Here is a 62,434-nt window from a genome sequence, read left to right as displayed (position 1 = left end):
TGAGGCCGAGCTGAGCTCCACCTTTGAGGCCGTGCTGAGCTCCACTTTTGAGGCCGAGCTGAGCTCTACCATGTGATGCCGAGCTGGGCTCAACCCTTGATGCCGAGCTGAGCTTTAGCCTTTGATATCGAGCCGAGCTGTGTACTTTGATTATTTTGATGATTTCCTTTACATACTTGATATATGAATTGTACTTTTATTGTGTAAATATCATGCTTTCGGGCCCACATGTATATAATTATTGTATCACAATTCGGGTATCAAGTATTATGGGATTATTCACAGGTAAAACTTAGTCTTCCGCTGGTCTGATGAGTTTATATTAGTTGTGTGTATGCTGTGGTGGAATACAGTATCTGATGATCCTGGCAGGTTTGGGTTAACCGGTGTTAACCCGGTCACTGGCCCGGTTCTGTGAGAACGGGGTGTGACACATAGTATGGCTATAAAAGGAGATACCTGACTCATAAGGGGTGGAATGAGCAGAATTCGCAGTGGTAGGTGCAGGAGAGTCTGGACGTGTCAGGAGGCGTCGGAGGGAAGTAAGCTCGTAAGATGTTAACGAGGCTACTAAGGAGCTAAGAGTAGAGTCAGAGTAAGAGTCAGAGTTAGGGCTCTCAGTATGTTTAGCCCACCCAGAAGTACCGGCATGACCCTTCCCTCGCCCTTTTTCAGATGTATCAGCAGGATGGTCATGAAGCTTTCAGTAATGCTCTTTGGTGTGACGGTCCTTTCCACAGTAATCGCACTTCACTGGAGTCTTGGTAGAGGAGCCACCAAACTATGGGGCTGCACTAAGGGACTGAGTGCCAGAAATAAGTGTAGATCTCTCAGTAAGAGTGGTAGCTTGCTGTGGAAGCATAGTGGTACGTCGACTGTCCTCAAGTTGGATCACAACATAAGCTTGATCCAAGGTAAGAAAGGGATTACGACTCAAAACTTGGGACCGTAACTGATTAAACTCCACATTTAGACTTGCCAGAAAGTCATAGACCTTGATCTTGTCTTCTTGCTTATGAAATTTGGTGACATCTTCAGGGGTGGAAGGAGTATACTCGTAGAAATCCAACTCAGTCTATAGTGTCTGCAACCCATATTAGTACTGTGATAGAGTGAGCCCTCTCTGCCTTAGATCATGAACCCTCTGGCGAAGCTCTAAGACCTGAGCATCATTCCATGTTTGGGAATAGATATCCTGGACAGACTTTCAGATCTTCGCAGCGGAGTCAGGGAGGAGATAGCCACGCGAAAGCTGTGGTACCATGGAGTTGACAAGGAAGGCCATAACCAGAGAGTTGGCACACTCCCACTTGTCAATCTCAGTACTGGTGGTCGGATGCTTCGTGGTTCCAGTGAGGTACTTGTAATAGCCACGAACTTGATGGAGATGTAGACCGAGCGTGATCACATGAAGTAATTTGTGCTATCAAGCTTGATAGCACAAGGAGGAAAGGTAGGAAGAGCCGTGGTGCCTCCGCCAGTAGAAGCGTATGAGCTGGTAGACATGGTTGCTACTTAAGGAGACTATTCAAATAGAAGAGACACTAGCCGAAGATAGAGAAAGCACCAAAACGATCAGAAAAAGCTAGAAAACCTAAAAATCGATAACAGGTAAAACCCTGAGAAAACGATTTTGGGGATAGCTCTAGAACAGAGGCCTCAAATGTACATACCACTACAAGGATAAGAGGCACTAATCACAACAACATCAAGGCGATCAGAGCATCGAGTGAGGAAAAATCATCTAGACAATGAAAAAACGTTCTCAGGGAGAAAACCTTGAAAAAGTGATGAAAAAAAGGTTCTGGGTCTCTCAGATCATTGTAGAAGAGAGTCTGAGAGCTCAGGGGACGAATGGATGGAGGCTAGAAACCCTTTTGGTGGTTTAAGAAGCTCCCACCACGAGAGAGAAGCAGATGAAGAGAGATAGAGGGAGGCGCAGATGAAGGAGGCGCTGAGAGAGAGAAATGAGAAAGAGGCAAAGAGATAGAGAAGAGGGAGAGCCCTTAGGGTTTTGGATCCTATGGCTCTGATACCATGTTGAATGGGGTAATGACTGTGTCTAATATAACACTAGCCCTCTTTATTTTTAACAGTGGAGAGAAGATTCTAGAGAATGACAAAGACCATTAAACCCCTTAGGGTCCATTTGGTAACTAACACTTTCCCTAAAACCCATAAAACCCATTATTATAACAGTTTGTAATCAGGATTCTAAGGTAATTGTTTTGGTGGTTTATGTTGATGATATTATTCGTATTTGTAAGGATTTGTTTGGAATTGAAGATGTCAAATCTTATTTGTAGCAACATTTTCAGATGAAGGATCTAGGTGCTGTCGGGTATTTTCTAGGTATTGAGGTTGTTCGAAGCAAAAAATGTATTGGCCTTTTCTCAGAAAAAGTACTTTCTTGATTTACTATCTGAGAGTCTGAGACTGGTATGTTAGCTTCCAAACCTATTGATGCACCCATGGATCCACATTAGATTAGCAATCTGTGGTGATAATGAATTTGTAGACAAACATCAGTATCGATGGCTGGTTGGTAAACTAATTTATCTCACCATGACTAGGCTAGAGATATCCTTTGTAGTGAGTGTTGTAAGCCGGTTCATGGAGTTGTCGAAGCAAGTTCACTGGGAGGCTCCATGTCGCATTCTCTAGTATTTAAGGATGATCTAGGAAAATGGCTCATTTACTAAGGCCTTGGGATGCCCCAGTAAGGAGGAATGATCAGATTCAGATAGAAGGAGATAAAAGAGCTAGGGGTAGGCTTAAAATGACTGTAGGAGTAGTAATAAGAAAAGACATGCAGAGTTTAGGTATTGACTCTAGTATGACCTCAAATAGAACTGTTTGGAGGGTAGAGATCCATGTAGCCGAGACCCCATTTATGTGGGATGTTCTTGAGGTGTTGCTTTGTTTATTTCTTTTTACTTTATTTTTATTTTACCCTCTCATGGATCTATGTAGCCTACCCCACTTAGTTGGGAAAATGTTGAGTTGTTGTATGGACATGATAATATTGTTGGTTGTTCTGATGTTGATTGGACTAGTGCTAAAGGTGTTTGAAGGTATACCACTAATTACTGTATGTTTGTTCTTGCTCAACCTTGTCACTTGGAGTAAGAAAAAAACTACAATGGTAAGCTCTAGTGCTGAAGCTGAGTATAGGGCTATGGCTTTCATATTGTTATTGAACTTGATGTGGTCGAAGATTTTTCTTCAAGAACTTGGTTTTTCGAATAATAAACCTATTGACATGTACTGTGATAATCAGGCTCCTATCTATATTGTTAGTAATCCCAAATTTTCATGAAGAAATAAGCATATTGAAGTTGATTGTCATTTTGTTCATGATTTTGTGATGAGGAAGTTGATCTCCATTTCATTTATTAGCTCTGCTCAACAACTTGGTGACTTGTTTATTAAAGCCTTGTTTGAAAATGTATTTCTTCAAGGGTTTTTCAAATTGGACATGGGTGATATTTGTGCTCCAACTTGAGGGGGAGTGTTAAGAGTTAAGGTGTTGTACTGCAAGGGTATACTTGTCGTGCCTTTTCTTATTACGTCATATGAGTGGGTACATTAAGTAGGACTGCATATCTTTATTATGAAAAGGCACATACTACTACCGATTGGAGATTAATACCATTCTTTCCAATTGTTTGCACTCCATTGCTACCTTCTGTTCTTTCTTTTCATTTTCTCTTGCTTCTCCTCTTCTCTCTTTGTCTAGGCGTCATTAGGGTTGGTTGGTTGGTTGTTTTAGATCTGAAACTGTAACACTGCCTCCATCTATATCTTAGCTATAAATTTTGTTTCGTTTTGGCCAGAGCTGATTCAGTGAAATTTTTGTATTTGCGCTTCGGCTATTTCAGTCCAGTCCTTTCAGTCTCTTCAGTTATTTGAGTGCTTTTGGCTTAAACACATACTAGATGTGCATTTGGAATCTTTTGCATCAAAATTTGATTTAAATGGTTGGTATCCTTAATCTAAAATTTCTTTATTAAATTTAATATTTAGGGCACATCTATAGTCTCATGTTTTGTCCCAATCAGTGTGATCAATAGCTGAGGTACCTTCTACCAAACTTGAATCTTTGTGTTAGTGATGCACCTTTGACCATTGATCATTAAAGGTTACTGAGAATGATCTAAAGTGAAGAGGAAAATTAGTTGATTCATCAGTTTAGAAAGTATTTGATCTTTTTAGATGTGATATATTATACTATAATTGTATTGTTTTCAAGTACCAAAAAATCTCATTTTTGGGACCAAACTGAAACAGGCACTAGAAAGAAATTTACTACTAAGGTCTAGAAAGCCAGTTGTGGACTAGTGTGGTTGCTGCTTTGTAGTGTACCGCATACTTATGTATAATCTAAAGAGATCGCTATTCATAGATATTTGGAGTTTGACATTTCTTCTGGAAAAAAAGTGTCCATCAGTTGGAAGGCGCCTTATGTTTGTCAACTTTTGTGATATTACTCCAGACATATTTATTCTCAAGATATAAACACAGCTAGTTCTATACATGTAAAGTTTCAGTTTAAATATTAGTTTTGGTTGTTATAGTGCCAATACAGTAGTTAACCAGCTAGTTTATATGTAAACTTTCAGTTTAAAAATTAGTTTTGGTTTTTATATTGGCAATACAGTAGTTAACCTGTTTCATTAATTAAAAGAGAATTTTATCCTACCAACTGAAGTACTGAACCAATTTTTCATAATGATCCTTTGAACTATTTCTTTCAGTTCTGGGGATGTCCGCATCAACTGGAATACTGTGATGAAAAATGGAACTACTCTCAAAACTGGAGATATTGTTTCAGTTAGTGGGAAAGGACGGCTGAAGGTGAGATATGAAACCCAGTTGTATATTTCCTTTTTATGATCACATCAATGCTTAATGGTATATTATTTGCACTGCCTCTGTACCTAAGTACCTCCTTAAGAAAACTAGAACCTGCCTTATTCCAACTGGAGGCATACCTCAAAATCAAATTCTCTTTCATGCAGATTGGGGAGATCAACAAAACGAAGAAGGGAAAATTTGCAGTTGAGCTTATTCAATATTTATAAGCCTTAACGCAGGGGAATTCTCAGCAGTTCATCATGACTAACTGAAAGCACTGAAGTAGAAGTTTTATTGTGTCATCAGATACCCTATTTTTGTGCCGATGACTGTTTCTCTCGCTGTAGTTCACCATTCTTTAGTAAACATCAGTTTCAAGTGCTTAAAGTTACTTCTGAACCCAATTGTTAAAAAGATATGTTGTCTTGTGTACCTCAGAAAAGAAACTTGTTCAGTAGAGATCATTCTTGATGAACAAAGAATCGAAGCATGTTAATAGCTATTTGGAAAAACTGTATAAAGGAAAAACAGTTAGATCAGTCTCTATAGAAATGTGAGTTGCACATCTTCACAGCTTACACTCTTTCAGATCAGACCATTTATCGATTTCATTTTATGATAAACAATGTAATATGGGATTTGTTAAGGAGATGAAGCCTCCTTGTACCTTGTATTCAGAATCAGTGTGCTAATGATATTTTCTTTGGCTTGCCCTGTTTTTCAACTTGGGGTAACACTGGCTGTTCATGATGAAGGATAATCATCCTATTTTCAGGCCATAATGCTGTGAACATGCAGAATCTCTTGCATTCAATTGTTTGATTGATATATGGCCTATCATTCTGGAGCAGGTACTATATCAATAATGCAAAGGAGTTTAAAATGATAGACCCTTTGTTTTCCCTTCCTGTTGGACGAAATCCAATCTGTCCAATTCAATAAGAGCTTTAAATAGACAATTGGTGTCAATGTAGTATTGGGTTTTTAGCTTGTTCAATTGATAGGACTGGTTTATTTTTTTGGGTTTTGGGTTGGGGGGGGGTGTTTCTCTATCCTGTTTGACTGTCCAATGGGACTTTTACTATAGCCACATGAGAGGGGGGGAGGGGGAGAGGGAGTCTCTGATGGCACAAGGTGAAGCCAGGAGAGTCAAATTCATAACCTCATAGGAGCTTGCACTCTATTGGGAGGGCACCAACCGATTGAGCAAGTAGTTGTCTTTGATAGAACATGAAATGTTCAACATTCTACACGTTAATTTTAGGATCTTTCCATTGGTTCATCAACTTCTTATAAGGTTTTTTTTTTTTTTTAGAGTTAAGCGGGTATCAGGAACCAATTGATTAAAAACTGAACCGATTATCAATGGATTGTTCTGGTCCAGGAACTGATTATGGGGATTTATGTATAGGTGTTTGGGTTTTTCATTCACTACTCACTCTCGTGGGTCAAGCATACTCATGTTAAAATGGGCCATTGAATCCACTGGATTTATATTTCATAAAATTTTGGGGATTTTATTATGAGGCCAATATATGTGTTCAATTTAGTGTTTTGGTCTTCAGACCAATTAGAACCGAACCATCCTATTTCCTGCTCCCAAACATAGGGCAGCAAAATGACCACCTTGTCCTCCCTATTAGATGTCTTAATACACACTCCCATTGGCCTAGTGCTTGCGAAGTGGCCACACGACTGGGTAATGTTCTTTCTTCCTATAAATAAAGTTGACCTAATATCCTCTCGAGTACAACTTCAATAGTAACGCATTTTTTTTTTCCCCGGAGATAAAGAAGGGTGTTCCCACATCTTTTGGAGTGGGAATAGTCCCTATGGGCCTCTACAAGCTGTTTCCACTACGAAGAGGGTGGGAATTGGGAACCCTTAGGAAAAAACAAGGATGGTGATAAGGGGATTGGAACCTAAGCAAGACATGTTTACCAAAAAAAAAAAAAAAAAAAAAAAAAAAAAAAAAGAGGTAAAAAACACTAATTACTTTAATGGTTCCTCAACAGCAGTGCAACATAAGACATGGACAAGATTTCAGGAAAGATTAATGCTTTGACATATCAGCAGGAAATAAGGACATCTTAATGTTTACCCATGAATTTTGGTCCATGATTGGCACTTTCTTATACATAATCCCACCAGAGTTCTTCTCAATTGCTTTGAAAGAAAGCTTGCCAATTTCAGATTGCAGACATTGTGTTAGTCTTATTCTTGGTTTGACTGGATTGACAACTTATTTCGAAGGAGCCCTTAACACAACCTCTCCCTTAAAAATACAAAACAATAATAATAACAAATAAATAAACGAAAAAGAAAAACTATATTATATAGAAGGAAGATATATAATGAGGGGAAGAGAAGAAAGCAGTGACCAAGCATCCATTTTATGGGAAAACTGAGGCCTTTTTCCCTGATCCCCTTCTATTGTGGCTGAATAATCAAAAAATTGATTAGAAGGAAACCAGCTTCAAAAGGCAAACTATAGAATGTGAAATGTTTTGTGCTCTACCAATTTTTTTATGCCAAAATCTTGCAGAACTTGGAACTTGGGTTCATGTGTGTTTTCATCTTTTTTTTTATTAAAATATTAAATATTAGGACAATATTTTCAAGATTTCCTTGATACAAAAGGTAGATGCTGAGAGAGCAAAAGGTCCTAGGTAGAATATAAACAAAGGCAGAAATAGAGTTTTTTTTTTCCCTTTAATTTCCCTTCTTTTTGGGGGGAAGGGATCGGGACATGATATAGAATAAATAAGAATGATTATTTTATTATTTTATTCTGAGGAAGGGCTGGTAGTTAAGAATATATAATAAAATTTTTTTTTTTGGTAAAGAGGAATATATAATAACCACCAAACTGGAAATCTGGCCATAGTATTCCCCAGGCCAATGTATATACTTCATGGTCAAACCTGACATCTTTTTATTTATTTATTTTTTAAGTTTATCAAACCTCTTATTATTGTATACAGCTGGAGAAATTAAAGCATGAAATGGAGTAGATCGGACCATAAATAATACAAAAAAATTGAAAAAAGGGGTGGGGGGAATATAGCAAAACATACCTTAATTAGACAAATGAACCACCTTATCAGATTTCATATGTTACCCGTCATCGTAGAGATGTAAATGCACAGTTGAAATTTCATATTTGATTTGATTTTATATTTGTTTAGGGAAATTCGTATTAAAAAAATTGGTTTTCAGAAATTATATGAATTCGTAGGAAAGCTAATTGGATTCGGATACAAATATTTTAATTTTAGACAAACGTTATCTGATCCTTTTAGGTCCAAATATAAAAATATGATTAAATAACAATTTTATAAAGAAAAGTCTGGTCATGCTACCGGGCTACATGCCCAGCCTGTTTAACTCCCTCCCACCCTCCTTTGGAATGTGACGCCCATGCCCCTTGCATCCCAACCCCCTTTAAGTTGAGCCTCTAACTCCAGGAAACCTAGTGATGTGGCCAACCCTCTCCCTATTTTATAATACCAAAATACATTTATGTAATTTTGGACATAACACTTGACATCTATCCTGTGAGGTAGTGGATTCAGCCCCCACCATGTTATCTTGAATTTTCTTCTTCTCCCATTCTCTACCGCAGCTCAACGTAGATAATGAGATTGTAGCACCACCCTCTCTAGACTAATGAATCCACTCTCCAGTCTCCATTAGGGATATAAATGGATAGTCGAAAATCCATATTCAATTTGTGTTTATATCCATTTAAGAGAATCCACATTCAAAAAGTTAGTTTATGAAAACTATTTGAATCCATTCGAAAGAGTTTGAATGTAGATACAAAGTGTTATGGATCCGTTTACATCCCTAATCACCCCCATTCCCATTTTTCCAACCACTTAATATTAAAGGAAGAATAAACTCATACAAATAAGAGTTATGACATTCAATCTCATATTGCAAGAAATTCAAGAATTTCTGGGGACACTAGCACGATAAAAAATGGTTGAAAAGTCTACTATTTGGAAGAGAGTAAAATGACCCGAAATCCCAAGAGCTGATCCAAAATCACCTACTTGATTGACATGCATAGCTTTTGTTACATAAGTTTAATGCTGCATAAAGATGACCATCTTATGAAGCACACTTCAATCTTTAGCTCATCTATATATCTAATACATTACTGTGTTACAAAAACAGGTAAGAAGAGGAAAGAGACTTGAAACAGGAAATGAAGTTCCTACTACATTATCAACCAAGAAAAGGAAGTAGCAATGGTGACTTACTATACATACCCACACACCCCATTGAACACAAAAACTCAAAGAGAACAGAAAGATTTAAGTTGGTATCATCATCCACACCTTATTCTCTCTTATAATAATATAGATATAGAATTGAAATATAGTAACCCAACTCAATAAAATTGAAATTTGAGATAATTCTTACCCCAAAACTCAACTTCAACTATTACAAGATTCTTACAAAAAACACATCAATTAAGCATACCCACAAATTCCAAACTCACACTTGATGCCATGAAAGCACTTTCTATTGCACTTACCACAGTGATTAGGATTGAATGAAACATTGGTGCACCTCCCATGGCAACATCTCTGTCCAAATCCACATTTGTGTTGGCACCTTCCACAGTTATTCTGATCACTTAGTATATTTGTACAATGTGTCTTGCAACAATGGAGAAGACCTGTGCCATTGTTCACTTGTATCCCATTGCAGATGTTATTAGTGAAGGGATTGCAATGTGCACCCTTCTTGATCTTGATCATAGACTGAGTACTGTCTACCAAATACTGATCTTCGCCGTCTTCATCGTGGACGATATCGGTTGAGAAATCCATAGACAGAGTAAGGTGAGGGTTTGATAAGATTAGGATCAAAGCAATGATGCTGAAAGAAAGAATGCAGCTGAGAAGAGTGGTAGCCATTTTTCTCTTTCTTTGAGCTAATTAAAGTAGGTAATGGCTATTTGAACATGCAAAATGGAGAGTTGCAGAGCTTTCTAAATCTTAATTACCCGCCATAAAGTCCAAGTCAACTTAAATCAAGTAAATATATTGGAGCGCCCCTAGAGCCTAGATTCTAACTTCCATGAGCTAAAAACATCAGTCCTTCTTTGAGTTCGATCATACATTGGGACTTAGATGTTAAAAAATCATATAGAATTTTGTTGGGAGCAAGGGTGTTAATTGGTTCGGTTTTGATTTAAATGGTGCGGATCGATACGGTTCACATTTATTTGACTAAAACCATAATCGTTCCATTTACTAAACAGTTCCACTTTCTGAAACCGTGACCGCTTAGTAAATGGTTTCGGTTTCCATGGTTTCTAAACGATGTCGGTTTCACGGTGTTAAACGGTTTCGATTTCGGTTTATTCCATACGGTTTGTAAAACGGTTCACAATCGATTTGTTATAACTTGCAGCCATCTCTAAACTAAAGATCATAAGCTTATCAAAAAATAATTGGTAACCACAAATAAGAGATTCTATATTAACGACGGTATGTCTTAATTTGATAATTTAGTGCTTTTTCTTTGCATGGTCATTCTCAAACATTTAGAACTAATATCATACAACATTCAAATCCAGCCTTTTACAACATAAAATATTAAAATGACAGGTGATTTAGCCAAAACACCCCATCTATGATAACATAATAATATAGTATAACATATATGGATTATAAGCTCATGATCTAAAGCCTAAACTTGAACTGAATTGTAATAAATCATACCAAAGCAGGATGGACACTTAATTTAATTGTTAATTGTTATACGGATTACTGCCCCTTCTTTATTTAATTGTTATATGGCTTAATCGGATAAGTTTAAACGGTTTTAAACGGTTTCAATTTGGTTTGAAACCAACGGGTTCGGCGGTTAAAACTAACCCGACCCGTTTAGCTTATCGGCTTGAAACTTGAAACCATAACCGCACTATTTAATAAACGGTTTTGAGGTTTCGGTGTAAACGGATCGATTCGATTTCAATAAATGATTTCGATTACAAATTCACATCTTTAGTTGAGAGTAATTACAATCACTTTCCTATTCTCGCCCTATATTTACTCAAAGTCCTTTCCTTTGAAATTTTAGTTTTTTTTTTATTCCCCGGTAAAAGTAAAGTTTCACCTCTTCTTCTCTCCTGGTATTTTAAAATTCTTAAAATTACTACTCTATTTAAGTAACACTATCTGTCCTAATAGGCTTGCCCCATAACCCTTCCAAGTAGCCATCCATGACCCCAAACCCCTCTCTGCAACTCTAGCCCCACAATCTCTCCTCCGGTAGCCCCCAATTGTCCAGGTATGCAATTAGTGGGTTTCTGGTTCCTACTTTCTTCTTTCAGGGTTGACTTGCATTCAAAATTTGAGCAAAATAATATGGAGAAACTTGATTTCATCTTTGGAGTTGGGGATGAGCTATAGTGGGGAGCTACAGGAAGAACGAGTGTGGTGCTGGAGTATGAAGGAGGGATAGTTAACAACAACTATCTAATGTACTTGGTAAGCTGTGGTACACAAAAAGCCCGTGTTCATCAGAAGGTCTTGAGTTTGAGCCTCCTGACTGTTATCTACTTCTCCATTCTACCTAAAAAAAAACTCCAAAGTCTGGACTCTGGACACAGATTCCATGTGTGTTAAAGTTGATATTTTAGACACCATTAAATGGTCCGGTCCCAGCTTGGTCGTGTAAATTTATTGGATTCCTTGTGCCAGTGATCAGAAAAAGAAAAATCTATCTTAAGAAGCTCTAAACCATATTTTAATACATAGTGAGCCATTGACTACTATTTTTTATTTTATTTTTTTGGTAGGGAAAGAACTATTCATTAGATGGTGTGGAAACCATAAATGTTATGTCACATAGCTCTATCAGTCATGAAGTGGAATTTGACTAAATAATTGTGCACGAAAGTAATCTAACCATTTTGACTAAAGAATCAACAACAAAGTTGGATTCTCTAGTGATATAATGGAAATTAATGGTTGCGAAATAAGAAGAGAAGCGTAAAATGTCAAAGACTATTATCATCTTCAACTGAAAACTTGGCATGTGAAAATGATTGAAAGGTTTACAACAACAATCATAACTTTACCTAACTTGATGGTATCGACTACATGGATCCAAACTAGGAAAAAAGAACATAAAGGATTGAAAGGTTGGCATCAACATTAAAACAAAATTGGGTCACGTCACTCTCATGAAGTATTTTAAATGAGGTAATGACTTGTAACTTTTTCATGACCATCGAGGGGACACCAGCCAAGCAGATTATTAATGGTATTTCATTAGATAGCTAAAATGGAATACAACAATCTCATGTTGGATGTGAGGGTTTATAAGGATTTGTGCATGCTCTCCTTAATGGCTAGTTATTGAGGATTTATTACCCGAATCCTAATACGTCACTTGTAGATACGGCACCAATCATATAAAATGGTAGGAAAGGAAAAAGTATATAGGAATACTTCCATAAATATATAATAAATAGAGTACTCAGGAAATAAGAGGTCCTAAGGTTTGTGTTTTCACTTCATTTCTTTCACCTTTTATCTCCATCTATCAACTATCCTCACTTCTCCTTATTTAGGAGGGCTTGAGTCCTTCCTTAATTTTTAATCAGCTTTGGAGTATTTCGAAGATATTTGATATTCAGAGTGTTTATGTTGTCTTTATGAAGTTTTTTAATTATGAATTTAATCGGACCTTGTTATGTAAAAATGATTGAAAGCTACTAGATTTGACATCGTGGGGTTGTAATTTCCTTCCTAACTATATTTGTTTTAGTATGTTAATTCACTAGACCGAATTTTAACCAAGTAGGAACCAAATAAAACAAAATGAAATCAAATTCAGTTCGATTTTTTTGTTTTGTGATTATGAAAATTATTTGGTTTCAGTTCGGTCTGCACATATTGCATCCTAAATCAAAACGAAACTGAACAAAAAAACTAGAACCAAATCGAACCCTTACTCTGAGCAAGTGGCATAAAGGGAATGCATCAATGAGGGGTGATGTAACAGTTTCGTGAATAGGGTGTAGAGAAATATGCTCTGAGAAAAACTATACAGGGTATCCAGTATAATTATAAGATATAGTTAAATAATTTTAAACTTAAAATCCTATAGAATAGATATTGATGAATTTTACCCATGTGGTTTTACAACCGAAGAGTAAAAAGATGATAGGGATGCTTATATCATTAACTATTTTGGCTCAAAAAGTTTAGGATCGATGTCAAGGATTTAGTTATCGCTATCGATATTGATCTAGATTGGATCGGTCACTTTTGCCCTTATTTTTAATAAAAAATGCACATTTAAATAATGTACATTTTTGTTACGATTTACCCCCTAAACCAATACCAATGGCTGATTCAGATCATTATGGCCAATCCGATACCAATACTTAGAACCATGGTCAATGTACATGTGGACAAACACATATAGATATACTCTAAAATCACTTTTGAGAATTAACCCAAAAAAAGAAAAAAAAAAACTCTCTTAGTGCTCCATCTCTCTCTTTCGTAAATAAGGATTGCCATATCCCTTATTTACGGAGGAGAGAAATAAACACAAGGATTGCTAGTGTAAACTATGCTCCTAGATTGAGAACCACTTACCCCTTCAAAAAAATTTTTTTTTTTTTTGAAAGGGTAAATATAAAGGACCGCCGCATTTCCCTATACCCACATTGAACATTCACTATACGCAATCAAGGCTGCTTAAGTGGGTGGGTGGGTGGGTGAAGGCATGGGATATTTGGACCCTTGGATTGCACAATGAATCTCACTGGTCAATGGAAACTTTCTCTAAATCCCTATATCACTTGAATTTGATTGATGGTGGTGCCATCTTTCACTAGAGGGTCTTTTTTTTTGGTATCCAGGCCTTCAGCCTGACTAGTTCTGCGGGCCCATATTGACCCCACAATTACATGGACCGAGTCATACCGGGGTTAAATGAGAATCATTCAACTTTCACTGAAAGTAGTAAAGAGCACTAAACACCCCCCCGTGTGAGTGGCCCAAGGTGTGCTTAGTGGGAGTTGAACTTAGAACGCTCGAGTTTACGGCTCGTACCAAGTTTGTTGCTCACTAACTGCGCTACCCCCTTTGGTTAATAGAGGGGTATCTCACAACTAAAATAGTTGCCAAGTTTTTGAGTAATTCTAATGGATGTTGTAGCAAGTATACTTGCTTATTTCCATGCTGACAATGGTGATGTTTTTTATGAAAATTCATCCGAAATTTAAGATCGTCTTTTGAAGAATAATAGCACTTGAAGGAATCCACACAAAAGACATCTTGCAAAAATGAGTGGACATTGATTCCACTTGTGGTTTGTGCCACAACCATCATGGGACTATTTGGCACGTCCTCATTACATGTGATTTTACTTGACATGTCCTCTTTACAAGCGATTTTTCAAGAAGAATATGGGCTACAGGTCTCTTGGGACTCAGAACTGATCACCTTCATCTACTTTTGTAATTCTAATAACTTCCCAAGAAATAAAGTGGTTTCTTTTCAACATTTTTATAGTGACTGTTATTACTTATGGAAGCATAGGAATCAAGTCATTTTTAAACCTGAAAAACAGCATTTTTATAATAACTGTTCTAAGTTATGGAAGCATGGGAGTCAAGTCATTGTTGGACTTGAAAAACAAACCCGCACATCATTGTACATTAGGTAGAATTTTGGATGGTCTTACATACCAATCCGATGCTTTACAGGTGACTATTTTTAAACCCAAACATGTTCATGCAACTTCTCTTTTATTTTTTTGGGAGATTTACATTAACTTCCCCTGTCGTTTGCCCAAATTACATTATCCCTCTTGAAAATAGAAAAATTACATTTAAACCCACCCTCATTGTTGTTTTCATGTTAGTTTGTCTTTGCCTAGATCAAATTCCTATCGCTATGTAACGAAGTGATCCATCAGATTTGCATATTATGTTCAATTGTAGACCGATTTTATTTTGTCTCTTTGATGATGCAAACGGCAGGGAGGAGTTCCGGAAGATGTATAAAGAGAACTTTCCTGATAACAAATCCATTTTTGCTGTAAGTTTTGAAAGTCTAATGTTTTGCTTAAATGCAGCTTTTGGTAGTCCTTCAGCCTGTTTCTTCGTTCATTTCGGTGCTTTCTGTCGTCAATTAGTTTATGAGATTTGTTAAGTGCAGGGTGGGAATGCTGGCGGAGAAAAATGGAAATCAATGTTTGATTCTGTAAGTTTTCTTACAGATCCGATCAATGGAAGAACGTGTATAAATTCGAGCGAGAAAATCCATAACATTCTCAAACCATATCACACAAGTTTTGAATGACAATCACACCAAACCGTAGTTTCAAACTTTCCCATGGAATAAGTAATTTGAAATCTAATTGACTATTGAAGTAGTCCTACAAAGTAACTCCAGTAACAAATAGAGACCATATCAAAAGCCAAACTTCAATAACAAATAGAAACCATATCAAAGCCGAAGTAATTACTGATCATATAACCAAAAAGCTTCAACACCTTTTTTCCTTTTATGATGGTTGTTTACCCTTCTTCATATTCCGGGAGTAGAGTTCTAAAATCTCTGCATCATCAAAACATCGCTGGAGACGGAACTAAGGATGATGATTTTGACAAGTAGACTTTCAAGGTCTATCCTTCTCTTCCACAGTCCTTGGCTCCTGTCGCCGTTAATCTCGACACCGGTGTCAAAAGAAAAAGAAGAAGAAGAGAGGGTAAAACTATCTTTTCCATTTAAAAAAATAACACCTCTCATGATGTTAGTTTGGATGGATTTAAATATAATTTTTTGTTTTTTAGGGGGAATGACGTAATTTGGGCAAACGTAGGTTGATGTGAATCACCCTTTTTTTTCTTTTTCAATGAATTTTAATTATTTCTATAATAGTTGATTGATATTGGGTTGTTATCACAAGGAAATTGCTTATTAATAGAAAAGTAGCTTGTTACTTTAAGCCCTTGATAGAAAGGTATTGAGGCAACAATGCAAGAGCTCGTAGCTTAAGTCAAACTGGAGCTACGAACGTGTGAACGGAGCTACAGGGTAAATGAGTGAGTTGCAGTAGTTGCTTGGGCCGGGTAAACCTAGGCTTAGGAAATGTAGTTTCTTTCTGGTTGGATCCTAATAATTTAGGGTTCCTATTGATATATATATATATATTTTTTTTAATTTTTTAATATATAAAATATGAATGACAGAAATAGATCAATAAAGGTTAATCCAATCCAACCCTGTTTCACCCCAATAAAGATCAATAAAATAGGTTTAAACAACAGGTGAGGTGGAATGAAATCTGGAATGATGAGGAAAAACTAGAACTTTTGATGACAAGAAATCAAATTACTTTCTGACCATGAATCACCATCCCTCCCCACTTAAAACTAGATCACTTTTTGGTTTAAACCTATTTTATGTGTTAAGGTAAACTGCTTTACGAGGCAATGACTAAAAAAACTGTACACAGCTGAGTATGCTGTTTTGGTATTGTGTTTCTTTTTCTTCTAATAAAAAAAAAACCCACAAAAGAAAGCTATATACGAAGCATCCTCTACAATGATCAGATAAGCCCAATGGGAAGCATTAGAGAGAAGACTAGAGTGTGAATGTGTAGGATAATAAAAAAAATTGAAATTTGGTGAATGACATCTAAACTCTCATACGAAATATGCTATGGCGGGCACTCTCTCTCTCTCTCTCTCTCTCTCTCTGAATTAAAGTTAAATTTAGAAGGAAAATCTTTTCAACAATTAAATAGAAAAAAAAAAAAAAAAACCCAAAGGTTCAATTGATGCATTTCGGCAGAAAACTATGAAAAAATAAAATTTTTGATTGAGATGATGGCCGTATTTCTCGAATCAACATCATCTTATCTCCAGGTTTTATGTCATCATCATAAGAACTCCATTACCCAAAAAGAGAAGTAAAAGAAAAAGAAAAAAGAAATGAGGAAGGGGATTTCAGAAAGAACGTAGCGAAGAGATATTAATTGGATCACTTGAAAACAGAGTAATCATCAACTCTCCATTTCTTTCATCATCAAAACCAACACTCTCTTGCAGACTTAAATCTCAGAAAAAACAAAACAAAGCCAGAAAACAAATAAGCAACGAAAGGTAGAAGAAGAAGAAAATTAGGAACGTCGAGAAGTCGAGAGACTAACAAGGGTAAAGTTCCAGAGGCTAGAGATTTATAGTTATAGCGCTTAGCTTCAAAACCCTACACATAATTGGAGCCGTTGGATCTCGCTCAAGACCAGATTCGCGAAAATTGGTTTTCACAAAGACATATTAACCCTCTCTACTGAAATGAATTGACCAACATATCCTCGCCGGTGTGGTTGCCAAGCTGACCTGCGTCACTTTTGGAATTTGGATACCCAATGAGGGTATTGGTGTAGCAACAAACAATGGAATTTTTTTCGGGTAATTTTCTTTCACTCTCTTACACTTGGCCTATATTTATTAATTTTTTTTTTTATCTTTTACTTTTTTTTTCTGATATTCTTATGTTTTTTATTTTATATCTCTTTTTCCTCTGCTCTTTTAAATACCTAGATTAACCCTCTTTTTCATCTATGACCTATTACACTTTTTCAAATTGATTGCTTCAGACCATGTTTTGAACCAAACCACTAATAACTTTTGTCTCATCCAATCATTAAGGATATTGCAAATTCAAAAAAGAATAATTTTGTATTCGATTTATATCAATATCGGTATCATATGTTCCAATCGGGTACCACACATATCTTATTCTTTTTTAATCTCTAAAACCATATGTCACAACCCTAATGGAGAATGTAACTTTGAGATTACTAATTTGAATTAGTATCGATTGAGACCGATACCAATAAGAAAATAGATTGCTAAATTTGTGATAATGGATAATACCAAAATAATAATAATAATAATAATAATAATAATAATAATAATAATAATAATAATAATAATAATAATAATAATAATAATAAAATAAATAAACAACATCCTTGATGATTGTATGAGACAAAATAAATAATAATAACAAATAAATAATATCTTTAAGGACACATTAACTATATCAATATCCTTGATGATTAATTGGATGAGTCAAAACTTGTAGGTGGTTCAGTTCAAATCATGTTTTGAGCTAATCAATGTGATAAAAAGTGTAATAGGTCATAGGTGAAAATGAGGGTTAATCTAGGTATTTAAAAAGAGCAGGGGATGTTAAAAATGAGAGTAAAAGATAGGGAAATTTTAATAAATATAGGCTAGTGTAGGAGAGTGATAGTAAATTCTCCATTTTTTCAAAAAGACACCCAGTAGGTTTTGGTAATTGGTATAGGTGAAGGTATCTCCCAATCCCAATACAATATCAATATGGAATGGCTTGTATCGGTGAGTCCAGATTCTCTATCCACGTGGGGTGCCTCTCCACATGGGTAGTTACAAATGAAGCAGAATATCCATCCTAATTGACACGGCTATACACAAGAGATTTCATTGCATTGGTAACTACCCATGTGGGGATAGAGGTATCAACGGTCCGATTTGGCCTAGTTTCGATTTGGGTTGAATCGGTTTCAATGTGGGAATGATGAAATCGAAATCATATTAATCAGAAAATTTTGGTTTCGGTTTTGGTGCAGTTTGGTTTCGATTTTATTTCAGTTTCTTGTATTAGTATGTAATTGGTTTGGTTTCGGTTTTACTTCGATTTCTTGTATCAGTTTGTAATCGGGTTGGTTTAAGTTTTTTAATCGATTTGGGTTTGGTTTTCCATACAGACCTATGCAAACTTTGATTTTTTTTTTTGAATGAATTTTGGGCTGTTTTTGGTTTTTTACCAGTTTGATTTGATTTCGGTTCAATTTTTTGTATCGGTTTGTAATCGGGTTGGTTTCAATTTTTTGATCGATTTGGATTTGATTTTCCATACATACCTATGCAAATTTTGATTTTTAAAATGAATTTTGGGCTATTTTCAGTTTCTTACTGGTTTGATTTGGTTTCAGTCTGGTTTTTAAATTGGTTTTGATTTGGTTTTAGATCCAATTAGTTTCTAGTGTGGTTCAATTTGTTAAGAGGATTACAATATGCCAAACTAAAACCAATCCAATAAGCCTTCGATTCAGTTTGATATGAGTTCAATCAACTTAATCCACAACAGTTTTACCAGTTCGATTTAGGAATTGACACCCCTATGTGGGGAGGACCCCGACCCTGACTCAAATAGTACGATTTTACACATTTTTTTAAAAAATCAGTTTTTATTATTATTATTATTTTTTTAAATGATTTAATATCACAATTGTCTTTTATCTCATCCAATGGCATGGGATGGTTTGAGAGTACGTTATCATGTTTGGTTCTGGCCCCTCTAACCTAGCCCAGGTTAAGGTTGATCATTTCAGATGTGTACTGAGAATCGTGCCAACAAGTACAGTACAAATCCTTCTTTCCCTAAGCCTTTGATATCAGCATCAACTTTTTATTAAATTTAAGGCCCTGATTTTGTTTGACATTAAAAAGTGGAAAATTGTATTTATATCTCATAAATTATCATAAATATAAGTGTATTAATATGGGGTGAGAAATTTATCAATTTCGTTAAATGCATTTTTTCTCGATTAGTGATGTAATAATTTTTTCTTATCCAATTCATTATTTTTAAATGAAATCCACTCACTTACAAAGTCCTACCAATTTGTCACTAATTATGGGAAAATTTAATTGTGTTAATCTCTCTCCTCCTCTCTTTTCCTTTCTCCCCCCATGGAATCCCTCTCAACCTGACCTCCATTTTTTTTATTCTCCCATCAAATCTCACTCCACTAAAAGATGTTTATTCCTTCATTTCTCTTCCTTTTCTTTTTCTTTGTCAACACAATTCATAGCATATGGATCCGCTTCACAAGTTTTCCGTCTCTTTTTTAACTTTCTAAGTAAATGAAGAGGGAAAACTACATGTGAGATCCACACTCAAAAGTTTTCCATCATTTTTTACTTTCTGAAAAATAATTATAAAATTCTAAACATTTATCAATCCAGAGATGAGATAAATCAGTAGCTACTCTTCCAAGACAGATATAATCATACATCATTCGGTATTGCATTAGGAGTGCTACAAACCAATAATTTATTTGCTTCTAAATTATGGGACAAAAGAAAAAGCAAAGAACCCATATTCAACAATGAAGAGAAACTAAAGGACTTAGGGTGACCTGATGTGGAACCACTTAATAATTCTGATGGAAGGTTTGTGGGTGCAAAGTATTGAAAGGTTTGGAACACTTTGTTGAGGGTCCCCTCCTCTTTAACTTCATGAAGTCAAGGACTGACGACAGCTGCTTTAAATATCCTTGTGAAAGCCTTCTCCAAACAAGAAATGTACAATTTTTCATTTATGAAGTCTTTCTCTACTCCAACTGCCACCTTTAGTTTTCCCATGTAACTCACCATTGTTATAGTAAGACTCTGCAATCCAAATCAAATCATTTCATGTATTAACAGACAAGCAAGCCAAGTATAAATAGAGGAACTTCTAAATTACAATTATTATTATTTTTTTAAATAATTAAAATTCTATTGAGATGTTGAAAGTTATAGAGTTATATTTTCATGCTACTTTATTCAAGTCCTTGGTGTCTATATAGTTGAGGAACTGTCTCTATTTAATGCCTTATAGGTTGACCCGTCCGAGCTTTCTAAATTATCTTGTCCATGTATATAGTTAAGTATGTCAAAGCTACATGTGAGTGGGAGTACTACGTGAGGGGGAAACACTGAGATATTGAAATTTCTAAAATTATAGTCTCATATCAATCGGTTTGTTTAGGTTCTTGATTTTTTTATATACTTTAAGATTTTGAATTAGACCCTTCTACAATTATCAAAGTAGACATTTAAGAAAAGGGGTTCATGGGCTGGGGCTTAATTATTGTTTAAACAATGCAAAGTAATTCAATGGTTGAGTTAACTTATTGGGCCGGCCCATGAATACCCCTCCCCTATACTGTGAGACACTAGTAGGTTTTAGTTCTCTCACCTGAGGTACTCCAACCACCATGAAGTACATACCCCTAGCAGGATGATCAGCCAATGACATTTGTTCCATTGGCCCAATCATATTTGAGATTGTCATGCTTGAGTTCTTCAGTGTTCTATGGACATACTGAGCTGTTGTCTGTGAAAAAAAAAAACAGAAGAAATAATTAGATCCTACTTATATACAATGTATTAAAAGATTAGCTAAATTTACTTATTAATGATGTACTATCACTTACCTCAGGACCTCTCAATTTCCTCATCATCTCTAATAGTCTGCCAGTGAGATAAACTGCTAATGACCCTCTCTTCCTCTGAATTATTTCTCGTCCTTTGTAGACGAAATCAATAGGGTTCGCCATTTCTACATCCGCCGACAAATCAGGAATCGACACATGTAAGAAGCCGAACTGGTTCCCCCATGGTGACTTAGAATCTGGTTTGCTCATCTCCTTAAGTGATAGATAATTATTGATTACCCTAGTGTTTAGCAGCACCAATGCTGTGGAATGTGCATTGATAGAATCTTGAGGACCCGAAATTTGCATGTATAGCCGCGTTCCGTAGAATATTATCCCGGTAATGACATCATTAATAGTCTGGATTAATTTAATTAAGAGGAAAGAATGAGCAAAACTTTTAATTAAATCACTAGATGAGCTTAAGCCTAGAAGCTGATAGTGACCATTGTTGACTTCATGGTGAAAACAATTGATCAAAGGAAATAAATATACAAGGTAGGGCCAAGTAGAAGATAAGTAGAAAGAAACATTAGAGATATATAAGACTTTATGATATGACAGATAGAAGTAATGTTTGGATCTAATATATCATTGCCACCTCGGCCTCTAGCAGACAAGGATGGTTGAGCATATATAGCCATTAAATAGCTTATACCTCACCCACAAGAAAAGCATTAAAGATCCCAACTTACAACAAAACAGTACCTTTAATGTTGAACACATGCAACGACCAAGATCGGTTGGTGGATGGTGATTTCCTCATTTCATGATGTAACTATTAGGTGCAAGAATCCCGTGGGTTTAGCTTATTTGTAAACCAATGGGAAGACATGTAGGAGCATCTTTGACTCACAGAGATGCAATACAATCTTTTTGTGATATGCTCAATCTAGACATTTCTACAAGAGACTTTTAGGAATTTTTTTCCAAACTTAATTTTACCACTGGAAAATACTACCTATTATCCATGTCTATCATCAATGCTGCATATGAAAAGGATGAGCATATAAACAAATTAAGTATATATCATTTTGTCCTAGACTTTTTTAGGTGGGTCATTATTAATCTATAGTGCCCCATCGTTGAGCGTCCAACACGTTGGAGAGGAGCCAGATCCTTCATGTTATTACATGATGGATTGATTTAGTCATTCTAACCATTAGATAGAATGAACGAGTCCACCTTATTTATATCTCTAAACATGTCCTTGACTCTTCCATTTTAAAATTTTAGTGGTCAACCCCATTAACCCATTAAGAGGCACAAAGTTAAGTGAGGAAAGTTTTCCATAAACTACCATCTATATATTTATCATGAGCATGGACGACCTGCACACAAAATTCACTAGAAAATTTATTATGTCCTCTGTTTATTACTCCCAATAAATGTGAAGTCTCCAGTGCAGTAGTAAATAATGGAAATTTTTTTGTTATTGCCTGGGTTGTAGCCAAGTAGCTGCGATCCCATGGTAACACCCAAGGGAATGGAATCCTAAGCGTAAGTTTGAAAATATCATTTTAAGTGAATTTTTTTGCCCCTACCCTTGAGATTCTATTTCTCTAATTAGTACCGGATGTTGGAGTTACTTGGTTGCAACCCAAGTAACAGCCAAGTTTCAATTCAATAGTAACAATACCATATATTAAAAACAAACCCTGAGTTTCTTTCACCGGCAGACAGAAAAAACAGAAAAAAAAAAAAAAAAAAAAAAAACTCTTAATCCTGATAGTTGGATGGGACTTGAAAAAATAATCTCTTAATCTGCCAACTCAAGTGTCAGATTCTCATCACCCACATATCCGTTTTATTTCTGTAAATAACTATCATCAACCCATAAATGACCGTAAGTGAGACAAGTGTTGGCCTCTACATATACGTATAGGTGAACGCGGATCCATTCTCGAAACCTTCCACCTTACAAGCATATGTCTTCCAAAAAATAAATGGCAAGCTCAATCTTAATTATTCCAATTAATATCGAATTAAGTTGTCATTACTCAAAGCTGAGTGTTAAAGGAAACATTACCCCACCAAGCTTGTCCTTGATTTGTTTGATCTGGTCCAGAGAGAAAGTCACAGTTGAAATGTTGATAGGCCGGAGCTCCACCCACTCATGGCCAGATCTGATTGGTGTCCGATCATCTTCAACAAAACTGCTCTTCAGAATGCTCCAGGCAAAGTCAGAGGTAGTGTAGAGGAACCTTGAGAGAAACCCAGTCACTTTCTTAAAGAAACTGTCTCTGTTGCTATCAGAACTCTTGCCCTGCTTTGATGAAGGAAAAGTTAAAGGAAGAGAAGGGTTATCAGCCCTTCTTAAGCAAGAAAACAAGGCACCCATGAGTGAAAAGCCATCACCCAGTGCATGATGAAGCTTAAATACTATAGTCCCAGCTGCGTTACTTGTTGGGTACTTGATCAAATGAATCTCCCACAAGGGTCTGCTTTGTGGAAGCCTTTCCATGGCTATCTTGGACAGATATTCTTGTAAGTAGTCATCGTAAGATTCCGGTGATAACCCATCTGGAAAGATAGGGACATGAACGTGGTCCTCCAGCTTCACATCCACCTTCTTCCATTGTTTCACACCATGCTCGTCTTTAACCTAAGAGAATCCCACGAAAGCAATAATCCCACGTCAGAAGTGAATAGTCCATATAGAGATTATAAGAACTTGAACACTCTCTCCTTAATAACTAGCTTTTAAAGATGAATTTTACCCAAGTTCCAATATAAATTAATATGAGCTAGAGAGAGAAAGAGAGACTACCATGATAGAGGAGAAACGAGGGTTGATTGGGATGAAAAGAGTGTTGAGCAAAAAGTTGGTCTGTGAGGTATCGATGGGGATGTCAGACTCCAAAGCGGCAAGGATGCAGATGGAGAGCACTGAACTGTTGAAGTACTGGCCAGTTGGGCTCACTGGTTCATCATAAACTTCTTCCATACCATCAGCTCTCTCTCCCTTGAATTCCATTTGATTCTGTTTGGTTTGAATCCTTTGATGCTGCCTGAGCCTAACTGAAAGTTGAGACTCCCTTAACTTATAAACGAAACGTTTTTGTTTTAATCAGAGGAAGATGATACCTTTACCAAAAACACGGAAACATGATATATGGATACACCGGTAAAAGTTTAACAATGCATTAAATATCAAGTAGGTATTGGTGTAATCGCTGTCACATTAATATGCCGACCATCACTGTATGGGGCCACATTCTACGAAAAAAACGAAAAAGCTGTACGGGGACACAATCAGCAATTTACAAAAAGGCAAGGGTTCTTATCATATTATGCAAAAATTAAGGGTGTCAATTTCAAGCCGCATCGGTAGATCTGATTGAGTCCGACATGTTTATTGTTCGACTCAAATCGGCTTGATTAATAAACATGTCAGGCTTAAGTTTGGCCTGCTTATAAATGGTAGTACATAGTGCAAGGGATAAGCCCGATGGGCCTTCCGACCCATTTACAAGCTCAACTCAGACCGACATCTTTAGCCCGATCGTTTATATAGGTATTTTGATTTTTTTTTTTTTTGGGATAGAATAAGGTATATATTGATATTTTTATCAATTATTAAGTGTAATTAAGTGTAAGATCTTTTCAAAATTGTTGATAACTTAACCAAATAAGTAAAAATATTTTAAATCTAAGAAAAGTAAAGACCGTTTAAGGCTTTATTGGTAGATTACTCCATTTAAGGCCTAATTATAGCCTGATTAACTAGATTAAGAGAAGCTCGATTAAAGCTCAGAACCTAAGCAAGCTCGACATGACACTGACCGAGACCGACTCATTCCTTAAATAGGTAGGTCATGGTCCGAAAACATAGACCTGCTTGGCCCGGCTCGACCCGGCCCAATCGATTGACAGCCCTAGCAAAAATGGGTTTAAGTTTATTGGATTTTTTTTTGGGGGGGTTAGAAGTTTATTGAATTAACCAACCAATATTTCAATTAATTAAAATAGCTAAAATAAATATATGTATTATTGAAATTCTATAAATAATGCCTACTCTATGGTATTCATGGTTCTAAGTATTGGTGTTGGATCAGCTGTATCGATGTTGAAATCCTGTTCAAAACCCTAGAATGATTCGCAAAGTTGATCGTGACAAAGACACAAATACCCTAATAACTTAAGCGAATTGACCAACATATCCTAAAGGCGAACTTTGATTTTTCTCAAAGGCTGGGGCCGGATCTGTTTGGCTGCAAGATGAACCTGACCCCATAACCCTATCCACTGTTTGACTCTTGGGATTCAGATGCCTGGCCCAAATGTAGCTAGCTAACACAAAGGTGTTAAAAGACACACCCACCTACGAAGATTGAATGCTGCTTCAGTGTCCTTTCTAAATGTTGTTCCATACATAAATATTGCTTCTGGAGTCTTACAATTATATTTTAATAATTGTTCGAAATAAGAACACTATCTGATTGTGTGGCTAGAATCAATAGGGAGCCAATTAGGAGATATATAAAGGCATCAATAGGGATGGGTATTTTGTATTTCAAAGAGATTGGGGAGATATTTCAACCCCTTTGCATCCGGGCGCACGATTCACTTGATCAGGTAGCCTTCTTTTTCACAAAATTTATTTGATACTAAATTATGAAAATGAAAAAATGGTCATGGTACATGTGGGAAAATAGGAATACAGAACATTCTTTATTAATAACTGTCGATATTACTTGGTGAGATATAAGTGTTAACCTTTTCCCTTTCTGTTTACCTGAAATCGGTTGTCATGATGACAGTAGGTCATCACTAATTGATTCATCCTCTTCGATGAATCTTTGTCACACAAGGATGTTCTTTATGGTTGTCCTTGTTGGCAACCCGACCACGAGACAGTGATAACGTGGTCAATTTGGGTGACGTGGATGAAAATGATGACATGACAGTGTCCAATGTCACCGATGAGATAACAGAGCGCTTGGTATGCATGGAGTGGTTTAACACATCCTTAGTATGTGGTGTGGGTTTCTAGGTAAAAAACTGATAAAATTGGCCTATTTACGTTCGGGGGCATTTTTGACAGTGAAAATGATATTTTTGGAAGATCATTTCTCATGAAAAATATAGATTGTAATTTATCTAGTCCAGTGCATCTGATTCTGTCATATTTCGATACCATATGAAGAAGTTACGATATTTGTGGCAGTCGAGGGCAGTTTCGACATTGAAGATAAATTTTATAAAAGAAGTAATCTCCATGTAATGATACGAAAAAAATCTGATCTTTCCAACGGTTCTGATTTCATCGCATTCCGATTCTGTATGAGAAAGATGCGTCATTAAAAAAAACTAGGGGCATTTTTATCTTTTTATATGGCTGAGTCAGATGATCGAATCTTCTGGAAAGTCGTAGAGCGTCCAGTCATGGTTCCAATGCACTTCGTTTCATCTCTATCGAAAATCGTATGAAAAAGTTACATATGTTTCCGTTAAGCTGGTTTGAAAATCCGAACAAGAAAATCAACAGATGCTCTCGGTGTTGGATGGATTTTCTAGATTTTAATTTTGAAATTTCAGGAGTTTTTGTGTAATTTCAAGGTTTTAAAGGTCTAGTTGATAAGGGGTTTTGGCATTAAAGTTTGTAGAAGGAGGGGCTTATTTGTTATTTAGAAGAGTTAATTGATCCTTGATTAAAGGCTCGGATTGTGCCACATAGGTAGGGTTTTAATCCTGTGGCTACTAAGATGTGCGCTGGTTCTAGAGCTGAAGATGCCTGCGTGAAGGTCATCATTGGTGGAGTGCATCGAGTGTAGTGGTGTGGCGCTTCACCAGATCTAATCTTGATTGTGTATGGTGCTTGTGCATGTGCACCATAATATAGATCCCTATCCTAAGGATATCAAGAGATCTGATTGGATCAGATCTAATAGATTTTGATCCTACGACTGTAAGCTATTTTGGCTTTTAGAAAGCAATCCGACAACCTTTCGGAATATGTGCTGATGTGGCAAATCCGTGGTCGACAACGCCTCTAATGATGTCAGCGCCTACGTTATGATGACATCATCAAAATTCAAAACCTATGGTTTAGATCTATTGTCTGTTGGTTTAATCGGATGTCTTAGATTTAGAAATACTTTCTGATGAGATCTACGGCCAGATTTTAGCCTCTGTTGCGCACACCGCCGGCATAGCCGACGCTAACCTCTGAAGATTTCGTTTTAAGTGTTCTGGTTGGTCCAAATTTAAATGGCCATATCTTCCTCATCTTAACTTCGATTTAGGTGATTCAAGTTGGAGAGTCTTTATCTCTCCGAGATCTACATGCCTAAGGGGGAAAAAAAAACGAAGAGGAGAGTTACAGAGGTGGCCGAATATTTGAGTTGAAGCTCAAAGAGGGCTTAGGCTTTGAATGCAAAACCTATAATCTCTTGTACTTGATCCATAGCCTCCATTAGAGACTTAGGAAGCTTCTGGAAGCCAAGGTAGCAAGATTCATTGGTGGTAGCCAAGAAAGGGAAGATAAAAGAGGACGAAGAAGAAAGGGAAAAGAGAGAAGAAGTCCATTCATGCTTGTGTGAGCCATTATTGAGCTATTAGAGCTCTAACAAAGGAAGAGAGGAAGTGGAAAGAAAGAAGAAAGAAGAGGAGAAGTGGTGTGCCTTGATGAAGTTAGGGTGAGCTTCCACAAAGGAAGAAAGAAAAAGAAAAGAAAGGAAAGGAGAGGAAAGAAGAGGGAAAGTATCTATATCACACACTCACTGCCAGAGTGTTTCAGACACAGACTGATTTGGGTTCTACAGTGCACTTGAAGATTCCAATTTCTTCATCAACTTAGGGGAGATTGAAGATTCTAGTGGACCATCAGAGTTCTCGATCACATCTTCGGAAACCAGTGATCATAGATATTACAGAGTTGTAAGCTATTATACATTCATTGACCTGTGCTTTTGGTTTAATGTATTTTCATTGTATGCTTAGCTAGGTTATATTGCCATAGACCTATACTATGTGGGATATCATTGTAGGGCATTGTTATAAGCCTAACCTTATCTATGTAATTGGTGTTCAATGGGTGCTGGACATAGGGACGGTACATTCCTTGGTAGTTACCACTACTTAAACATATCTACTATGGGTGTGGCCTCTCAGGTTATTTTGGAAAAATTGGGGTGAAGACCTAGCCTTTGTAAGTCAAGGGTGAAAACTGAGAATGTGTTCCCTTGGCTGTGGGTGCAGTCATAATTAGTATTAAGTAAATACTGAGCTCGACAGTGGACATTACTCTGTGCATATAGGCAACTGACTGAAGCACGTATTTCTTGTGTTGTGATTGTGTATGCTAGTATTGTATTGTGGATTAAAGTGTATGCCTACAGAATGGGTGTGTACATCTGGTAGACCTGACTACTTGGTGGTGCAGTGTGAATGTACATATAATTATGTGTATGTGACAGTGATTGTCGTGTGGGGTTTGTGAGTCAGCTCTCAACAGCAATACATGTTATGTGAGTAAGTTTCGTGCAACAGTGAAAGTTATCAATAGTTCACATAGTAGCTCTGGGGAGCATCAGTAGACTATGATTGAGAGTAAGCCACGTTAGCTAGTGACCTGGTAAAGAACTAGCTGAGGAAAAGTTTTTGGACACACTGATTCAGTCCCCCTCTCAGTGTCATCCAGGACCCAACAATTGGTATCAGAGCTAGGGCTCTAGAGGCAGCTTAAATAGCTCAGAGTGCTCCCGTTGGTTGAAGATGGTATCAAGTGTTTGGGTCAGTAAGTCTACTTTTGAAGCTTTTATTTTTAATAGATCAGATTTTATCTTTTGGAGAAAGTTGATGAAGTCACTTATTGGTTCATTGGGGTATGATCTATGGAGTACAGTGGCTAATGGGAGTGTAGACTCCAATATTGACTTTAGGGTTAGAGAGATCATTTTGGATAGATTAACAGACAGTGTGACTGTCAAAGTTAGTTTATGTATATCAGCTAAGGCGATGTGGGAGAGATTACACCTCCTATATGGAGGTGAATCAGCTGTATCAGAGTCCACATTAGATGTTGAAAGCAGATGTTCAGATGAGTGCTACATCAGTGGATCTGAGTGTGTTGAGGCACATATTATTACAACTCAGGATGAAATCAGCATTGATTTGAGAATATATATATATATATATATAAATGAGTGCAAATTCATTATTACAGCATTAAAAACACGTCATCAATAGAGATGAGAGATGTAGAATCCTTGAAGAGGCAGTCATCATGTTGAGAGCATAACTGTCAGAGCTTGATGTTTCTTGTATCTCACAGATGACAGAGTCTAGAAATGACCCTCAGGTTATAAAAGCTCTTGAAGATCAACTGAGAAGGGAAAGTGAAATGTGTATCAGGCTTGAGTCTGAGAACTTAGCCTTGAGAGAGAAAATAGATGTGCAATCTCAAGTGATTAGAAGAGATGATGGAATTTTAGATGATTTTGAGAAGTTAAATAACGAATTAAAAGCAGAGATCATTTCATTACAAACACAGTTTGATGAGTTGCAGAGGAGACAATCAGTCATTCCACTTGTGGTTGCTGAAATGAATAGACATCTAGCTCAGTCTTTAAGATGTCAGAGACTAACCATTATTAGCTCTGGGTCTATAACAGAGTAGGGTGAGTCATCAGGGAAAACTATAGAGATTGTTAAGATCAGACCACAAAGAGACTATAGGAAAGACACTAAAGAGAGCTCAAAGGAGGCAGAGTAAGAGAGAGAAGAGGCACAGTAGTGAGATGAGATATCCTACACATCAAGCACAATGTGGAGGCAGTCCACATGATAGAAAAAGTAAAGGTAAAGGCGAACAAACAGTCCAGACAGGGAACATAATTAAAGTTGGTGGTTATAACAGAGTTTACCAACAAAGACCAGTTGAGCATGGTAAGTTCAACACGTTTAGTTATCAGAGACCTCTGCTGATGATTCTTAGGCAGAGTCAGATGGCTCCTACTAACAGACGTGATGCTTCACCCAGCTTGCATAGGCAGTCACCAATGATGCAATCATATTTTCATGGGTATTGCCACAGGTGCAGTGGGTATGGGCATAGGAGAGAAAAGTGTATATCTATATTAGATTTCAGCTATGGAGGGAGGATTCCCATAGCACCACTGGGCAAAAAACTAGTAGAATGTCTTAGATGCCACCATCATAGACAATGGGCCAAACATTACAAGGCAGTGCTCTCCTCTCAGCTTGTACAAGAGAAGAGAGACTATCAGATCTCTAGAACTAGAAAGTTAAGAAATGGTTATAGAAGCAAGTCAATGAAAGGTAGTCTAAGAAGCATCAGTCACAATCTAGTGGTGAGTCTTAGGTGGCTTTGTATAGTGTATGGAACGTGAAGGATATACAAAAGGCTGAGAACAATAAACAGAATCTAGAAAACAAAGGGAGATGTCAGTTCTACAATTGTGCAAGAAAGATTCAGAAAGGGAAGACCATCAGTTGGGAAGGTAACAGAGAGGTCTACAATTGGGTTGGTTGGACAGAGGTAGAGACTGAAGAAGACAGTAAGTGAGCAGAAAGGAAAACAGAGTAGTAAAAAAGCTTCTGGTGAGAAGCAAATGCATAGGACCAAGGCAAATGGTCAGTTAGTTTAGAGAGAGAAGCACATAGAGATGTGTGCAGTCACAATCACCACTCTTACACCACCTAGACAAGGTATAGGAGTGGGCACACCTCCCAAGCACTAGGTGTACTTAGGTGCACAAGAATGGGGGAACTCACTAGATGGATATTAGTGCCCCTAGCAGGACTCAGATTATGACAATAAAGTTCTTGCACTAGTGCTTGGATTAGAGACATCAGTTAAAACTTAGTGTAGTTCTCTTGAGTATTTGCATCTTGATGGAGCAATCACCAGATAAGCAGTTCAGTGTCAGTCAGAGAGCAGAATAGTTGAGGATGTCAGTGATGGTCAGAGATATGCAGTTGTGAGTATGGCAGACAACAATTAGCTTTTCTATGCATCAGTATGGGTCAGAGATTCAGTTGGTATCAATCTCAGTGGTAATTGTCAGAGTATAGTTTTGTGTGATCATGGTGATTGTTTGACTTTGATAGAGTTAAATATTTTAGCACTAGTGACAGAGAGAATGATATGTTGATTGGATGCAGAGATTTATTATAGGAAGCTAATGAGTTGAGCAGTTGTATACTATAATTTATTGTTGATGATGTATATCCAGTTGAGGCAACACTTATCTGATGATGCATTTTAGAACGAATCACATTGTCATCCGGTATCATTTCTTGAGAGACAAAGTGATGGAAGGTGAAGAATGGAATTTGTTCCCATAGCAGAGCAGGTAGCTGATATCTTCACTAAACCACTTCCCAAAGATCAGTTTGAGTTTCTCAGACAAAAGTTAGGAGTGGTGGTTCTTCCCAAGCACTAGGGGCATTAGGAGAAGGGGAGCAAGTTGCTTGATGTTGCTACCCCCATATTAGACTCAGGGGGTCCATTGGTTTCACCCTTTATACTTGTTGTCAAAGGGGGAGAGAGTTACCCATCAGAGCTTTGGAGTGTATTAGTGATGAGGTGGTTGCCAACAACTCCAAAGGGGGAGATTGTTATTTTATAGTTGTCCTTGTTGGCAACCCGGTCACGTGACAGTGATGAGGTGGCCAGTTTGGGTGATGTGGATGAAAATGATGACATGACAGTGTCCAGTGTCATCGATGAGATAACAGAGCTGCTTGATATGAATAGAGTGGTTTGATACATCCTTAGTATGTGGTGTGGGTTTCTAGGTCAAACTGGTAAAATTAGACTATTTACGCTCGGAGGAATTTTTGGTAGTGAAAATGACATTTTTGAAAGATCATTTCTTCATGAAAAAGATAGATTATAATTTATCTAGTCTAGTACATATGAGTTTGTCACATTTCGATATCGTATGAAGAAGTTACGGAATTTGTGATAGTCGAGGATAATTTTGACATTGAAGATGAATTTTTTAAAGGAAGTGTTCTCCATATAACGATATGACAAAAATCCGATCTTTCCAACAGTTCTGATTTCATCGCATTCTAATTCTGTATGAGAAAGATGCTTCATTGGAAAGATCTAGGGGTATTTTGATCATTTTATATGGCTGAGTCAGAGGATCGATCTTTTGGAAAGTCGTAGAGTGTCCAGTCACGGTTCCAACGCACTTTGTTTCATCTCGATTGGATATTATATGAAAAGTTACATATGTTTTCGTGAAGCCGGTTCGAAAATCCGAACCAGAAAATCAACAGATGCTCTCGGTGTTGGGTGGATTTTCTAGATTTTAATTTTAAAATTTTAGGAGTTTTGTGTAATTTCAAGGTTTTAAAGGTCTGAGTTGATAAGGGGTTTTTGGCATTAAATTTTGTAGAAGGAATGGCTTATTTGTTATTTAGAAGAGTTAATTGATCCTTGATTGAAGGCTCAGATTGCGACACGTAGGTAGGGTTCTAATCTTGTGGCTGCTGAGATGTGCGCTAGTTCTAGCACTGAACATGCTTGCGCGAGGGTCATCATTGGTGGAGTGCATCGGGTGTAGTGGTGTGGGGCTTCATCAGACCTAATCTTGATTGTGTATGGTACTTGTGCATGTGCACCATAATATAGATCCCCATCCTAAGGATATCAAGAGATCTGATTAGATCAGACATAATAGATTCTGATCCTACGGCTGTATGTCATTTCGAACGGCTTCATCCTATGGTTTAGATCTATTGTCCGTTGGTTTAATCGAACGGCTCTGATTTAGAAATACCTTATGATGAGATCTATGGCCAGATCTGCGCCTTTGTTGTGCACGCTGGCGTAGCCTACACCAACCTTCAAAGATTCCATTTTGAGTGTTCTGGTTGGTCCAACTTCAAATGGTCATATCTCTCTCATCTTAACTCTAATTTGGGTGATTCAAGTTGGAGATTCTTCATCTCTCCGAGCTCTACATGCCTAAGGGAAGAAAACAAAGAGGAGAGTTGCAAAGGTGGCTAAATATTTGAGTTGAAACTCAAAGAAGGCTTAGGCTTTGAATGTAAAGCCTATAATCTCTTGTACTTGATCCAGAGCCTCCATTAGAGACTTGAGAAGCTGCTGGAAGCCAAGGTAGCAAGCTTCATTGGTGGTAGCCAAGAAAAGGGAAGAGAAAAGAGAAGGACGAAGAAGAAAGGGAAAAGAGAGAAGAAGCCCATTCATGCTTGTGTGAGCCATTGTTGAGCTATTAGAGCTCTAACAAAGGAAGAGAGGAAGTGGAAAGAAAGAAGAAAAAAGAGGAGAAGTGGTGTGCCTTGATGAAGCTAGGGTGAGCTTCCACAAAGGAAGAAAGAAAAAGTAAAGAAAGGAAAGGAAAGAAGATGGAAAGTATCTGTATCACATACTCACTGTCAGAGTGTTTCAAACACAGACTGATTTGGGTTTTACAGTGCACTTGAAGATTTCGATTTCTTCATCAACTTAGGGGAGATTGAAGATTCTAGTGGACCATAAAAGTTCTCGGTCCCATCTTTGGAAACCAGTGATCAAAGACATTATAGAGTTGTAAGCTATTCTATTATCATTGACATGTGATTTTGATTTACTGTATTTCCATTGTATGCTTAGCTAGGTTATATTGCCATAGACCTATGCTATGTGGGATATCTTTGGAGAGCATTGTTATAAGCCCAACCTTATCTATGTAATTGGTGTTCAGTGGGTGCTGGACAAAGGGATAGTATGTTCTTTGGTAGTTACTACTATCTAAACATATCTTCCATGGGTGTAGCCTCTCATGTTATTCTGAAAAAATTGGAGTGAAGACCTAGCCTTCGTAAGTCAAGGGTGGAAACTGGGAACGTGTTCCCTTGGCTGCGGGTGCAGTCATAATTAGTATTGAGTAAATTTTGAGCTTGACAGTGGGCATTACTCCGTGCATGCAGACAACTGGTCGAAGCACGTATTTCTTGTGTTGTGATTGTGTATGCTAGTATTGTATTGTGGATTGAAGTGTATGCCTGCGGGATGGATGTGTACATCTAGTAGACCTGACCACTTGGTGGTGCAGTGTGGATGTACATAAGACTATGTGTATGTGACAGTGATTGCCGTGTGGGGTTTGTGAGTCAACTCTCAGCAGCAATACATGTTATGTGAGTAAGCTTTGTGCAGCAATGAGAGTCATCAATAATTTACATAGTAGCTCTGGGGAGCATCAGTAGACTGTGATTGAGAGTGAGCCACATCAGCTAGTGACCTAGTAAAAAACTAGCTGAGGAAAAGTTTTTGGACACATTGATTCACCTCCCCTCTCAGTGTCAGCCAGGACCCAACAAAGGATTCATCCTCTGGAAAACCTCTCGCACAAGGATTTATCTTCTAGAAAATCTCTCACCGATGAAATTCTGTTTTCACTTCTTCCTTAGAGCATTGGAATCTTGTAGATGTTTTCCTATTTAACTGTACAAGAATGATGGAAAGAAAGAGAAAATTCTGCATAGAGAGAGAGAGAGAGAGAGAGAGAGAGAGAGAGAGAGAGAGAGAGAGAGAGAGAGAGAGAGAGAGATCAGCTATCATTATCCTACTCTCTTTGGTCGCCCTTTGCAAGGGAGGAAGTTGGAACGGTTACGTATGCTATGACCATCACAACAGGTTAAAGATAAGTGACTGTCATCTCTCCACCCTAAAAGCTAGGAATCAGTTACAATATAAAAAACTAATAGATGGTTTAGATTAATCTAATATTAAATAGACAGTTAATATTAAAAGAAAGTGAAAATAAGATTGCAATATGTACATCCTGTTACCACTTACCCTATGAAAATAATGAGCTTTGTGTGAATTGGCAAAGACTACCGAACCCAATCTTTATGGGGAAAATATATATATATATATATATTACTTTTACGTTTACAAGCCAAAGTTTTATACACAAAATATATATATATATATATATATACAAACTTTTCCTTTTCAAAGGAGAGAATCCAGAATCCTAAATATGGGCAATAATGATGAGAAATTGAAGAAAAGTTCTTAAAAATAATGGAAGATTGGGGAGTAGCATTAAAGGTTGGAATACTTAGTTGAGCTTCCCCTCTTTTAATTCATGCAATCAAGGACTGCAGATAGCGGCTTTAAATATGATTGTGAAGGACTTTTCCAACCAATAAGTAAACAATTTGTCATTTATGAAGCCTTTCTCTGCTCCAACTGCAACCCTTAGTTTTCCCATGCAACTCACAATTGTTATAGTGACTCTGAAATCCCACCAATTCATTCCATGTATTAATATAAGAGTAAACCATATCCAAATTATATTACCGAAGTAGATATGTAAGCCCTGTTTGTTTGATTGAGAAAAATGAGACGGGAAAATTATACTTTTTTCTCATAAATTATCATAAATAGGAGTGCTGGATAGGTGAGGTGTGAAATTTACCAGACAATCTCATTATATGCTTTTCTTGTCTAGTGACGTGGCACCCCATTTATTCCCTCCCCATTCACTGACACTATTCATGGAACTCCTTATGTTGTGTTTATCTCTTTACCATCTTTCCATTTCCTCTCTCTCACCAAATTCCACTTCACTTTAGGATTTTGACAAAATTCATGGCATTTCTCACTTTGTGTGTATTCCATTTCCTTTCTCTCACCGAATCCCTCTCTCTCTCTCTCTCTCTCTCACACACACACACACACACACACACACACACACCCCAATTCCATTCCACTATAATTACTTATTCCATCATTTCCTCATTTCCTTTCTTTCCCTTCCATTTTGTTGCTAACTCAACCCGCAACATGTAAGACCTACCCTCATAAGTTTCTCATCACTTTTTACCTTCTAAACAATCGGGCCTTTTAAGAAAAGGGATTCATGACCTAAGACCGGGCTTAGTATTTGCTATACAATACATAGTACCAGCCCAATGCTAGACCCAATTACATTGAAGGAACGAGATCCTCTCAAGCACTTTAGCCCCCTCCAACATACATCAGACGGCTAAGAAGCACTTGGGGTGCATGCCCTGGTGCTACTAGCAGTTCGATGTGCACTAGAGGGACTGACACACTTGAGAGGATCCAAGTCCTTGAACTTATTGGGCCGGCCCATGAATAGCCCTTCTTCCTTGTTCAAAGATGAGATTGAGATACAAGAGGTTTTAGTTATTTACTTGAGGTACGCCAACTACCATGAAGTACATTCCCTTTATGGGATGATCAGCCAATGATATTTGTTCCATTGGCCCAATCGTATTCGAGATCACCATGCTTGAGCTCTTTATTGTTTTATGAACATATTGAGTTGTTCTATGTGAAGATGGAGAAAAAAAATTAGGATTAGGGGCCTGTTTGATAACGTTTCAAGAAATGCATTTCTGCCGTTTCTGTTTCCAGAAACAGCAGAAGCAGAGCAAAAAGCGTTTGATAAAACTGTTTCGTTTCACTTATTTTCAGAAATAGAAATAGAAATTTATACTTAGTTATGGTTCAAGAAACGACTCAGGCGAAACAAGTTCAACTTGTTTCGCCGTTTCTGGAAACAACTTGTGGCCATTTTTTCACTGGTTATTATAGACTTTTAAAAACATGAATTATCAAACACCTTCAATTCCGTTTCTGTTTCTAGAAACTGAAATTTATGTTTCTGCCTTTTCTTGAAACAGAAACGGCAGAAACGTTATCAAACGGGCCTTAGATTACTTATTAGGATTTAGTATTCGTTCAGCATTGGTGAAAAGAAAATCTCTTCACCTGTAATGATTTGACATTATGATTAGACTTTGAGAAAAATAAATGTTATCAATTCCGACTTTCTACTATTGAATGTATCAAATGCCTTTCTCCAGTCCAATCAGAAAGTCAAATCCCAAGATCCTATTGATGAAAATATTCTCTCTTCACCAACCATTGGTTACTTGCCTCAGGACCTGTGAATTTTCTCATCATCTCTAGTAGTCTGCCAGTAAGGTAAATCCCTAATGGCCCTCTTTTCCTTTTAATTATTTCCCGTACTCTGTAGAAGTAGTCGAGGGGATTCACTGTTTCTGCATCAGCTGGAATTGACACATGTAAGAAGGTGAACCGGTTGCCCCATGGTGACTTGGAATCTGGTTTAATCATCTCCTTAAGTGATTGATAATTAATGATTATTCTAGTGTTTAGGAGCACCAATGCCTTCGATTTTGAATTGCTAGAACATGGAGGACCCCAATTTTGCATGTATAGCCTTGTTCCATAGAATATTATCCCGGTAATGACATCAATAATAGTCTGGATTAAGTTAATATATAAGGAGAAAGAATGAGCAATACTTTCAATTAAATCAGAAGATGATATTAAACCTAGAAGCTATGAGAGGCGACAACTGATCAATGGAAACATAAAAAAGATGCCCCAAGTAGAAAATATGTAGAAACCGAAGACTTCCAGATATAATATATAGAACTAATGTGAGGATATGCCATTGCCGGCACCCCATCCTATAGCACACAAGGATGGCTGAGCATAACCTTTAAGTAGGGCACTGACTTCACCCATAAAGCATTAAAGATCAGAACTTGGAACTCAGATACTATTGTCAGTTGGTGAGTGGTTAATTGTCTGTTTCACAGATTCCTTTTTTTTTTTTTTTCCAAGAAAAGAGTTTTCTATTGTGTCATATACCTTTTACCATTCAACATGCTACCTATCATCATCATATTTGGAAAACTAGGTTTTGATTCGGATAATTCATTCAAGTCATGTAAAAAAAATTGAAAAATCAAGTTAAGAGTCATGTGGTATTGATCAAAGTAAAAAAATGATAACACTCAGTCATGAATCATTTAAGTCAAATAAGACTTGGTCTTTCTACTTGAGTCAGTAGCGAGTCTAGTTATTTTTCAAATCTTTCGTAACTGAGTTGACTCTTGAGTATATAAATCAGTAAATGAGTGTGTGTATATATATATATATATATTAACAACCCTGATTTTTTAGGTCTTCCTCCTCAAGGCCTCAATGCTTAGGCTAGGCTTCGTAGGATGGATGAGAGAGAGAGAGAGAGAGAGAGAGAGATTAACTCTTCAAAAGCAATTTTTCAGAGTTGTTTTTGGAATTTAGACAATAGACAATAGAACATTCATTGTTAGTATCTTACTAGTTGAAACTCATTAGTGGATCTCAACTGGGGTAAACTATTGCCTTTTACGGTGGGCAACATTAGTGTTTTTGACTTTTCAGTATATGTTTTTGGGAAGTAAATTTCTATACGGGAGTTTAGCATATGCTAGCTTCCTGAGTCTATTTCCCTCCTATAACAAAGAGGCATATATATCATTTCATTGGGGGTTAGGAGAGAGAAAGACTCAGGGAAGTGTTAGGGGTATGCTACACTCTGGGACAGAGTACACTTTCTCGATTTAGTTAACGCTACCAAGCATAGAGTTTTTTTACTAGTATTTTATACTCATTAGCATGATTCCTTGTTTAAATATGATTCTCTATTTTTTCTTCATAGTTCACATATATATATATATATATATGTGTGTGTGTGTGTGTGTTAATTTATACATATAATTAAAAAAAATAATAAAAATGTGACTTGTCCTGACTAAGTTTGACCAGGCCAAAGTTTGACTTGGCCAGCTTACCTTACTTCGTAACCTTGACTATTGCTTTTTCTTACGCTGCTTAGAAAGAACCTTCCACAGCGTTGGTTGAACTATAGGACTACAACAAGCTGGCCGCTACTTACCTCTCTTCAGATGAGCTAGCTCTCGTTCTCTCTTCCTTGTTGAGCTGTCAACAGCTTTCGTCACAATTTGAAGACCGAAATGAGGGGTTTTGTTAACGACTAGGTTTTCTTAAAAATGAGTTGAGTAAGAAAAACTTGGTTTTCCAACTATGCCTATCAACCATTTATATGATCAATGCTGCATATAAAGAAGATAAACATATAAACCAAATTAAGTCATTATCATTTTAATTTCTAACAGATAATTTAGTTACTGTTAGTAGAATTAATACCCATGTCATTTTGTTTTCTTGATTTCTTTTGGGGAGGGAGAGGGGATTTGAAAATGCTAATATCATAGTAATTGTAGTCCTATAAAAAAGTATCTATGATTCCTGTACATAAAACTATTTGAAGAAGTATAGGTTTTAAAAAAAAATTAGACCTTTATTTACATTAAATTAAAGTGATAATAGCAGTTATAACCATATTCTTTCTTTCCAAAAAAAAAAAAAAACCATGCTCATTTGCCACAAATAATTTTTTTTAATTAAAAGGTCTAAACTAATGACTCAGCAAAAGCGTATTTTTAATTAAGAATTATATTATTTATACAATAACAGCATGTAATTTCAGCAACTTTCATCATCTCCAACTAATCAGCGCTAGCATGGATTTGACAATTCTTAGCAATGGTATTTTTTCAAGCCAAACACAACCTAAATGATTGTCACTTCTTATATGACATTTAAGCTTAGAATTATGTACTTTTACTTCAAGGAAGGGCAACATTTTGGCCGACTCGGCCCTTGATGTGTAAGACTGACTTAGACAATTACACTTCATGACTTATCGAACCTTATGATTCAGAATCCATGCGTAATTTACCCAAAAAAAAATATGATTGGAATCATGCATGATAGCATTTCACCAAGCCATTCCCTCATGGAGGACTTGTGCATAAAATTAAGGATCAATCAAAACTTCAAAGCCTATCAAGTGAAAGAAAACTTTCCCTAAAAGCATTTTTATTTGAAAAATTAAATTGAGAGGCCATTCTTAATTAAGTTTTCCGATCATCTCTAGACAAACTAGCAGTGTTAAATGCAACATTACCCCACCAAGCTTGTTCTTGATTTGTTTAATCTGGTCTAGAGAGAATGTCACTGTTGAAATGCTGATCGGCCGGAACTCCACCCCCTCATGGCCAGACCTGATTGGTGTCCGATCATCTTCCATGAAACTGCTCTTCAGAAGGCTCCAGGCAAAGTCTAAGGTAGTGTTAAGTAACAGTGAGAGAAGGCCACTTACCCTCTTAAAGATGCTGCTTCTGTTGTAATCAGAACTCAGGCCCTGCCTTGATGAAGGAAAAGTTAAAGGAATAGAAGGGTTATGAGCCCTTTTCAAGCAATTGAATAAGGCTGCCATGAGTGAGAAGCCATCACCCAGTGAATGATGAAGCTTAAATATTACAGTCCCAGCTGCGTTATTTGTTGGGTACTTGATTAAGTGAATCTCCCATAAGGGTTTGCTTTGTGGGAGCCTTTCCATGGCTATCTTGGACAAATACTCTTGCAAGTACTCTTCGTAAGATTCCTGTGATAACCCATCTGGAAAGAAAGGGACATGAACGTGGTATTCCAACTTTACATCCACCCTCTTCCATTGTTTCACACCAACTTCAGCTGTAACCTGAGAACCAACAAAGGAAAATAGGAAGGGTGCTTTCACTTTTCACCAATACAAACATGAGAGAGAGAGTGTGTGTGATTCAGACGTTGGGAGAATTCAACCCCATAAACCAATTTACAAGGTGAGGGAACCCAAGATCCCTTTTTTTTTTTTTTTCCTTTTGGGTGCTAATGTAGAACTTGCCCGGTTTTACGGTTCAGACTCAAGGGTAACCCTGATTACAAGTAATCACACCTAACCCATGTAACAAACCAGTTATAGGGAGACTCGAACTAGAGACATCTTTTAACACACAACAACCGAGGGTATAAATTTGGTGGATTTGGGATAACATTGGTGGATTGAGGATCTCAAGATCATTTCAATCTACACCAAATCACTTTGGTAATAACCGATGTGTGATCAGGTCCTTGTATGAGTAATAGGGGACCGTAACAATCCACCGTGCTTCCAAACTGGCGTCCATGGCAAGTCATTCTAGATTAGGTAGCCCTTTATAAGCTACTCCACTCTACTTGATCCAAGGTCTATGCTTGGCGGCAGGTAGCTTTTTCCTGGCGACTTCACTCTAGCACCAGCTGATCACCCCTTCCATGCAAGTGTTGGGTCCGACAATCAGCTGCTCTAATACTACTAATATGGACCTTAGGAGAACTCAACCCAATAAACGACTTACAAGGTGAGGAAACCCATAACCTAAGACCATATCAACCCATACCAAATCAATTTTGTGATTGATGTTTGATCAACCCCTATATGACTTACATGGGACCATAAAATGTGTTTTTGTATTAGAGGAAGAGAGTACCATGAGAGAGGAGAAGCGAGGGTTGATTGGTAGGAAAACAGTGTTAAGCAAAAAGTATGTGAGGCATCGATGGGGATGTCAGACTCCAAAGTGGCGAGGACCTAACTGTTGAAGTATTGACCAGTTGGGCTCACTGGTTCATCATCAACTTCCTCCAAAGCTTCAGCTTTCTCTCCCTCACACTCCATTTGATTCTGTTTACTTTGAATTCTTTGATGCCTCACTTTTTAAGCTTCAGCTCGCTCTCCCTCACACTTCATTTGATTCTGTTTACTTCGAAATCTTTGATGCCTCACTAAAAGTTGAGACAACCTTAATTTAACTAAGACTGAACTCTAATATGATATTCAGAAACCACTCAGAAAATTAAAAGCGCACAACAATTACAAAGCAGGTATCCTGTTAACTCCTTGACTAAATCTTCCTTTTGTCTGTGTGTGTGTGAGAGAGAGAGAGAGATATTCCTATTTTTCCACGACTGATCCGTTACATGAGTGTCTAGCCAAAGAAAAAAAAAATTGTTACATGGGTTAGGTGTGACTACGTATAACAAGGGTTTATCTTTGGGCATGAACCGTAAATCAGGCAGATTCAAAGGATTTTTGTTAGAAAGAGAGAGAGGTCACGCAATTGTGGAAAGAACAAAAATCAATTACCTCCAACCAAATCAAGTAATTAACACTGAAATTCTGAACTTGATCCTCCACACCGGGTTGTACCCTCCAACCCCATCTCACACCATCCATGCTGTGTGTGACCACATCCCAAAGGTCACACAATTGAGGAAATAAGAAAAAGTTGAATACCCAAAACCAACTCATAATAGTCTTTGTAAATTGCTTTGCTTATGTCTTGTAATGGTGTGAAGCATGGTTTGAGGTTTCCATATCGAATTTTTCGGATTGACTGATTCATAATGGTATCAGTAAGGGTCAATATCAATTCCTAATAATCCCATATCAAGGGATTGGTACAGACCATAGGTAAAATGGTAAAAAAATGATCTTAAAATGAAATTAGGGGCAAATTCATTAATACAGGCCGATATGGATCACTATATATCAACCGAGACTGATACCATATCTAATACCAATTACCAAATCTCTGATTTGAGATGAATCATATGAACTTCACCAAAAAAAAAAAAAAAGTGAATCATATGATCTATTTAATATTAATTTCGTGTTTTCTCTAGTTTTAAAGATGTTCCTTTCACCCCTAGTATTGATTATCATATCCCTTTGATTTTGATTTTGATGTGATTTTTCACTAATCATTTCATTTTCAAAGTCTCATTTTTTCACTCATCATTTTCATTTTTGCATTCTCACCTTTCCACTCATTTTTTATCCAATATTATTATTATTATTATTATTATTATTATTATTATTATTATCTTCTTGGAAAAAAATTTTTTTTTTTAGAAGTTGAATCCTTTCTTCTTTTAGGAACTCCCATTTTTTTTCCCTACCCCTAGTAATGTCGAGTCCTAGCTTAAAGATGCCTCCAAATCCATTCGATAGCATTGAGTACATATAGGATACCTTGGTGATGGGTGAGAAGGAAGGTTGAAACGGGCTTTTCAAAGATTATTCTAAGGCTCTAGAGGATAACTTGAGAATTCTAATATCTGAGGCTTTATTTTGGAATAGCTAGCGGCAAAAAATGGCTTCTCAATGAGGTGAAATCTTTTTCTAAACCTTGAGTTCATTAGAAGAGGATGATGTCTGAAAAGCTCAAAATCTTTCACTATTAAAATTTTAGAGTGTCCACTGGGATCTAGAAGAAGGTTATGAAAATAATGAGCCTCTTAAGTACATAATATTGCATTTGGGCTTGGGCTTCTATTATTTATATTTTTTTAAAAATTTTACTGAAGGTAAAAAATTCAAACCCAATCTTTCAAAAAAAAAAAAGCCCATACAATATTATTTGTGTCAAGGGCTGCAAGTGCAGAGGCTTTAATCTTTGTGAAGGCATTTTCCAAGCGAGAAATACACAATTTGGCCTTTCTCTGTTCCCACTACCACCCTTAGTTTTCTCATTTAACTCACAATTATTATAATGAGACTGCAGTCCCTTTAAGTCATTCCATGTGTTCATATATGAGTAAACCAAATCCAAACTATATTATCAAAATAGATATTAAAAAAAGGGGTTCATGGGCTAGGGACTAGGATTAATATTTGTTTAACTATACATGGTATAAGTTGTGAGGACAATTGGCAGGATGGGGCAGGTGCAAGCACTACCTTGTCCCCTATTTCATCTACTGGGGAAGGAGAATGGGATAATCAAATAAGAGTCATCACCTAGGATTAGGGTCTAGGACCCGCACACAAAAAAAAAAAGAAAAAAAAAATTCCATGACCATCCAATAGAAATATCGGTTGAATTAACAGTCTAAGTAAAGATTAAGTTTGTTGTAACTCAGCAATCACTGAGAGGAGATGAATCATTGAATCCAATTCATAACAAGTAAACATGTATTGAATTTAAACTCACAAAATCGGACATCAACTTTTGCATCTTCTAGCACCAATAAGGAGTTCCAATAAAGAGTGGTAGCATTCATTATTCATCGCAAGATTCACAAGCTCTTTAGCTTCATCAATCTTTGACTTAGTGATCAATTTATTCACTACAAATTTTTTTGGTGAAGATCCAATGTGATAATGAGAGGAAAAGGGGGAGAATCCATAATAAGGGCAATACTGAAGAGAGATTGAAAGAAACTTCTCAATGGTGGGAATTTGCAGGCACAACATTAAAGGTTGGAATACTTAGTTGAGTGTCCCCTTTTCACTTCATGTTGTCTAGGGCTGCATAGTGCAGACAGCGGCTTTAATCCTTGTGAAGGCATTTTCCAAGCAAGAAGTAAACATTTTGTCATCTATGAAGCCTTTCTCTGCTCCCACTGCCACCCTTAGTTGTCCCATGTAACTCACAATTGTTACAGTGAGACTCTGCAATCCCACCAATTCATTCCATTTATTAATATGCAAAGTAAGCAAAATCCAAAATAGATTTAAAAAATAATAATAATAATAATTATTATTATTATAATAATTATAATAATAAATAAATAAATAAAAAGTGGTTCATGGGCTATGGACTGGGCTTAATATTTATTAAACTATGAATGGTAGCAGCCCAATGCCAGACCCAAACAAATTCATGGTTGAATTAACTTATTGGGCCACCACCCTTTCCCTGTTCAAAATGACTTTGAGATGAGGGAGACTAAAGAGATTGTGTCCGAAGTCTTGAATCGAATCGGATCAAAATCTTCTGTTTTTCTCATCCCTGTTTTTCCTTGTCTTGTTACCTGCAGAACACGACACGTGGACAACAGAGGATCCAACGGTCAAGGTTGGGTGAGGATTATTACATCCGGTGCGTTGGTCTTAAAGCTGTCCACGTGTTGTGTTTTGCAGGTAGCAAAACAAGGAAATACAGGAATGAGAAAAACAGAGGATTATTTTCCGAATCGAAACCAAGTTGAATTGTGGAGCTCCGATTTTCAAGGGCAACTGCTATCATGATATTGACGAAGGTTTTCCGCATGGTCGCTGGTGGCCCTCCTCCGGTGGCCTCTGAGCTCGTTGGAGGTTCAGGAACCCATGGAAATGATAATGGAAATTCATAGGCTGGTTTATTCCCAGGCAATAGGATGTTCTCGGGAGATAATGCTCTTCCTTTCATTGTACCAAAGACCATCGACGGTAAGAAGTTCGCTTATTGCAGTAAGAAGATCTGAATAAGGAGAAAAACCGATGGGAGGCAGCGTTGGTAGGCTATGTTTTTGGGCCAAAACCGTCTTAAGCCTCTATGCAACGTTTTGCACAGGAGAAGTGGTCGCATGTGGGAGCCGTCAAGGTTTTTGGTCTCGACAGTGGCATCTTCATTTTCGACTTTCAAGATACAGAGTCGAGTGGACAGATCTTAGACGAAGGACCTTGGTCCCTGGGTGCTCTTCCATTGATCTTACGCCTGTGGTCACCGGGGGTCTCTCTAACGAAGAAGGAAGAGACCCAACTTCCTTTATGGATTCGCTTGTATGGACTTAATCTCCAGTTTTGGGGAGTCGTAGTTTGGGGAGCATTGCGAGTGTCGGAACATACCTCTTCTATTTTGGAACAATATAGTGCTGATTTGGATACCAAACCAATGGGTGGTGATGTCTCAATTAATGCTTCCTTAAATGGAGAAACTGAGATAGCAACATCCTTAATTAGAGAGAATGTTAGCAATGTGCAAAATCCTACTTCCATTCCTATTGCTAACTCGGAAAATACTATGGCCCAAACTTTGGATGTCTCTCCATCAATTTCTCCTCGTGCAATTAGTATTGGCAATAGATTCTCTTATCTTCATGATTTGAAACATGGGTGTGTCATAGCCCATGTGGAGGAGGAGAAAAATGGTTGGGTTCAGGATAGAAGTCCAGGTCGGGGTTACCCATTGAAAAAATCCAACTGTACCCCTTCTAAATGATTAATATCAGGGTGTGGAATTCTAGGGGTCTCAATGACCTCGGTAAGTGTAGAGCGGTAATGGAGTGGGCATTAAACAATCAATTTGGTGTTTTTGGTCTTATTGAGACTAGGGTAAAACCAGGTAATATTGATTTAGCTTCGAGGCTCTTTAATGCTAAGTGGAGGCTTATCTCCAACCATTCGACATCTGATGCAGTAAGGATTTGGTTGCTTTGGGATGAAGATCAGGTTATGCTTCAATCGATCAATATTTCCTCTCAAATTATCCAGGCTCTGTTGACTTTGAAATGTAATCAACATGTCTTTTATGTTTCGATGGTGTATGGAGAGAATCTTGCTCAGGACAGGGAAGCTTTATTGCATGATCTTCGTCAGTTGAACTCCTCTTTGTCTCATCCTTGGATTGTCCTTGGTGATTTTAATTCCATTAAATAGCCAGGGGAAAAATGAGGTGGTAGACCAGTTACCTTACGGGTTACCCAACCGTTAGCGGATTGCTTATTTGATTCTGGTCTTAGCGACCTCAAGGAGACTGGGAATCTCTTCACCTGGTGTAACAAAGCTTTGGGGTCCGATCGGATTGAGTGTAAGATTGATTGTGTTTTGATGGATCGTAATTGGATGGATGCTTTTCCTAATTCCCATGCGCATTTTCATAATCCCAGTGTTTTTGACCACTCTCTGATGGTTGTGACGATGGGGAACGCTCCTAAAAGCATGGTCAGAAATTCTATTTTTACAACCACTGGATTGATCATGATGAGTTCCTTTCCTTAGTTTGAGATGTGTGGAGTCAGCTAGTAGATGGAAACCCCATGTTAATTATCCTCTCCAAGCTCAAAGCTCTAAAGGGTGTTCTTAAATATTGGAGTAGGAGAGTGTTCCATCCCTTGGATAAAAAAATTGCAGGGACAATCAAAGAGGTTCAAACCTTATAGACCATGCTTGGTTCTGGTTTAATTGATGAGGGGTTGGTTTCTCGCGAGCAGGTTGCAGTTCAGCATCTTCAACGCTTGATGATTGCTCGTGAATCCGAGCTCCGCCAAAAAGCTCGTATAAGATTCCTATAGGATGGGGATGGTAATACTGAATTTTTTTCATCTCTCATTGATGATTAGAAGAGCCCGAAATAAGATCTCTTCGATCCAATCTTCTACTGGGAATCGGATTTCTGATGACGATGCAATTCGAGAGGAAGCTGCAAAGTATTTTGCTGACGCTTACATGGGCTCTCCCCAAATTGTTTGCGACTCCCTTGAGCTCTCTATCGATAGATCTTTATCTTAGGTGGATAGAGAGATGCTTGTCAAGGATTTTACAATGGAAGATGTCAAAAACGTTGTTTTTGCTATGGATAATGATAGCTCGCCGGGCACCGATGGTTTTGGTGCTTACTTCTACAAGTGCACTTGGGACATTACCGGTCCAGATGTCTGCAAGGTCATCCTTGATTTTTTTCAGAACCCAAGACTTCCAGAGCAGGTAAAACTCTCCAGATTCACTCTGATTCCTAAGGGTGATACCCAAAATTCTTTCAGTGATTTTAGACCCATTGTTGTTAGTTATTTAATTTACCAATTTATTGCTAAGCTAATTGCTAATAAGATCAAATTAGTCTTGCATAAATTGGTGGGCTTGAATCAATCTGCTTTCATAGAAGGGCGTCAGATTTATGATAATGTGATTCTATGTCAAGAGATCCTGCATGATTATCATCGTCATAAGGGGATGCATAGCTTTGCTGCTAAATTGGATCTTCGTAAGGCTTATGACTCGGTGCAATGGAGTTACTTGTTTACTCTCCTTCTTCGTTTGGAGTTTCCTCCTATTTTTATAAATTGGATCGTGCAGTACATTACTTAGCCTGGATATGTGGTTTTCCTCAATGGTGCTCAGTCTTCCAGGTTCTCTGCCAACAGGGGATTGAGGCAGGGATGCCCTCTGTCCCCTTTCTTATTTAATATTGTATTACATAATTTTTCTGATTCTCTTACAATGGCAGCTCGTGGGGATACATTTAAATACCACCAATTCTGTGAGAAATCTGAGATCAGCTCTTTGTGTTTTGCTGATAATTTGTTTGTTTTTGGGAGAGCCTTCGAAGCAAATGCTACTTGCCTGGACCAGATTTTTGGTAGATTTTCTTCGGTATCTGGTCTTTCCATAAACAAGGGAAAATCGAATATTTTTTTCGCAAATTGCTCTGATATTTCTCAAGCTCAGATTTGCAGTATTACAGGAATTAAGCCTGGGCATCTTCTAATTAAATATTTGGGGGTTCCTCTACATTCTCGGTCTTTGCGGTCTCATGAGTTTACTGGCTTGATTGCAAAGGTTGAATCTCGATTGTCGTCCTGGAAAGAAAAAGCCCTCTCGTATGCTGGTCGTTTGACCCTCATTAAATTTGTGTTTATGGGCATTATTGCTTATTGGCTCAACATGTTTCGTATTCCTCAGACCACTCTTCACCTATTGGAGCAGATGATGGCTAAGTTCCTTTGATGGGGCAATGCTAAAACAGGGTCCTATAAGGTGGCTTGGAGCTCGGTGTGTACGCCCAAAAGAGAAGTGGGATTGGGTCTGCGTCGTCTTGCCGATTGGAACATGGCTGCGCTCATGAGACATGTTTGGAGTATAGCCTCAAAATCTACAGCTTGTTGGACTCAGTTTTTCGAGAGTAGGTGGTTGAGATCTCTCTCTATTTGGTCTCTACCGACTCCCACTCACTGCTCCAACACGTTTAAGGCTATTCTCCTGTCTAATGATTATGCTATGAAATGTGCTAGGAGCTTGATTTTTTATGGGAGTGATACTCTTCTATGGTATGATCCGTGGCTCCCTGATGGCCCTCTTTACACTCCTGGCACCTTGATTGTGGAAGCGTTGGGGCGGCGCGATACCGATATGGTGGCTTAGTTGTTATTGGATAGTGGTGAGTGGGATTCTAACACTACCGATTCTACTATTTGTAGGAGGTGGTCAGAGGTCACCGCCACCAAGCTTCATCCCAGGTCATCGCAGGACAGCAACGCCTGGTCTCCCACTCCTTCAGGCCAGCTCACACTCAAGTCGGCTTGGAAGTGGTCCAACCTCAGCACGATATGGTTAGTTGACACTTTTTGGTATGGTTTGGATGTGTTCAACCCCGCTTCTCTTTCATCACATGGTTGGCCATTCGGCGTCAGCTTTCTACCAAGGATAGAATTGCATCTTGGGGTGTATATGTTGACTCCACATGCATTCTCTGCAAGGATTCAATTGAGGATCTTGATCACATTTTTTTCGGTTGTTCTTATACTTCTGTGTTGTGGCACAGAATCTTGGACATGTGTGGTTTCAAAAGAAATAATTTATCCTCTTGGAACGATGAGGTGGAGTGGTTGTGTCAGCATTGCAACGGGAGTTCTATGATTTCCTTTGTTCGGTGTTTTTGTTTTCAGGCCACGGTGTATCAGATTTGGTCCGAAAGGAATAGTACGGTCTTTGGGAATCAAGAGACTGATTTGGATGGATTATTCCACCATATTATTTCTGATACCGGGGGTCAATTTTCCCATCTTCAAGGTAGCGCTACTGATTCCTCCCTCCACAAGGATTTTTTCCATAGGTGGAAAATTAAATTAAAATTTTCTCCTTCGAGGATAAAACTCTTTTCATGGCCTTGCCCTCCCTCTTCTTGGGTCGCTGTGAGTTGCTATGGTTCTATTTGAAATGAAATGGGTGGTTATGGAGTTTTAGCTCGTGATGCTGGTGGATTTCCCCTCTTTGCCTTAGCAGGTGCTAAGGAGTGTGACAATATTCTCTATATGGAGCTCCTTGACATCAAGAAGGGGCTTGAAAAAGCCCGTCTTATACATTGCTTCCATATTCAGATTCGGTCAGACTCCCTCATGGCTATTCAGATGATTATAGGGCGCTACCGGCCTTCTTGGTTTGTTTTGGATTTACTTGATGACATGTTTGTTTTGACTTCCTTCTTCCAGCAGTGTGTGTTCTTCCACCATGTTTGTGAGATAAATTCTTATGCTGATTTCTTGGCGAGTTTTCTTTGTGCCCCACAGGAGATTGATCTTCTCCCAGGTGACCTTCCTGCAGCCCTGAACTTTTTAATTCGGGATGATGCGGTGGGAAAGGTGTATCCTCGGCTGTAATTTTTTTCCTATTCATTAATTAATTATATTTTTCCTTGCTCCAAAAAAATGACTTTGAGATACAATAGGTTTCCTACCCAAAAAAAAAAAGAAAAAGAAAAAGATATAATAGGTTTAATTTAGTTCTTACCTGAGGTGAGCCAACCACCATGAAGTACAGTCCCCTAATAGGATGATTAGCCAATGACATTTGTTCCATTGGCCCAATCATATTCGAGATTACCATGCTCGTGTTCTTTAGTGTGCTATGGACATATTGAGCTGTTGTCTGCAAAAACCAGGAAAAAAGAAGAAGAAGAAGAAGATGATGATGATATTAGATCTTACTTATCCAGATTTAGTTTTTCTTCACCTTAGGGAAAAGAAATTATCTTTATCTATGATGATTTGACGTTATGATTAGATTTCGAGAAGAGTAAATGTCTTATTGTCATATTAAAAGTTCAAAATACCCTTCTCTAGTCCAATCAAAAGGTCAGATCCTAAGATCATCATGGGTTTACTTATTAATAGTAGATCTTACTTAAAAGGATGTACTACTTGCCTCAGGACCTCTGAATTTCCTCATCATCTCTAGTAGTTCGCCGGTAAGGAAAACCCCTAATGACCCTCTTTTCCTCTTAACTAATTCATGTACTTTGTAGATGAAGTCTAGTGGGTTCGCCATTTCTGCATCAGCCGAATCAGGAATCGACACATGTAAGAAGACGAACCGGTTGCCCCATGGTGACTTGGATTCTAGTTTATGCATCTCCTCAAGTGATTGATAATTAGTGATTATTCTAGTGTTTAGGAGCACCAATGCTGTTGAATGTGAATTGCTAGAACCTGGAGGACCATGAATTTGCATGTATAACCGTGTTCCGTAGAATATTATCCCAGTAATGACATCATTAATAGTTTGGATTAATTAAGAAGAAAGAATTAGAAAAACTTTTAATTAAATCACAAGATGAGCTTAAGACCAGAAACTAATACTAATAGTGACCCTTGGTGAGTGCATGGTGGCAAAAACTGATCAATGGAAACATAAAACAGATAATCCCAAGTAGAAGATAAGTAGAAACATAAGAGTACTACCAGTTATTGCATATAGAACTAATGTGAGGATATTCCATTTTTTTTTTTTTTTGGTAAAAGGATATTCCATTGCCACCATGCCAATATAGCATACAAGGATGGCTGAGCCTAGGCATTAAATAGGGCACCTAGCTCTGACCCCACCCATGTGTAAAGGCATTAAAGATCATAACTTGCACTGAAATAGTACTTTTGAAGTTAAACCTAGATAATTATTAAGTAAAATATGTTTGGACTAATGGCTATCACATATAATTATTAAGTAAAATGTTTGAATTAACGAATCAGAAAAAGCATATATTTAAGTATAAATTTAATAATTAGGGAGAAAGAACTCTGCTAATCTAGTGTAGGAAACAGCTGCACACTGGGCCAATGGGAGGGTATATGAGAGCATCTTCATTGCACGTGGCGGGAGATGGGAGGGGAGACAACGTGGTCTTTTCATGCTCATCTATGTTTGGACATAGGTAACACTAGACTGGTGGGGTTCTTTTTTCCTAATTATTTATACAATAACAACATTTTGATTGATGAGTTTTCTCTTTTCAAGTAATTTACTCCATAAATTTGCATAGGAATAACCCTTTTATATCTGCTAATAAATGATGAAATTCTAGAAAAATATTAATATTTGATATTATTATTCCTACATGTAACAACATAATATTTATATTATCATTAATGTATAATATTATATATACAAGAGTCTATTTGAATTGTTGAATTTGAAACAGATGCTTGATAAATTATTACTAGATCTTTATTTTCGATCAATGATGTTCTATTATTCATGAAACTATTTAGGTAGGCATTTTCTCATATAAAAAAAGGGTGGGATTATTCCTAACTTTGAAAAATCTAATTAGATCAGAGATCCTATGGGCAAGAGAAATCAATGAAAAGATGATGGAAGATAAAACATGTAAAGCCAACAACTTGCATCACCTTTAACTAATCCACATGGATTAGGAAATTCTTAGCAATGGTTTCTTTTCAAACCAAACACAACCTAATTGGTTGTCATTTTTTTTTTTTTTTTTAGGATGTTTAAGGACCCTTTGATGGTGGTTGATCCTTCACCCACCGATATAGAAAATTTTCTCCATTAAATAAGCAAAAAATAAAAACAAAGAAGAAGAAAAAAAAAAGAAGGGGGGGGGGACATAAGAAAACACTTTTCTTGTTGCAAAAGTACAAACATATTAAAAGGCAAAAGTTTTTAAAATCCTTTTTGGTACCAAATCTGAAATGACCTTGACATGTATTACTGCAAGAGTCTGTTGCAACCACCAACCACCAAAAGTTAACATGGGGCTTCTATTATAGGCCTAAGCTAATTTAAGAAAAAAAATAGAAAAACAACCCAAAGAAAGCTAAAAGCTTTCAATCATCTTTTTCTTTGTCCCAAAGTTTGGTGATGTTCTTTACCCCTTTTAATGAGATAGAGTTTTGCTAGGACAGGACAGTTCAATATCCACCCAATACATGTTATTCCGTGGCTCCAATTATTTTGGATTCAGATCTTCTCTAATTTTTTGGGGCTTATTCGATGATTGCGAGGATCTTAGGATGTGTGCTCAGGTCTCCCAACAATTGGATGACCACAACCGGGGAACGTCTGAGTCCTATTATTTCCTATCCATGCAGAACTTCAAAGCCTATCATGTGAAGGAAATTTCCTCCTAAATCATATATCTTTGAAAACTTAAATGGCCCAAGCTCATTCTTAGTTGTCTGATCTCCTCTACTCAAACTAGAAGTGTCAAAGGAAACATTACCCCACCAAGCTTGTCCTTGATTTGTTTGATCTGATCTAGAGAGAATGTCACAGTTGAAATGCTGATCGGCCGGAATTCCACCCCCTCATGGCCAGCTCTGATTGGTGTCCGATCATCTTCAACAAAACTGCTCTTCAGAATACTCCAGGGAAAGTCAGAGGTAGTGTTGAGGAACCTTGAGAGAAACCCAGTCACCTTCTTAAAGAAACTGTTTCTGTTGCTATCAGAACTCATGCCCTGCTTTGATGAAGGAAAAGTTAAAGGAAGAGAAGGGTTATCAGCCCTTCTTAAGCAAGAAAACAAGGCACCCATGAGTGAAAAGCCATCAACCAGTGCATGATGAAGCTTAAATACTAGAGTCCCATCTGCGTTACTTGTTGGGTATTTGATTAAGTGAATCTCCCACAAGGGTCTGCTTTGTGGAAGACTTTCCATGGCTATCTTGGACAGATATTCTTGTAAGTAGTCAACGTAAGATTCCGATGATAACCCATCTGGAAAGATAGGGACATGAACATGGTCTTCAAGCTTCACTTCCACCTTCTTCCATTGTTTCACACCATTTTCATCTCTAACCTGAGAACCATCAAATGAAATGAGCCAACAAAGGAAAATGAGGAATGTGTTTTAATTTTTTTATTTTTTTGGTTAAATGATTAATATATTCAAGGAAGCCTAAGAATTCTCTCTCCTTCCCTTCCCAAATTAGAGAAAAGAATAATAAAGAAGAAAGAAAATTAAGAATAGTTGAAGAAAACTCCACGATAAAAACAATGGCCTATCTCTATAGTAAAATCATCGTCATAAAGGAAATCCGAAGAAAGTCTACACAAAGGGAAGGTGTTTTTACATTTCACCAATGTAGGCCAAGAAACATAGTGTAAGTGCACAATGGATCAGGTTCGATCTAATCCATTACAGGTTTTTTTTTTTTGGACGAATTCCATTGTGTGGATCAGTCTTGTATGAAAATGGTTCTCATACGATGATCTGAATTGCTCTTGTGTAAGTGTGCGTTCAAAGAGAGAAAGAGAGAGTACCATAAGAGAGGAGAAACGAGGGTTAATGGGAAGGAAAATAGTATTAAGCAAGAAGTAAGTCTGTGAGGCATCAATGGGGATGTCAAACTCCAAAGTGGCAAGGATGGAGATGGAGAGCACCGAACTGTTGAGGTACTGACCGGTCGGGCTCACTGGTTCATCAACTTCCTCCATAGCATAAGCTTTTTCTCCCTTAAACTCCATTTGATTATGCCTCACTGAAACTTGAAACCACCTTAATTTATAAACAAAAAATGTTTAGTACATTGACATAATTAACCCTCCAAAATTTTTTCTTTTTTTTTTTTTCGTAAAGTCCTCCAAATCTATAGAACACAAACATGATAAACAATTTTAATAGCACATAGTAATTATGTACTGGGTTAACTGTTGCCACACTAAATATGCCAACTGTATTTGCCTATATGGGGTGGGGGAGGGTCATAATAAGCAATTAAAGGAAAATTTATCATATATATAACCCAAAATGGGTTTCAATTTACCAAATTATCCACATATCTGATATCTTCCTTTTAGTCAAATTATACCAAAAAAGAAAAAAATATATGTAGAACTCAAATGCTTTAAAGAGTTTGCTCTATGGTAATCTCTCTCTCTAGGTGAACACAATTCTATTCATGAAAGTGAGCAGCAAGCAAAGCTCGTATTTTCCGAATTACAAGATTTCGTGAACCATAGTGAAATTTGGCCAAACCGTTCGGTTCATAGCAGATAAGGCCTTCCTAGCTAGGGAATCTGCTATAATATTGCATTCCCTAGGAACAAACTGGTAATCTCTCACATACCTACTTTTGTCCATTAAAATGTCCAAAGGCATTGATAGAACTTGGAAAACTCGAATTGTATTTGCTCCCTCTATTAATACCATGGAGGAGCTAAAAAATTAAAAACCCTGCCGTTCCTTGTTGGCCATGAATCTTAAGAACAGAAGTAACAACCCACACACACACACACAGAGAGTAAGTAATAGGAAACATGTGTAATTGTCCTAATCAAAACACAGCTCACTCTTCCCTTGTCAATACCCCATCAAGTTTAAGGATTTCTAGGACAAACTTTTAACTTGTCACCAAGAAATTAAAAACGTGTTGAACATAAGCCCTTACTCTTGATATCTACAATCTAATCAATAGTGAATATGAAATGGGTTGTTAGCTCAAGGTGCGCCACATATTTACACACAAAGTGAAAATCAATCTCTTCATACTTACTACGGGCATAAAATACAGGACTAAATGGAAGATAAATAGCACTAATATTGTCACACCATAAAGGAGGTTGTTGTAGTGGGAACCCGAGCTCAATGAAGAGATATTGGAGACAAGTCAGTTCTGCCGAGGCATCTGCAAGGCCTTTGTACTTTGATTCAATGGACGAATGAGTCATTATCTTTTGTTTAAGAGATGAGATTTTTGACCAGATAGATTGCAAATCCACAAGTAAACTCATGATCATCAATGGAACTGGCCCAATTAGCGTAAGATAAGTTTGAGCAGAACCCATGAGTCATTGTCTTTTGTTTAAGAGATGAGATTTTTGACAAGATAGATTGCAAATCCACAAGAAAACTCATGATCATCAATGAAACTGGCCCAATTAGCATAAGATAAGTTTGAGTAGAACCCATGAGTCATTGTCTTTTGTTTAAGAGATGAGATTTTTGACAAGCTAGATTGCAAATCCACAAGTAAACTCATATCATCAATGGAACTGACCCAATTAGCGTAAGGTAAGTTTGAGTAGAACCCATGAGTCATTGTCTTTTGTTTAAGGGATGACATTTTTGACAAGCTAGATTGCAAATCCACAAGTAAACTCATGATCATTAATGGAACTAGCCCAATTAGCATATGATAAGTTTGAGTAGAACCCAATCTCCTCAGTTGGCGCATGCTTAAATTGACATGCACGGCTGACTACAAAGACAACATCCATCTGGAGAGGGTGTTATACCGTAAAGCCCCAACAATTGAGCGCATTTAGTAAGAATAAAGAACTATACACTCCCTGACTTGGACAATTTTGGAGTGGTGGAAATTGAAGTTCAGACAGGTTTTAAGTCTACCATTCCAGACTTCTACAGAAGATAAACTTTGTTTCGATACTAAGAGAGTACAATACCAGCCTTATGTGGGACATTCATAATACCCAAAAATAAGCTGAGAGAACTCAAATCTTTCAGTGAAAATTCATCCCCTAACTGATTGATAAGAGAAGTGGCATGATTAGGAAAGTCTCTTGTAACAAGAATATCATCTACATAAAATATGCACATATAGCTTGACTGCACCTTGTGTGTAAATGAACGAAGAGGTATCTATTTTTGAAGCACATAACCCATTTTGGATGAGAAGTTGAGATAGCCAATGAAACCATACATGCGATGACAGATTGAGTCCATAGAGGGACTTGTGTCATTTGCTAGCATTATTTGGATGGGAGAAATATTCAAAAACCTAGTGATTGGACCATTTAGACCAATCGAAATTCTATGTAAGAAGGTATTGTGAATGTCCAACTAGCGATCCACCAGCTCTGAGATATAGCAAGTAACAAAATAGTCTAGATAGTTGTACGTTTGACTACAGGACTGAATGTTTCATTGTAGGAAATTTCATGTTGTTGATGAAACTGGCACCTTGGCCACTAGACATGTCTCAAGCATTCCGACTGCTCATCAGCCTTTCTTTTAATTCTATAAACCTAATAACAATCGGGGCTAGTTTTCAAATCAGGCCTGTGTGAAACAAGTGACCGTATCCCATTATGCATCAATGCATTAAACTTCTTAATGCCACTCTAGAGAAAGTTTGGCTTGGGTGTAACAGGTGAGTTCAATTAGGTCTTATGGTGATGGGGCTGTGAGGGTGGGATGACAGAGGAGTGCATGGGGTGAAGGGTTCGAGGTGGGATTATGGGGTGGGTGAAAGATGATGAGGAGGATGCAAGGTCTGAGATGCGTTGTATCCCATTGGGAGAGTGAATTTGTGGAGAGGACTATACTGGGGAGGGGGCATGATCAAGTGGGTGATAGTGTGGGTGTAGAGGTCGATGAGGGTATGAGTCTTAGGTAGGGAGTGGGTGAGGGTTGGGATTTTGGGAATGATGGGACGCGGTTGTGAAGGGAGTGAAAGCAGTGCGGGACAAATACAGTGGATGGGAAAGCCTCAAGGTGAGGGGGACAAGATAGGAAAGCTGGGACCTTCTCAAGAATGAACACAAGAATGAATAGAGTAGATAACTAAATTCATCAAACTGAACATGTCTAACAACATAGATACACTTAGTTGCAATATCTATGCAACGATACCTAACATGAGAGTGACTATATCCTAGAAATACATAGGGAGAGGACCGAAAGTCCATTCGGTGAGATCGATATGATCAGAGATAGAGAAAAGAAAGAAAACCAAATATTTTAAATTAAATTAAAAATCCTATAATCAAGAGGGTGATGGTAAGAAATTTCAAAAAAGGAAATACCATGAGATATTTTGGAGGGTATGCAGTTGATTAGATATACTGCAATGTCAAAAGCAAGATATCAATACTATTGAGGGATTGAGCTATGGACCAAAAGGGGAGCTCAGTCTCAAAGATATGAGGATGACACTGCTCAAAAGAGTTTTGTTACTTTGAATGTGGGGGCAAGAGAGATGATGGGAAATACCATTTTTGAGGAAAAAAAAAAAGATTAAGGGTGCCTCACCACCCCAATCGGTTTGAATTACTTTAATTTTTATGGGACAATTGTAGAGTTTGAAATTTTAAAAAAATGGAGAAAGCCTCAAAATTGTAAACCATAGGAAAAAACCATAAGTATTTTGTGTTGTCATCCAAAAGCAAAATAAAATAGCAATATCTATTAACGGAAGAAATTGGGGCAGGCCCCCATACATCACTAAAATACAATCTAAAGGTGATGTACTATATGACAGAGCGATGAAGTGATGAAATGATTCGATGATATGTTTGGAGATAGCTGGTGGTGTTCAGTACGTGGCCATAAGATGGGCAGTAAAAAGGCTAGCAGATTGAAATATGGGAAAGAGAGAGAAGACAAAGTGACACCAAACGAATCTGATAAATGCAGTGGACGTGCGAGAAGGTAGCTAAAGAAAATTTCAGTTGAGAAAGTAGCATATTATGTTATTCTGGATTTTTAACCAATAAACAAACCCCCCCCCCCCCACCCCTTTCCCAACCAAAAAAAAAAAAAATCATCCCCCTTTGGTACAGTACCATAGATCTACGGATTTAACTCCTTTGTGGTGCAACATGGTATCCGGCATGCATCTAATGGTCAGAATCACTTTGGCACGGAGCCCAAGGTGGCCAGACACAACCCAAGGCGTTTTAGGCGTTGGATGCGCACCGGACACCATGTTGCTCCATAGAGGATCCAAATACTATATGTACATGTAGCTCTAGAGTTTTCTTGTATATGCAAAAAGGGAAGTTGGGCATGTTTGAAACTTGCGGCTCAACCAATGAAGGAGTTGCGATGGGACTAGCAGGGGGAATTTTCAAGGGTGGAGGGAGACACACACAGTGTTGGGCACAATCACAACTAGCGTTCCCAACCTTATCCCTTGCAAGAAATTGACTCCTTCACTTGGGAATTTGGAAGTGAGTTATTTCAATAAATGAAGAGAGTGAACAAATGCAAATGACCAACGCACTTCATAGCCTGTGGTGAGTGGAAGCCCATTATTAATAGGTCTTGGGTTCAAGCCTCATCGTATACATTTCCCCTTCCCCCATAGAATTGGATAGATTAAATAAAAAATAACATGCTCATACAAAACAAAGCACGAAAAAACCATGTTTTCCACGCTCACCATGTGCTGAAAAAGCTCTCACTTTTTCTCCCATCGGCCCATGTGCTGGGGTCCAGTGCCAGCAGGTAGCCTTTTTTTCTCTTACACAAATATTATAAATGGATTGATTGTGACCCATGAGCTAGCTATTGACTCCTTGACTTGATCTTTCTATGAGAGAGAGAGAGAGGGAACAAAAAGTCAATAACCCAAAACCACACTGTACATTTTCTATTGATTTGGGACCAAAAGAGTTGCCATTATCCTGAAGTGAAGAAGTAGGAAACCCACTATTGACTCCTCAAAGATGGATTGGCCGGGTGGAAGGGAAAGCTTTTATCTATGGTGGGTTGCGTAGAGTTGGTCAAGTCAGTAATCTATGGCATTCTTGTTCATAATTTTATTGTTTACTGGTGGTCAGAATCTATCGTGAAAATGTTGGAGCAATGGGTCCGTAATTTCATATGGTCAGGGGATATGGAAGTGCAAAAAAAAAAAAAAAAAAAATTTGTGGTAAAATGAGAGGATGTTTACAAATCAAAGAAGGAGGGTGGTTTGGGGATTCGCAGGTTTAGAGATATAAACATAGCCTGTTTATGTAAGTTGGTTTGGCAAATCAGAAATGAAAATTCTGTTATGGCTAAATTTTTTAGAGCTCGGTTATTGAATAAGAATGGGTCTTTGAAGAGTGGCTACAAAAGTTCTTCCATTTGGCTAGGTATGAAAAAAGTTTGGAGTATTGTCTCTGATAATATTGGGTGGACGGTGGGTAATGGGAAGAAAATAAATTTTTTACTTGACAAATGGTTGGGAAGCTCCTCTTTAGCGGCTTTGTCGGATATGGATGCTATTGATTTGCCTAGCGCTTCCTTTAGAGTTTCAGATTTCATTATCAACGAAAGATGGAATTTTCTGTTAGTTCAATCTATTTTGATCTCTAATTTTTTGGTTCTGGCAAAAAAATCTATATCTCCTTCAGCTGATGTGGGTATTTTTCATTGGTGTCCGTCTTCATCAGGCTTGTTCTCCATCAAATTGGCTTGGGAGGTAATTCGTCAGTCTTCTCCTTCTATTGGATGGCACTCAATAGTTTGGAAATCGAAGATCCAACCTCGGCAGGCTTTGTTTGGATGGAGATTTATGAAAAGGAAAATCCCATCTGATGATATGGTTAAAAAGAAAAGTATTCATCTTGCTTCTAAGTGTGTATTATGTGGTGTTGTTGAGGAATCCTTTCTCCATATTTTCTTCCATTGTTCTTATTCCATAAAAGTTTGGAAGATTTTCTGTAATTGTATTGGGAAGAATTGGTAGGGAGTTATTGAGGTGGAGCGATTACTGACCTGGTGGAAGTCTTGTGGGAATTCTATTTTCTTCAAGTGGGCGGGGTTGTCTGGTTTCATTTTAATTCCTTTCTTTGTCTGGTTGGAAAGGAATTCAAGGCTACATGATGGATTTCATAGGTCAGCCGAGCAATGTTTTGCTCTAGTTCGGAATGAAATTAGTTTACAATCCTATTGCACTTCAGGGAATTATTTGTCAATTTCTGATCTTATCTGTGCAAGGAGTATTGGGATTCAATTTGCTTCTCAAAAATCCTGGCAGATGTTTGAAATTTTCTGGTGTGCTCCAGAAATGGATTGGGTAAAATGAAACACAGATGGCTGCTAGCTGGGAAATCCAGGTAGGGCGGGAATTGGTGGTGTGTCGAAATTGGAACTCTGAGGTTATTGGAAATTTCAAGGGGATGATGGGAGTAAAAACCAACTTTGAAGCAGAATTTCTAGCAGTAATAGAAGCCTTAGAGCAAGTGAAAGTGATGGGTATCCAACGTCTATGGATTGAATGTGATTCAGTCGCTGTGGTTTTATTGATTACCAATGGTATGGTACCTTGGATTTGTTGTCAACAATGGTGTAATTTGCTTCCCTTTTTAAAATCAATTGATTGGAAGTTAACTCACTGTTATAGGGAGGCAAACTTGGTTGCAAATTTCCTTGCTAAATCGGCGGCAAAATATGGCTTCTCTGATCCCATTATCTCTTGGCCAGCTTTGGTTCAATTGGACCTCGAAATGGACGTGATTAGGTGTCTTCGCTACTGTCTGATTTAATCTCTTCTAGTGTTGGCTTTAGAGGGTTTTTTAGGTTTCTTTCCTGTTGATGGCAATGCCGAAGGTGGGAAATTGGCCTAGCCCTCTTTAGTCTCTTTTGGGCACTTTTGTACGTGTATTTGGTTTATTTTACATTTTTCATCTGTATATTTCTTTTATTTTTTTAATACATATGATTTCTAGCAAAAAAAAGACTCCTCACTCCTCTTAGTCATTGTTAAGTCGCTTCGCTTATGTTTGTAATGGTGTGAAACTGATAGATAGAGAGATTTCTCATGGAGCTGTACTAATAAGAATGAGAAGAATTGAAGAACAAAACGTGCTAAACAATGTGCCTTGTCTGGAAGAAATAATAAGTAACAGGTGGAGGGGATTAATCATTAGCAAGGGTAGGTAGCATATACATATCTCATTGATTAATGGAATATTATTGGTAGAACAGTATAGTAGTGAGCTAATTGATTATGGAAATTAACATCAAACCTTAATATTGAAAATCCCTTTGTAGCCTTGAGCAGCCCACGAAAGTCTTTCTTGTAACACAAAATGGGGTTGAGTCGATTAGTATGGGTTACTTGGTTGGTGAGTGGGTGGGTACATGTCCTTATTTGTGGTTGCTTACATTAACTCACAAAGACATCTACTTCAATTATTAAAGGCTTCATTTATACCGATTAGTAGAGGGATTAGATCCTCTACAATTCTTTCGAGTGCTACCTTCAACATTGGACATCTGTCTCAGACGACATGAACGGTAAAGGAAAGGAAAGAAGAATGGAGATTCCCATTGTTTTCCGGGTCTGTTTTCACCCTGATCCAATTAGATAAAACACATTCCCCCCACTCTTCTCCTTTTCATTTGAAATGGAGAGGGGAAAACATATTGTTGCAAATTACTTTTTCTTTTTCCTCCTTATATTAATATACTTGTTGGTTTTAGGGGAAAAAAAAAGTTATTAGTGTTAAATTAAAGGTTGTAGTACATACAAGAAAATAGTTTTGCAAGGTGTTCTTTAATTTATAACCGTGGATTTAACCTCATTCAATCTCAACTAGAACAAATTTCATTTTTTATATAATTGTTTTAAGGGCAAGAGAACCTCGTCTGCTTGTACGGCCACTCCGCCAATATACAGGCCAATCAAAGGGTGTGTAAAGGCATCTGAGCAAGCTGCAACATGGGTTTTTTGTACTTGTCTATATGTAATATCCCGCTTCTTAAACCCGGTCTGATTTCGTGGTTGAACCGGTTTAACCATGCAGGAACCGAGCCAGAGGATGTTAGAGCGGGTTCCTTATGGGCTATGATGGCACGGGTGACCTTAAACACCGGCTGGCCCGACAAGTCCGAGCCAGTGCCAGAAGAGACGGGAGTGCCCAAACCGTGTACGTGCACCTACCATAAGGCTATATACGGATAAAACAGGTATTATATCTGTATTTTAAGATATATACGTAGGCTACAATGTATGCCTGGGGTGGGGTTTGAGCCGAGGTCCGAGCCGGTCAAAATCCCAAGTTTTTACTCTCGGATGGGTATGTCAGGTGGGTACACCCACCCA

The 62,434-nt window shown here is 37.6% G+C and overlaps 3 protein-coding genes, 1 long non-coding RNA gene and 1 pseudogene across 4 annotated transcripts; 1 reads left to right on the top strand and 4 right to left on the bottom strand.

The window, feature by feature from the left end:
* Positions 1–2,063: 2,063 nt before the first annotated feature.
* Positions 2,064–5,581, top strand: LOC122066642. The gene is made up of 2 exons (XR_006136420.1): positions 2,064–4,857; positions 5,022–5,581. It is a non-coding gene; the product is annotated as an uncharacterized LOC122066642 (long non-coding RNA).
* A 3,757-nt stretch (positions 5,582–9,338) lies between these two features.
* Positions 9,339–9,788, bottom strand: LOC122066641 (protein GRIM REAPER). Its single transcript, XM_042630469.1, has one exon. The coding sequence runs from the start codon at positions 9,786–9,788 to the stop codon at positions 9,339–9,341; it is 450 nt and encodes a 149-aa protein (XP_042486403.1).
* A 10,148-nt stretch (positions 9,789–19,936) lies between these two features.
* On the bottom strand, positions 19,937–24,272 carry LOC122066639 (wax ester synthase/diacylglycerol acyltransferase 4-like). Its single transcript, XM_042630468.1, has 5 exons — positions 23,939–24,272; positions 23,198–23,773; positions 21,169–21,528; positions 20,931–21,068; positions 19,937–20,359 (listed from the first exon to the last, which is right to left on the bottom strand). The coding sequence occupies exons 1-5, from the start codon at positions 24,143–24,145 to the stop codon at positions 20,213–20,215; spliced, it is 1,428 nt and encodes a 475-aa protein (XP_042486402.1). The 5' UTR covers positions 24,146–24,272; the 3' UTR covers positions 19,937–20,212.
* A 10,983-nt stretch (positions 24,273–35,255) lies between these two features.
* Positions 35,256–41,555, bottom strand: LOC122066640 (annotated as a pseudogene).
* Positions 41,556–43,839: 2,284 nt separating this feature from the next.
* Positions 43,840–54,105, bottom strand: LOC122066638 (wax ester synthase/diacylglycerol acyltransferase 4-like). The gene is made up of 4 exons (XM_042630466.1): positions 53,919–54,105; positions 52,879–53,454; positions 50,148–50,285; positions 43,840–44,333 (listed from the first exon to the last, which is right to left on the bottom strand). Exons 1-4 carry the CDS (start codon positions 54,090–54,092, stop codon positions 44,184–44,186), a joined length of 1,038 nt encoding a protein of 345 aa, XP_042486400.1. The 5' UTR covers positions 54,093–54,105; the 3' UTR covers positions 43,840–44,183.
* Positions 54,106–62,434: the final 8,329 nt, after the last annotated feature.

Source organism: Macadamia integrifolia, unplaced genomic scaffold, assembly GCF_013358625.1.
Source record: "Macadamia integrifolia cultivar HAES 741 unplaced genomic scaffold, SCU_Mint_v3 scaffold2510, whole genome shotgun sequence".
NCBI lineage: Eukaryota > Viridiplantae > Streptophyta > Magnoliopsida > Proteales > Proteaceae > Macadamia > Macadamia integrifolia.
This window is presented reverse-complemented; position numbering and strand designations above follow the sequence as displayed.

Excerpts from the sequence above, each read along its gene's own strand:
- LOC122066639 (XM_042630468.1), bottom strand. The coding sequence starts at position 24,145 with ATGGAATTCAAGGGAGAGAGAGCTGATGGTATGGAAGAAGTTTATGAT. Across the intron at positions 23,774-23,938 it reads CTCGTTTCTCCTCTATCATG|GTTAAAGACGAGCATGGTGT; the intron begins GTAGTCTCTCTT and ends GGATTCTCTTAG. Across the intron at positions 21,529-23,197 it reads TCAAGGACAAGCTTGGTGGG|ACTATTAATGATGTCATTAC; the intron begins GTAATGTTTCCT and ends AAATTAATCCAG.
- LOC122066638 (XM_042630466.1), bottom strand. The coding sequence starts at position 54,092 with ATGGAGGAAGTTGATGAACCAGTGAGCCCGACCGGTCAGTACCTCAAC. Across the intron at positions 53,455-53,918 it reads CTCGTTTCTCCTCTCTTATG|GTTAGAGATGAAAATGGTGT; the intron begins GTACTCTCTCTT and ends GATGGTTCTCAG. Across the intron at positions 50,286-52,878 it reads TCAAGGACAAGCTTGGTGGG|ACAACAGCTCAATATGTCCA; the intron begins GTAATGTTTCCT and ends TGGTTTTTGCAG.
- LOC122066641 (XM_042630469.1), bottom strand. The coding sequence starts at position 9,788 with ATGGCTACCACTCTTCTCAGCTGCATTCTTTCTTTCAGCATCATTGCT.